The sequence below is a fragment of the Canis lupus genome, chromosome 7 (genome assembly GCF_048164855.1).
Source record: "Canis lupus baileyi chromosome 7, mCanLup2.hap1, whole genome shotgun sequence".
Classification (NCBI taxonomy): Eukaryota; Metazoa; Chordata; class Mammalia; order Carnivora; family Canidae; genus Canis; species Canis lupus.
Window position 1 is genome coordinate 24,894,513 of NC_132844.1, and position 72,089 is coordinate 24,966,601.

Below are 72,089 nucleotides of genomic sequence, written 5' to 3' on the forward strand. Positions count from 1 at the left end.
TTAGCCTCTTCTGCCATAGTCATCTCACAGTAAGCGACATGGTGTCCCATTGTATGGACGTGACATAATACACTTACCTACTTCTATGTTGTTCAACATTTACATTGGTTCCAATTCCTGAGGTCTTGCTGATAACAAAGGAAAGAGAAGAGTTGGTATTCAAATGTTAAATTTGGATAGTAAATTAGAATTTCTCCTCAGAGTCCTCAAGGAACCAGCAGCTTACATTCCTCTGCAGACTATGTTTCTCTTTCAATGTGTCACATCAACCTTCCTTAGAGTGCGAGCAGGCAAGCCCCAGAGGCAGGACCCTGGCCCCAGAACTCTGGTTTTCCATGTCATAGTTAATACCAATATTAATACCACCACATAGAGCTGGGCTTCTAAGTAATTACCTTCTACTTCTAGTTTGTTCAATGGAGTTGAAAAGCCAACCTTTTTTAGAGACTTATCACTAAGACTAGTGTAGGGGCCACGGGTAGATGGCCCCAACATGTGACATTCTGGCATATTGATTATTTTAAATAAAAGTTTCTTAAGAAATAGCCGGTGCAAGGACATTAAGATCCTGCTCTGTGCCCCTGAAAGCAGAAAACAATCTCCCACATAAAAGGTACCCTCCTGTGCTAAGAAGTAGAACGACATCCTTACACCAGAGATACAAACTTGAAAGCCAAGAAAGCTATAAAATCAAACCTTGGTACTTTTCCTAAGCTACTACCTCAGCCCAAATTCTGCTTAGAAGTCCTTATAATTAAAGTTTCCAAAGATCTGTTTTCTTTATCCTGTCGATTCCTCACAAGTCTATTGTCTCTTTGTCTAAAAAGTATAAAAACAACCTGCCCTGGTCATTACTTTAGGTCTTAATTTCATCATTGGGCCATTACATCATGTGTAGTATGCACACATACTACAACTTCAGCTTTTTTCTCCTGTTAATCTGTTTTGTATCAATTTAATTCCTAAAGGAACCAGAAGAACTTGAGTAGGGAGGAGGATGGAGAAGGAAATTTCTCCCTCCCCCACACTAGATTGACCTTCCCTAAAGAGGAAAGCACAGAGGCATTTCAAGTTTGTTCCTGCCATGGTTTATTGTGGTAGTTCATTAACAAAATCTCATACCTTCCCCCAGACAGTGACAGTAATAATCCATGCTGCTTCCATAGCCCTTTACAATTTACAAAGGGATTTTCCTTTGCCATTAGGTCTGATTACTACCACAGTCCTTTCAGTAGGCATGTGGATAAAGCTGGAAAGGAAATCTGCCCCTTCCATCTCCTGCCTCCCCATCTCCAGAGTCCATGCTGACTAGGCCAAGCCTACTGGTGTTCAAGGTCACCGTGTTTTGGAAGACACTTTCACAAGAGGAATCATATTTCTTTGACCTTTTGCACCCAGCAAGCTTGCTTAGTGCCTGGATTTGGGAAGTAGGATAGCCATTTCTCGAGCTTTATTTTCTTCTTCATGTATAAATGCTGCATGCTCTGGTCTCAGGGGACTGGTTGGCAGCATGATTTGGCCTTCCAGTAGATGGAGAAGGCACATGAAGCTTAACTGAGCTTCAGCAGCACACTGCAGGCCAGATGACTGCAGGGGACAGGCACCAGCCTGGAGAACAAGGAAAGGCTCTGCCCCTGTTCATATTGTCATTTGTGTGTGCAGTGTGTCCTTCCAAGTCTTCATAATCCTGATCTCACCAATACTTTCAACAGTGATTTGGGCTCATATTATAGAGAAGGAGATGACCTCCGAATGAGCTGTGACTTGCCCAAGGTAACCCAACTGGTAGTAATAAACCTGGACCTCACTCTCAGGGTTTCTGATTTTCACTCACCACTCTGGATTTCCAGGATTTTCCTGAGACAAGGTCCATTCCTGGCCACTGTTCCTCTTGCTGTAACAAGCAGTAGGAGGAGCTCCTTTACAGTGTGGGGCTTTTCCTGTTACCATTCACTCCTCTCCTGTGACAGGAACAAAGAATAAGGCTGGCTACTACAGCACCCTCTTTCCCAAAGCAGGAAACTTCTGTAACTGCGTTCAGCGTCTGTGTTTCAGGGATGACATGAACAATAGTAAGTTTCAGTAGCCTTAGGGAAGTATCGGAATAACTATGTTTAAAACCCCTGGTTCCAGAGCATCTCTCCTGTACTCTCCCCAGCATGGTCTTTTATCTTTTATTTCGTTGCATACTTATTCTGCTTCATTTATCACTGAGACAGAGATTTGTGGGTTTTTTTTTTTTTTGTACCTACTGAATCTAAGTACCATGAAAATAGATGGTAAAGAGTAGTGTACAAACTAAAACTTTCAACCATCTGCCTTTGAATTCAAGAACCTGGCATATGGGAGTTCCTGGATGGCTCAGTCCATTAGACATCTACCTTTGGCTCAGGTCATTATCCCAGGATCCTGGGATGGAGCCCTGCATTGGGCTCCCTGTTGAGTTCCCTGCTTCTCCTTCTCCCTCTGTCCCTTACTCCTGCTCATGCTCTCTCTCTCTCAAATAAATAAAATCTTAAAAAAAAGAACTTGGCTTATATATTTTACCTATTTCAAGTAGATCATAGGAAAAGTTCTTTCTGTCAATCAAGAGAAGCAACCAATTTTCACTAAATGATAAGACAATTCAGCCCTCCTTATTTGCTTTTACTTTTATCACAAATAGTAAGCATTCTTTTCCTTTTGTTAGAAATAATGGCCTCTGGTTTTTTTTTTTTTTTGCCTCTGTTTATAATAAAATAAAATGTATGTGTTGCAGTACAGGTTTAAAAAGCTGAAGCTGAAATATGCTTTCTTTTCTCAGTAATATTATTTTTCACCTCTCTGTTTTTTAAAAACCCACATGGTATAGCCATCTGATGCATGAAAAGAATAATAGATGTGGAAAACTGCCGTTTTTCTCAAAAAATATCTCCTTCCTACAATCATAAAGAAGACCATTTGACTTTTATTGCTATGGTTTCCAAAACCTCCGTGCACACCCCTCTGCAGAGCATCTTCGTTGCCACTGATTTCACTGAACTCAGATTACACATTACTATCAAAGGTAAGTGGTCAACAAAATCACTATTTGTGACCCCACAGATAATCCCTCCAGTAGTCTGAGGTTTCCACCATGATTTCCTTTTTTCTAAATGTCTGAATTGTTCTATGCAAAGTCTTCACAGGGGTTTTTTCAGTGTTTGCGTGGCTGAGCACTGGTGGATAAAAAGCTAAGGCAGAAACTGCAATCAGTGACCTTGAATCACACATAAGAATGTGCTACCCAGGTGAAGCACTCATGTGGAAGCCAAAGATCTTCACGCTTATTTCAATTTCATCAGCATTCTGGTTTCTGAACAAGGCCCAAGTACAGGAGGAGGGTTATGCGTGATAATGAAGGGATGACTAATCTGATGTCTAAATAGTGACTCTGGGTTGTCATACGACTTTTTCATCATGCTGTCGTGCAATCATCTTCGACACTCTGTGATGTCATCTCCCTTCCTTGTAAGTCCAAGCCCCAGATGTAGCTTATCAGGCTGCTTGTCATGTGTGTCCTTTCAAGAGCCTTATGATGTAAATTGTATTACTTCTGTAATATCAGGTGAAGAGAGACATGAAATGATGCCCTCCACTATCCCAACCCCAACTCTGGGACGTTTTACTAGTCTTCTCAGTAGAGAGGATAGCCTACTGAAGGAAGGGGATTATCTGTTAAGATCTCCAAAGGTTGATATCAGTGGGACCAACTCCCTCCAACTTGAGGTCCTCTTCAATCTCAAGAGAAAGGGCAGTGAACAACCATGATAGTGGAGGTGGCATTGGTGATGGGGGAAGTAGGTCACCCATGGCTGATACTACACACTTTTGGGGGCCATCAACCCCTCTTGATGTGGACTATAACACCCTCAGTAAAGGCAGGTCACACTAGAAGAGAGCTTGGAGCCCTGGTACCCACCTCAAAAGGAGATATGGAATTAAATACCCCCATGATTGCCATTTCTGCTCCTTAGGCTCAGAAGAGGCATAGCTCTCTTCTGGAAGGATTTGGAACCAGCCACTTGAGAGAACAACTTCATATCAGAAGTCTTGGTGGATGCTCTCATCTTCAGGGGCAGATGGTCATTCTCATTTGAGAATAAATGAACTGAGGGGCACCTGCCTGGCTCATTCAGTAGAGCATGTGACTCCTGATCTCAGGGTTGTGAGTTCAAGCCCCATGTTGGGCTTGAAGCTACAAAATAAAAAAGAAAAATAAAATAAATTAAAACAAAAGAATAAATGAGCTGAAAAGCCAGCTGAATTATCACCAACTAACTTAGGTGGTGTCATGGATTGAATTGTGCCCTCAAAAAGAGGGACACTGGAGTCCCAAGCCCCAGTATCTCAGAATGTAATCTTATTTGATAGTAGAGTCTTTACAAAGTTAATCAAGTTAAAATGAGGACAATCATGTAGACCCTAAATCAATATGACTGGTGTCCTTATAAAGCACAGAGACATTCACAAAGAGACAATGATGCAAAAAAGAAGGCAGAGACTGTAGTGATGCATCTACAAGTCAGGGAACACCAAAGAATGCCAGCAAACCACCAGAAGCTAGAAGAGAGGCATGGAACAGATTCCTCCTCCCAGCCCTTAGAAGGAACCAACCCTGCCAAAATCTTGACCTTAGACTTCTAACTACCAGAATGGAGACAATAAATTTCTGTTATTTAAGCCACCTGGTGTGTGGTACTTTGTTATAGCAGCCCTGGGAAACTAATACAGGTGGGGAACTAATCATAGAAAAATACTTTAATTCTGGACAAGACCAGTTGCTAGAGAGATTTCTATTCTCTAACATTGTATAGTCAATGGGTAGTATTGAGAAGAGAGTACTTTGAGCCATTTTTGGGGTCCTAATCACAGTAATTGCGTAGTGTCCAAATAGGATACCAAAGGCCAGTTTGTGAGGCATCTCCAGTGAGAATAATAAGAGATGCTCCTTCTGTTGAACTGGCAGCTCTGAACTTGCATGGTACCTGTCCCTTCGTCCTTGACTCATCTCTATAGCTTTTCTCTCCTTCAAAAGGTTACATCTGCTTTATGGATGACAGTGTTTACTTTGCTGGCTTCCTGGGTTGGAGTAACAGGACAGAAGAAGAGAAATTATTGTAATTTTTCAGTCTTAAGCTAAATCTTGATATTACTGTCATAACCCTAGCAACGGTTTTTCCTGTGATAGTGTTATAGAGAATTTCAACTATTGGGCAGGAGTGACAATTGTCTCCCTGCCTCCACTACCATTTTTCTTTTTGTTTTGAGTGTTCTTACCTCTGCTGGACTCAACTGAGCTGCTGAATCATTAGAATGGACACAGTCCAATGGTATCTGCTTTTAGTGGAATCGTTCCTCAGATAATCTGTTTTCATCACATCAAGAGCCAAGCCAGTCAGTTAACACAGAGGAAATATTAAAGGCAATATTTTTTCATTAAGGTAAGGCACTAGATAGCCCACATGCTATTTTTTTCCACTTAAATACGAAAGTGAAAGCTGTCTACAACAAAGTCTTATTGAGGAAGAAATAAGAAGGAAATTGATTTTAAAACAAACAGATGCTGCCAATATGATTTCTAGGGAGACTAGGAATCTGGTCCACTTTAGTCTCTCATCTTTTTCACCTTCTACTGAAGTACCACCCACTTTTTTTCCCATTCATTTCAGCCTGTCTCCCAATATACCATCTGTCTGCCTCATCTGAGAAAGCTCACAGACAAAGAAGAAAATAGAGTAACATAAAGGAGGCCAAATTATGCTAAGAAGTTCTACTGGAGATCAGATACCCCTCATCCTATCGCTTTGCCACTGTGCACTGTTTCAAACATCTCCCCTCTACCTTCCCCAATTTGGTTTATCCACACAGGCGAAGACAACCAGCTCAGAATAATGATCTCCAAAATTCTGAAGATTTTGGATTATAAACTCAAACATGACTAGAATTTGTCATTTCAATGCAGAGAAAAATAAGTATTTCTGTACATATAAAGGTCACAATATTGACTAGGGTTGGGAGAACTTCCTGGGCATTCAGATCTCCCTCCTACTTTTTTGGGAGAGAGTAGGGGAGAGAACCGAAGCTTATCAGCGGAGTGCTAGACCTTCACACAAATGTACTTGGTTGGCTGTGATAGAAATTGCCAGTCATTTTAATTCCTAAACCTTGATTAATCTCGTCGGTACCTGTGTCATCCACTTGTTTTTCTGTCCTTAGGTTTTCATTGCTGTTCAGCCCATCCTTATCTCAACAGAACTTTTCAGGATTTGATTTCATCTGATTGTGGTAAAATTAATCCATCCTAATGTTGGACACCTCAATTGATGTATTTCTTCAACAGCCTGATTTGTTCTATTAGCTGAAGCACAGAAAATCTCTTTCCTTTACCATCCATGCCCTCTCCACTACTCCTTTTGGTGAAGTGCTTGACAATCTTCTTCTCTCCTGCAAAACTCATCCTCTGTCTGCGATTCTGGCCATAAATAAGGAAAGAATCTTTTCTTAAACATCTAACATCTGGGTCTGGAATTATGCCTCTTAGAGCCGCATTTACATCTCCAATCATGACATAGCATTGAATATTCATCTTTAGTTTTTCATCAGCTATCAATACATCTTTTGATGCACCGCTGGGGTCCAGCCTCTGGTTCCTTACATCCAGCAGTGATTGGGACTTTCATGTCTTCCTTGAATTATTCTGAATCTACTTTTACAAATTCCATTCTCTTCTTTTCTGGCTAATCTTTAATTTATACAGATCAAATTGCCTAGCCACAAACATCTTTTTAAAAATATTACCTATTTGACTGTTCCTTGACATACTCTCGATGCCTGGTCAATGCTTTTTAAAAAATCTCCTTTTCTTAGGGTCTCTTATAAATGCATTTAAGAGCATCAGGTTTAGGCGACAGAACTTCTCAATCTCCATGATTTATTGTGAAACGAACGTCCCAGAGTAAAGGAATCCATTATGATCCTGAAATTGTGTATTGCAGTAAGGAGCACAAAGGGATACATTTAGCAAACAATAATGACAATTACAGAAACAAAGAGAAGAGCAGAGAGAGGCATCCCCTGAGGCTGGGAATTAATTGAAGGTGGGATGTCACCAGAACAGACAGGTTTGCCTTTCCCAGCCCCCAACTCTCATCAGAGCCAAAGCTCTCCTTCCTGACAGTAAATCAAGGCAGAGAGAGAGAGAGAGGCAAGAATAGGGGTTCTTTTTCTCAGAATGTCTTCTTTTTGGTTGAAAATAAAGAAAACTCCTCTAACACGTTCAGTGCTGCTCATTCTTAAGGGAAGCGACTGTATAACATTTAGATAGCTTTTGAAATCTATACACGCTCTTCCTACCTGCTGTGCTCAATTTCAGAACCCAGTGCTGTCATTAAGGAAAAATAGCAACCTTTGTTCTCTCCTCCAGGCACAACATGTTGCGCGGATTTTTTGTTTCCAGGAGGAGAAAAAAACCCACTCCATTATTTTCTTCCGCTAAGGAAGCCCGACCAAGTCTCTGTGTCTCTAGGTCTTTCTGTGTATGGGCGCTGGACACACCATTACTGTGGTTCACTGGGCTAGATTTCCTTCATGTATTTTAAAGTCCCTCTTGAAGACATCAGGCCACTTACTATAACGGATGGTTTTCATTCTCAGTGTAATAAAGGCACATTCCTGAGGCAGACATTTCAGTCAGAGATGGCAAACATCAGAAGTTTCAAAGGCTTAGTTCACAAGTATATCCAAGCTTTCAAAGCTTGGCAGCATCTTTGGGATTTGAAAACTGGATTGGAAATCTGAGTTATATTTTTTGTACTTCTTGATTTAGCCTGTGTTTTATATACTCCATTTTTCTATCTTTAAACATATCAGAGAGACTAGAGTTATATATATACATACATACACAAATAAGAGATAAAAAAGCAAGCTTGGTGAGTTTATTGAGATGCGATAAACATTTTCGTTGTGGAATGTAAAACTCTCTTTTTCTGTCTTTCCGTTGTCATCCACTGTAGGAATGATTGAGACTCCTGGAGCTCATCTTTGCACATCTTAGATCTACGGGGTTTCATCAGTCTGCAAACCAAGTGCTGGGCTGAAAGGTAAGTGAGGGCTCGCCCAGGTCAGCACGAAAGACCTCACTCTTCTACTTCCAAGTCTAGAGGCTCACCTCCATGCACGCTGAATTTTCCTCTTTCTTTCCATTTACTGTGCAGGTGTTACCTCTCCTTCGATGTTTGTCCCCATCACCTTCTCAAGAAGCTTCTACTATTCTATGCTAAAAACATATAATATTTTGGTTTCTCCCCCAGCTACCACCCAACCCTGCCCTTCTCTTCCTTCTGTAGCCATACCCACTTATCTTGCTTCTTATTTTGACTTCCTCACCTCCTACAATATATTGTCTCTTTCACTAATATAATATTGTTTTTCTGTTCTTGATAATATATATTGCCTTGAATTCTAGTGTCACATACTAAGGTTGCCACTCTTCATCACTGGTATATCATCCTCTGATTTTCAACTTCTGTATGTTTTTTTTTTTTTTTTTTTAATAAAAGAAGGTCTTTTACAGACTGTGCATTCCTGGGTCTCATTTTAAATCTGTTCTGACATTCTCTGTGATTTCCAAGTGAGTTTAACACATTTGTGTTAATTTTAATTATTATTCTATTAGGGTTTATTTCTATGACCTTACTTCGTATCTTACACTTATTGTACTTTATTTTTTTCCTCCTTCCCTGAAACCTTCCATTGGCTAGAACAACTTTCATTCTTTCAGTTTGAGAGTCATACATTCTATCTTTGTCATGCCAATGTTTGTATCTAACTACTTAAGATTTATATTTATGCATATGTAAAATATTAACCTCTTAAATGTGTTAGTTAGTCAATTTAACCTCTTTCTCCAAGCAGGAATGAGTGCTTTAGCACACTGTCATCTCCTCTGGTGTGTCTATCAAACCCCTACCCCCAGATGTTATCATCTAGAATGTAAGTTCTGGATTGTGATGGATGCCCTTTTTCCTTTTTTGTTTACTTGTTTGTTTCCTTTTTTTTTAAAAATAATGTGTTTTCATCCTTGCCAAATGCATCCTTGCCTTAGATTTTCTAAGTTACTTGAGTCCTTTAAATCCCCATAGCTCTTTTAGCATCTTTCTAGATTTATTTCTCTTCTTGAAATTCTTCTTCAAAAAATGTTATCCTTGCATTTATTTGTTTATAAAATTAAAATTAATTTTATGGAAGGTCCAATGGGATCAGATTAGATAGTATAATTAACAAGATAGAATGACTATCTTACTAAGGTTACCATATTTTAAGCTTATTCTTTTCCCTTTACATTACATTATTTACTGATTATGCATTCACAGAAAATACCTGCTGTTCAAAGAGAATGACATTTGGAAGCTAAATGATCAAAGTGTATCTCAACTAGTTACAACAATTGATAATGCCACAGGCAACACAGTTTCTTCATCCAGCTGCTGGGAGCAATTAAACAGCTACTCATCAGTATCTAAAGTGCAAAAATAAAATTGCCATCTCAAATTTAATTTGAGATAATTTATAAATGCATCCTTAAATTTTTAAGACTCCAGAGTAAGCAGGAATAGACTAATACATATGAATAAGATCAAACATGTTTCTTTTTAAACAAATTTTTGCATTTAAATGATAGACTGGGTATTAACCCTAGGTTCAAAGTTCTTTCTCATCAGTATTTAAAAAATATAAGTCCATTATCCTCATGTATTCAGTGTTGCTGTTGAAAAGTCAGATCTCAATCTGATTCTTGTTCTTTCAGAAATGAAATATTTTTGGGGGAGCCTTTAAATGTTACTAAATTTCGCTTTAAAGGGGGATTATCAAATTTTATCATAATGAATCCAGTAATGTGTGTTTCTGTCCTTTTTCGATTTCTATGGACCTTTCCAAATTGAGATTCTTCATCTTTATTTCTGAGAGATTTATTGCCTATTTCCCCTCCTTTGGTTGTTTTTATTTTTGTTTTGGGGGGGTGTGTTTCTTTCTCCTTTCTCCTTTAGGGATTCCTTTAATTTGGCTCTTAGTACTTCTACCTATATCCTCTGTATCTCTTAACTTAAAAAATTCTATCTTTTATACCTCCCTGCAGTGTTCTGGGGTCGGTTCCTTACCCTGCTCCCTGGCTCCTCATTTGTAATCATAATGCTATTCAGCCCACCTATTGCCTTGCTTGTTTCCCCTGCTACATTTTTCATATGCATTATTTTCACGTTCATCTTTATGACTTCTTGTTACTACTTTTTCTTACTTTCCTTACCTTTTTGAGGGTAAAGTTTATGATAGTTTAAATTCTTGATCTTCCTGTTATTTCTATTTGGTGTAGAAGAGTTTGCTCAGTGTGCTGTTATTCTTTTCTATTGGCTGTCGCCTTCCACCATCTAATTTTCTCCCATGAGCTCATATTCCTCTGGTGGCATCAGTTCATCATTCAGGTGATGTGTCTCAGCATATGTCATTGTTAGTCTAGTCCAAACCTTAGCCTGTATCTCTCCTGTTGAGGTTAAGGAGGAAGAAATGTATGTGCTCCTGGAGAAAGTTTCAGGTACCCAGCACTCATATTAGATTTCATCATCTTTCTCTTAAATCCCATTTAGAAAGGACATTATGAAGTGATAATTTTCTTTGATTTAATCTGCTCACTCCAAGAATACAGAGAAGGAGGATATGGGAATGCTGGCTGTTTTGCAGAATCAGATTGATGTGGTGTTATTTCCCTTCCACACCAGCTCTGAGTGATTTGGGGTGTTGGTGCTAGCTCTCTCACAGGGGTGATGGAACAGAACCCATTCTAGGCCACGTGGAGTACAGGAAAGAAAAGGCTTACCCTCAAACTGTTTTCTTCATCCACAATAGTCTCTGTCTAATCTGGGTGGACATTTCTTTCATGCATCTGGTTCTTAAAGCCTTCTGGTCCTCAGAGATTTTTCACATATTTTATGGTAATCTATAGGACCTTCTTCACTTCTTCCTTCTGTTCCTCCTCCTATATATATATATACTTTCATAGCACTCATTCCATCTCCTTAGGTATCACTGCACCACCACCAACACACAGTAGGTTCTCCATAATTCTTTGGCAAATGAGTGAAAGGTATAAACTCACAATATCTAGTATGGTTATGGGACAATGTTGGGCAATAAAGGAAGTTAAGCATATACCATCACCGGTCTGATCTGAATCAAAATCACTGGTCTAGTTCTACAGAAGAGGAAGCAGAAGTCCTTTTTTAAAAAGATTATTTATTTATTTATTCATGAGAGACACAGAGGGAGAGGCAGAGACATAAGCAGAGGAAGAAGCAGGCTCCCTGTGGGGACCCCACCATGGGACTCAATCCCAGGACCCCAGGATCACAACCTGAGCTGAAGGCAGATGCTCAACCACTGAGCCACTCAGGCATCCCAGGAAGCAGAAGTCTTATTAAACCCTCATGGACACATAAGATAGTACAATTTGTCATTACTGTATTATTTTCAATTAATCACAAATATCCAAATAACAGCCTTTCTTTTTTTTTTTTTCTTATTTATTTATGATAGTCACAGAGAGAGAGAGAGGCGCAGAGACACAGGCAGAGGGAGAAGCAGGCTCCATGCACCGGGAGCCCGATGTGGGATTCGATCCCGGGTCTCCAGGATCGTGCCCTGGGCCAAAGGCAGGCACCAAACCGCTGCGCCACCCAGGGATCCCAAATAACAGCCTTTCATATACCATGTGTGCTTTTCTTTCAGCTCTGTTTTTGCTCCATGTATTTTGAAACTCTGTTGTTGGTACATACATACATATTGAGAGTAGCTAAGTCTTCATGGTGGGTTCGTTCTTTTATCATCATGTAAGATTCCCCTTTGCCTTTACTAATTTCCTTTACTCTGAAGTCTACTTTAGCTGGTATTAATACAGCTACTCTTACATCTTTATTGTTAATATTTGTACAATTTATTTTCCATTCTTTTTACTTACAAATAATCTATGTTGTTGGATTTAAAGAAGTTTCTTACAGACAGCAATTAGTTGGATCATTTTTTTAAAGATTTATGTATATTGATTTAGGGGGCCAGGAAGAAAAAGAGGGAGGGAGGGAGAATCCCAAGCAGACTCCCTGCTGAGCGGGGAGTCTCATGACCCTGACATCATGATCTGAGCCAAAACCAAGAGCCAGACACTTCACCTACTGAGGCACCCCCCCACGCACCCCAAAGCCCCAGTCTCCGTCTGTTGTTTACTTTCTTTTTAGAGGAATTCCTTTAGCAATTCTTTAAGGATAAGTTTGCTGACAATGCTTTTAGTTATTATCCTTTATCTGAAAATGTATTGATCTTTCCTTTATTCCTGAAGGATATTTTAACTAGATATAGAATTCAGGCTTGATTGTTCTTTTCTTTCAGCACTTGAAAATGTTCCACTTCTTTCTGGAAAGAAGCAGAAAACATAATAATTCTTTCCATCTTGTTTGATGTAGATTGGCAGTGGAGGCTTGGCTCTCCAGTGGCCTGGCTGGTTCTGAAAACGGGGAGAGTAGGGAGCCAATTAGTCCCACCTTGTGATACCTCATTCCATTGCATCGGTCCAGGTAGAAGTGAATGCTCTGCTGCCCCTGGGCTTTGATGACACCACCCTAGTGTAAGAATCAAAGTACCACCTGCTTCCAGTGGGTAACCATGTATGTTTTGCTGTGCCCTCTCTTGATTTGTAAAAGAAGAGGTCTAATTAGGGAAAATTGAACCAAACATATTAAAACCACAACAAATTAACTTTCCTTTTTTCTCTCAGAGCTAGGTCCAGGCAAAATAGCTAAGTAGGTAAAATTTGACCTAAACATGTCTTCTCTGTTATGTGTTGGTTTCTCCTCACCTGCTACAGAGCACTCAGGCTATCTTCCAGACTCCAGACTCTTAAAGAATCCTATAAAAATTTATCTGATATTCTCAGTATAAGCCTTTTGGTTGATTTTTATAAATTTCTTCATGCATTTATTTGAAAATAATTTTTTATATGTAAAAGTTTTCTCTTTAGAGATCTATTCTTGTAGGTACTTGATAGATGACTGACTAGCAAAACTAACAAACTAAGAGATTAAAGGATGATAATTTTTTACTGTTATCCCTTATAGGAAATAACTAGGAGGGAGGGAAAGAGCTATACAATTTTTAAACATTTTTTTTTCTAATTTAAGTTGCATTTAAGTAGAAGTCTTAAGTACTTTAAACAGAGGCATCAACACTGAAAACATTTGAGGAACAGAGTTGATATGGAGGCAGGGTTACTGGGGGCAACAGATCTTCAGGAATCCTTAAATAATTTATTTATTACCAACAGTGGACTGCCTCATTTATCCTTAATTTGCACAAAGAATCAAGAGCTGTCTGCTAGGTGCTGTCTGCTAGGTAATTAAACAGTATGTGCCATTTCTACTCTTCTGTATCTTATTGATTTGATCTTGTTTCTCATCTGTCAGAGCTCTTAGATAAAAGCAATTGCCTTCCTAGGGTGTCATTTTATCTTCTGGTCTGCATTTCTGGATGAGTGATTTTAGATTTTATTGTTGCCATTATTTGGTTGTTGCTGTTTGATTTTTGAAATTTATGATTTATGTTCCACAGAACAAAAATTTAAGATTTTTAAGAGAAAAAGGTATTCTTGATTCATCAAGGTTATGTAGCCTTTTTCCCCATCAGAATGGATGTCTGATTTTTCTTTCATTGTGTCTCTGTAAGCAGCATGGTTGCATTGCTGAATGCTTCTTAAGCATTGGTGTTGCTTTTTAAAAATCATAGTCTTCTGAGGTTTGTAAATGGACAACATCAATTTGTAGCTCCCTTAGAAATCTGTATCTGGACACCATGATATTGACTGGAAAAATTAGGAAGTCTTCTCTCAAAGAGATGTGTCTCTGTAACAATACCTGAAAAGGTTTTTCAAAAGAAGACATAAAAAAGTAGCCAGAAAAATGTTTACCTGAGAATGAGTGAACCTATATTAATACAGCTTATTAGTGTAATAACATCCTACATATTATAACATACATATAAAGTTGGATTTTGATATCAATTTCAAATTCTACTTTGCTAAAGAGCTGGGGAGGAGGTGGGTGGGTCCTCAGATAAGGGTAAATAGATGAAAGAACCCATTGCATTTTTTGCATAACAAGGATGAAACATTTTAGGGCTCATGTTGATTCATTTGTGGTTGTTAGTCTAATATTAGAAGCGACATGGTCTACCTTCCAATTTCATTCAAATTTCATCTCTAATTTGCCATGTAAATTTTCTCTTTACTCATCTTAAAATTTTGTCATATAATTATAACAACACTACTAATTGTACTGTGCCTGAATAGTACTTAAGAATTTACACTTTTGTATAAAACGTCTCATGAGACATCATAAAAGGAGGGTGAGATATTTGTTTTAAAATTATTAATAACTACGTTTATTAAACTATGACCAGAAAATATGGTCTTTAATTATACTTTTTAACAAGGCACATTTTCTGTTTATGAATGTTTATAGTATTAACTACATCTTACACATTATAGAAGAAGAAATACAGACAATCTCATCTTCTCTAACATATGAACCCTTCTTCCACTGGGCAGATTCCTGTAAGGGGATTTTATCCACCCTCCAGAGCCTGTGAATCAATAGAATTGGGAGAGAGGCTGTGCCCATATCTCAGAGATCAATCATTCTGTGCCTGAGAAAGCTACCAATGACATGGAGCACAATCCATGGCTTGTGTCTGCTAACAAAGTTAGACTTTTTTAAAAAAGATTTTTAATGTATTTATTTGAAAGGGAGAGTGTGTGCAAGAGCACAAGCACAGGGAAGGGCGGTGGGAGAGAGAGCAGACTACCTCCTGAGCAGGGAGCCTGACACGGGTTCATCCCAAGACTCTGGGAACATCACCTGAGCTGAAGGCAGATGCCTAACCTGTTGGGCCATCCATGTGCCCCAACAAAGTTAGATTTTTATAGAAACTTCTCACCCTTTTAAAGCGATTAAGTTATTGATGTTAGAAAAAAGAAAGAAACAAAAAAAGCAGAATACCGGGCTCCTAAGGAAGAGAATATTATCTAAAAATTAAAAGGAAGAACACAAGTCCCTGAAAATGATTTGCCACAAGAAAATTTTTAAAAATTTCCAGATGTCTCTACTTGGCTAAAAGGTGAATACAAGAAGATATAGTTTCTCTGAAGAGTGGAAAGAAAAAGATGGCTAGATTTGATACAAAGCTAATAGGCTTAGGCATTGGCTTAGATAGAAAAAAGGTAGGATGAAATGAGGTGTATTATTAAAGGAATGTGAAAGTGCAATGGTAGAATCAAAATTACAAACCAATCTTACTTCATGAGATAAAAAATATCTCAGAAAACATCTTTCAAAAAAAGAAAACATCTTCCTAGTATTACCAATTATATCTGATAATTGTGTCTCATAAACTTTTAGAACAGCTTGAAGGGAAAAAAAAAAGATGAGCTAAAGAGAAAAGTTAATTTAAAAAAAGAACTTCAAAAAACAAAAGGAAGCAAAGACAAGATAATGACCCTGAAGGATAAATAACAAAGATAGAGCACACAACTTGTACATTTTCCAAAGAAAAATACGGAAAAAATGAACTTAAGCAATAGTCAAAGGTCTTCAAGAAGCATATGAGTGCTGAAAAGGGCCACCAGAGGCCAGGAAATTTTGGAGAAAAAAAAAAATCTAAAACCAAAGGAAAAATTGGAGGAAGGTGGTCAAAAAGTGTAAACTTCCAGTTACAAGGTGAACAAGTACTAAGGATGTAATGTACAATGTGATGAGTAGAGCTAACACTGCTGTATGGTATACAGGGAAGTTAAGACAGTAGGTCCTGGGACACCTGGGTGGCTCAGCAGTTGGGCAGCTGCCTTTGGCTCAGGTCGAAATCCTGGGACCCGGGATCGAGTCCACATTGGGCTCCTGCGAAGAGCCTGCTTCTCCCTCTGCCTATGTCTCTGCCTTTCTCTCTCTGTGTTTCTCATGAATAAATAAATAAATTTTTTAAAAAGACAATAGGTCCTAAGAATTTTCATAACAAGGAGAAATACTGTTTTCTTTTCTTCTCATTATGTCTATGTGACATGGTGGATGCTAACTAACCTATTGTAGCAATCATTTCACAATATATGTAAATCAAACCATCTTATTGTACATCTTAAACTTATGCAGTGATGCATGCCAATTGTTTCTCAATAAAACTGAGAAAAAAAGAGTCTAAAACCAAGACATACAGAGGTAAAATTTTTGGTTAGAGTAAGTTATGGTGTGTGAACATTTTTTAATATTATGTCATATATATATATGTCCTAAAAATGAAAATGCTTACATTGCAATGTATATTGTATACCTATATAATGTTCTAGAGAATTGAAAATGTTAGTATTACAGTGTTAAGTGAGAAAAACCACAATGCACAAACAGTATCCTAGCCATGTAAAAACATGAATTGGAAGGAATTACTCCAAAATGTTATGAGCATTTATCTCTAGTGGTGGGATCGTATATGATGTGTTTTTTCTTCTGAAATCCACATGTCTGTCCAGGCTTCTTGGTTTTATTGAATAGCCTTGACTACTGCCTTGAGTTCCACCTCTTTCTTCAGCATCCTTCACTGGGTAACTAGCAAGCATCTCAGCCTTAACACATCTGAAGCCAAACTACTGATTTTCTCCCTATCCTTCTGGTCTGCCATTTTTTTCTGTACCCTCTCTTAATTGCTAAGGTTAAAAATCTACAAGTTGGGTACACAAATTTTCCTTATATTAGTTATATTATATATTTAATGTGTATTCCTAACTATTTTTGCATGCATAAAATATTTCATAATTTTAAAGAGAAGACTAAGGGCTTGTCTAAAGAATACAAGAGCCAATCTAAAGGAGTTCCTAATAGCTAAAGTTGGAAAAATTTGACCAATAAAATAAAAATGGATAATACTGAATTAAGCCCCTATAATAACATAAATATCCATGAATTCATATTGAAACAAATAAATAATCAAAAGATAAAAATGGGGGAGAAGGAATGGATCTTCCCCATTAAGAATTTTGATTAGTAAATATAGAAGGAAAGAAGAAAATAGAAAATTGAAAATCATAATAGAAATAGAAAATCACCATTAGGCAAACACCACAGTAATTATTTTTGCAGGCATGATCCACTGATGGATGCCAAAATTATAGGGCAAAGGTTGGAGAAACAGGGTTGGTACTGTTTGCAAGTATCATTCTCAAGATTTTTTAACTACAAGGGGAAAAATAGCAACTCAACAGTAAAGCCAGCAGAAACAACCTATACCACGTGATCAAGGTCAACATCACAGGTAACAAGGTATATAAATTCCATGAATCATATGTGGTACTGAGAAGGATATCTCACTTCTGAGATATCTTCTTTCCAGACATGAACAACCTCATTCAATCATGGGAAAACATCTGACAGACCCCAAATTGAGGAGCTTCTACAAAATAACTCATTAATATTCTTCCAAAGTTCTTAAGTCATGAAAGACAAGGACAGATTGAGGAACTTTCACAGATTGGAGAAGATTAAAGAGAAATACCTAAATGCTGTGTGGGATCCTGGAATGGAAAAAGGACATTAGTGAAAAAAAAAAAAAACTGATGAAATTTGAATAAAATCTGTAGTTTAATTAAAAGCGTTATACCAGATAATTTCTTACTTTTGACAATTGTAGTATGTAGAATGGGAATGTTCAGAGAAGCTGGGTGAGGGTATCTGAGAACTCTGTTTTTATTTTTATAAGTCTAAAATTAGTTCAAAATGCATGTTTTTAAAAGGTAGTCTAAAATAATACATCCAATAGTATCTCAATTTTCTAACTATATATTCCAGATAAGCAAACCATGAGGAACCAACAACAGGCAAGGTGGGAGGACACAGGGGAGGAGCTTGCTTTAATGCAGGAAAGCAGGAATTTGGGAGGGGCTGTTTCCAAAGTGTCTAGAGAAGCATTCAGAGGGCTACAATCAGTTGAGTGTGATGGTTTCTCACTGACAAGGAGAAGTTCTTCTTTCCTCTTGATGGGGTATGTAAAGTAAGCATCTCTCTGTTTGGGGTCTAAGTGGTAGCGAGTGACAGCTCCCCCTTCCAAGACTTCCTTGGTCCATTTTCTTTCTTTTTTTTTCCCCCCTTGGTCCATTTTCTTTCTTTTTTTTTTTAATTTTTATTTATTTATGATAGTTACAGAGAGAGAGAGAGGCAGAGACACAGGCAGAGGGAGAAGCAGGCTCCATGCACCGGGAGCCCGATGTGGGATTCGATCCCGGGTCTCCAGGATCGCGCCCTGGGCCAAAGGCAGGCGCCAAACTGCTGCGCCAGCCAGGGATCCCCCCTTGGTCCATTTTCAATAAAGTTTTCTTTATTTATTTTCACAATATGTGTGTGTGTGTGTATGTATATATTATATATATACATAGAGTATATGTATGCATATGTATATATATGTTATATATACATATGTATATTATATATCTGTTATATATATTATATATAACATATATTATACACTAAAATGTTTCTAAGTGCTGGAATTATGAGTAATTAGATTTTCCTGCATTCTTTTTCTTCTTTTTAAAAGATTTATTTATTTATTTGAGAGAGAGTGAGAGAGTACAGGGAAGGAGCAGAGAGAAAGGGAGAGAGAAACTTTAGTAGAGTTCTGTGTTGAGTGGGGAGCCTAATGCAGATCTTGATCCCAGGACCCTGAGATCAGCACCTAGGCTGAAACCAAGGGTCAGATGCTTAACTGACTATACTACCCACGTGCCCCCAATTTTTCTGCATTCTTTAATTTTTCTAGTGAATATGTATTGCTTTTATAATTGTAATTAAAATAATAAATTATTTTTTAAAACAATATGAGGAAACCTGGGTGTCATTTAAAATTATTTTTTCTTTCTTATCTCGTGTATCTAATTCATCTGCAAGTCCTGTCAGTTCCTCCTTCAAAATCAATGCATTCCCACCCCCTCCTCTGCCTATTTCTTAATCCATATCTAATCCATCATTTTATCATCTTCTCTGGCCCTCGTGTTTCCATCTGTGTCACCGAAGTCCCTTTTCTGTGTAACACCAGAGCAATCTTATATCAGACCCCATCTTTCCTTTCCTGCCACACCTCTGCTGTGCACAGAGTTAAACCCAATGGCTATATTTTGCCTAATGTCCCTGCCTCTCTCTGACCTGCCTTTCACCAGCGACCCTTGCTCCCTCACCCCTGCACACCTTCTTGCAGATCTTGCTCTTAAATAATCAGATGGTTTCTGTCTCGGGGCCTTTGTACTTGCTGTCCATGCTCAAAATGCTCACTTCCCCAGAGAGACATTCACTCACCCCGTTAATCTCTATTCTCTGATCCTGCCTTATTTTTCTACATAGCAGTTGTGAAAATAGAACATCAGAGCGTATTTATTTTCTATCTCTCTCATAGGAATGGAAGCTCCATTGCTCCTTTCTTGGTACTCAGAACAATGTCTGACATGTAGCTGATGATCAATAATATGTAGAAAGTGAATGAAACAACTTCCTGCCCAATGCAGAGCTCAGGAGACCAAAGCCCACCCACCAATTTCTGCAGATCTCCCCAGGGGTGGGGTTGAGGATGGGTTTAGTGTTGGTGGGTGGGTGGATAGGGGGACTGGGCTTTAAGTTTTGATCACCCTTGTCCTGCCTCTGTCTCACATCCTGACAATATTCCCATGTCCTCTGACTCTCAGTTTCCTCAAAAATGAGTCCAAATCACCAACAATAAGCATTTGTGGTGTTAGCTGATGTTAGTGAGGATTACCCAGAGAAAGTGGAGAGGAAAAGTAAACAACTTCAAGACAAACATTGGTCTTCTTTATTGTTAAAATGCTGTGTTCTCACTACTGCCATGGAATTTCATCCATATACCTGCTGTCCATCTGGAAACTCTCCCACTTATTCCTCCTTTCCCTCTCTTCAGTCTGCCACTTTCTCCCTCTCTGTAAGAACACAAGAAAAATCCCTCCCTTTACCTCACAAAGGGCAGTTTCCCTTCCTTCAGAGCAATGGCATCTGCTCACACCCAGGACTCCAGTGAGGGTGGGAAGCACTTTCTGTCAAGCACCTTCCGGAGATTGTTCTATCCCTGAGAATCCAGTGTCAGTTGTTAATGTTTTTCTCCACCTCATTACCTCTACTTTTCTGTATTTTCTATTAGAGAGAGAAATTAAGGTCAAAGAAATTATTCCATCAGGTACCCAAGTACAAAAGAAATAAAGTCAGGCAGGCTTCATATCTTTCTTCCATAAAAATTAATACTTGCAGCACACAGAAATGTTCTTTTCTTTTTCTTTTCTGCACCAAATTACATATTTTCTTAAAATTTTCCTAGTTTTTGCTAATTTGGTAGAGAGAAAAATGGTATCTTTCTTTAAACTTTCTTTTATCATTTGTTTATATTTGTTTCAACATCTTTATATAATTAATTGAATCTTCTCCTTAAAAAAACAAACAAACAAAAAAGACAGTGGAAAGAACTTGGCTATGCCCCTGTTCCCTGGCCCCTCTGTTTCTCTTGTAGTCGTGTCATGAACACCCCATGGCATCGATACAAAGACATTAGATACATTGAGTTGTGTCATTGCAAAAGTATTTAAAGATTATACTATAATTTGTGATTGAAATAGAAAGTTTTGTGTACAGAGAAATGAATGGAAACAAAACCATAAGGCACAAATTTGATATTGATGAAGCAAATATTCACTGTTGGAGAAATAATCACAACTCCATTTATTTGCAAATCAACGGTCAAGTGCTTTATGGGACTTAAGGAAGTTACCACAAGCAGATGAAGCTGAGTTAAGGTTTTTTTTTCCCTCACTGAGGTACATACATAAGTTTTGCCTATTACATATCAACCAGGGCAACTGAAGGAGATATTGTCAAATCATCAGAATACATTAAAAAAAAAAGCCAAAGCCAAAAGATGCAGGTTGTACAATGTAAAGGCATAGTTTAATTGGCGGCATTTTTCTTTCTTGATGATTTGCCTTATAATTTATGGAATATTAAAAAATAAAGAAACACTTCATTATTATTAACAGTATTAATAATTAAAACTCATAAGTGCCTTGGGTTTGTATATTTATCTCATATATATTATCTTATTTGATCCTCTTAACAAACTTGTAAAATGTTTATAACACCTCTTATTTTATTATTATTGTATATTATCATCTTATAAAAATAGTTATCATTATTATGACCATGTTGCAACTGAGAAATAATCATAACATATGTAAAATACATAACATGTTACACATGATTATAAAATCAATATACAAATAATGATATTTATTATGATTACTATGTCTATGTTGCAGTTGATAAAAAGCTCAGAGCCTGAAAGTGATTTGTATAAGACAAACAAAGCCTAAGGGCAAAATAACAAAGTGTGAGTCTTGTGGTCTTATCTTTAAAAAGTCTGAAGACTCTGTCCTCTTCAAGCCTTGTAATATGTCAGTTTCACTATGTGGTCTCTCTAGACCTTAAAAGAAAAAGGTGACTAGGTATTTCTCCAGATTCATCCTATATCCCTCTGCTACAGTGTGGAGAGGAGCTGATTTGGTTAGGTGCTATGGGTGTAAGAAACAGAAATCCCAACTCAAACGGGCTCCAGCAAGAAAAAAATGTATTATCTCACAGGAGATCCAGAGGTTAGGGCAGCTTTCAAGGTCAATTGATTCAGTGACTCAGTGATGACATCAGAGACTCAGGTTGTTTCCATGCCCTCATTCTGCTATTCTCAGGACTGGCTTCATCCTCAAATTGGTAGCAAGCCAGCTACACACATCTCAGGCAAAATATCCGGACATGACAGCACACGGAGAAGAAGAGAAAAAGTACCTTCCTGTGGTTCTCTCTCAGGGTAAAGGAAATTTCTCCCAGAAGTTCCACAGCATGACTTCTCTTTTTTCTTATTAGTCAGAGTTAGGAGACAAGCTCATTCTTGAAGCAATAACATACAAGGAGGAAGAAATTACCTTTGTACCAATAAGGCAGACACCTGGAGTTGGAAGTGGGGTCATCTTCCCTTGAGTCAAAACCAACCTTCTAAGACCAGGAAAAGGAATTATTCACAGAGCCTGTTTATCAAAGAATGCTTTACCCAGGAGGTACACTATTGGGATGCACTTACTTTTAAAAAATGGCACCTACACGATTATTCACTCTGGTGTTTTGATCTAATCCATAGTTAGGAAATCAGTTTCATTTTATACTGTTCCTACAATCACACACACACATTTTATAAAATCATATGGTAACTTTGCATTTTTAATCTTTTATAACATTAGTGCAATGAGTTTGATCCACTTGAAACTCCAGGTACTTAATGCTTTTCTATGATAATGGAAATGGCAGAAGAGAACAGAAAGTTAGGTTTGAAGAACAAGGGATCAAACCAAGAAGACCTTGCTTGGTTGCTTGATAACTGAATGACAAGATCATATGTGGCAGTCGCACTATTAGATCTGAAGTGAAATCATGAGCAGGTTATAGAAAAGTCCTTGTATTCTTTCAGAAGCCATTTAACAAGCAGCAAATAAGAGTGGAGTTGGACTATGACAGGATAATAGATTTTTCTGCCAGGAAAAAAAAGATGTGCAGTCATTACCTCAAGGAACAAAGAATGTAAAGAGGAGCTTAAAACTGAGACTTTGTTCTGGAAAGCATTTGTAAGTAGAATGCATTCATCCTTAAATAAAAATCATATCTGTTACTACATATGAAATAGGATGCGTTTTATTCTAGTACTGAAAAAATGTAGTAGTGACTTTGCTAATACAAAGAGGGCATATTTGATTAAGTACTGCTATCAGTGCACACTGAATGCTAGAAATTGGGCAAAGGGGAAGCAGTATATTTGTATTTTATATTATAAGGGAGAGGACTTACTGGTCTTCATGAAAATGAACTTCATAATGTAATCTTTTTGGTTTAAAAAAATGAAGCCTGGAAGAACAATCCAAGAGAAAAAAAGCAAAGAATATTATAGATAATTTACAGAAGACAAAATACAAAGGGTAATAGACTTATGCATAGATATTCAGCCTCAATGATATAGAAATGCAGAATAGAAGGAGATTGTACTAATGTCTCCCTACTGGCAAAAGTTTTTGACAAGATCCACTTTTGTTAAAGGAAAGGACACTTCTGCATGATTGGTAGAAATGTAAATTTGTACAATTTGTGTGACAGTTGGTAGTGAATCTGAAACCTTTTATGAACATTTCAAATCTTAACTTCATCTGTACCTTATTCACATCACAGCTGTGGTGACCCAGTGTGACTTCAAACAATGCAAGTTGACCTAGCTCTTCACCTTACCTCAGGACTTCTCAGATGGCCCACGAGGGTCAACACACAAACCAAAAGTGCTGGAGATTGCAAGTCCCATCAGGTAAATCTCTGATGAATGGGGGACAGAACTCATCTATAAATGTTTTTCCCTTTCCCACTGTCCTCGCCCCCTGCCCAAATGGATGGTACTGGAATACATTTCATATGGCTACTCAGAAATTTCTGTGGATTTAAACAATGGCCATCTGAAGCAGTGGCTAATTCAATAAGATACCTTAATATGGGCTCTTCCTCCTTCCCCACTTCGTTCCCTCCTTTCATTCCTGCTCCCTAGGATCACGCTTCTCAGAAGGTACTAACATGTAAGCGTTGTCTCTAGTTCTGTGTGAACCTGGCTAAGGCAGGTAAGAGCTAGCATGCTTTAGAGTACATGTGACTAGCCTTCGCCTTATGGACTCTCTCCTGTGGACAAGCTCACCAAAATGTGTCAGAAAGATACATGCATGAATGTTACCTGTAGTATTCCTTGTAATAGGCAGAGAGGATCATCCTGTTATAGTATTAAATGAAAAGAAGTAAGTTATAGGAGGGATATGTGTGGAAATATATATAAATCTCCTTGGGTATTGTGTAGGTATGAAACAAATCTAACAGATTTTAACAATGATTTTTCTGTAGAGTATACAATAATCAGAATGGGAGCACATGGTTTATTTTTTATTTTTATAATAATACTAATAAATTTCAACCCAATAAAGATTTTTTTAAAAAAGAAAGCAATCAGATTTCATTGTTTTTAATGTTATCAGAAAGGAAAAATACCTAAAAATATATATGTAATGGCTCAAGGTGTAGAAGCAAGGGAAGTTTTTTTCTTCCCAAATTTTAATTTTTTCACTGTTTAGGTCTCTTTCCTAACAAATCTCTTCTCACTTCTGGTCTGAGAATGACTCATCTTCTGTTTTCTCTCTCTTATCTTCGGATCCATCAAAATTGAAGTCATCTAATTCCTGTTCCTTCAGGGTGCTAAGTTACAAGGGTGATGATAATCTAGTCTCAAAGTCAGGATTTCCAAACTGTAGGAGATCTTCATGGTTATGTCATCATCTTACAGATGAAAAAACTGATACCCAAAGAAGACAAGTGATTATCTCAGATTATCTATGCACTGCCACAGATCTGGGACTAGAATTCAGATATGATTCCCAGTTTGGAGCTCTTTCCATTAAATGGTAATCAGAAAAAGTCACTAGGTTATGGCATAAGCTGATACTGTGTGGCTAGTTGATTTTATCCCTTTGGATAATAGAAGTCATTACTACTTCAAAAGCACACATCTTCAAAGGGAACTGAAGAAGCAAATTGAGTGAAAGAAGGGCCTTAGGAAATATTTGGGGGGTGAGTTCTTATGCTATTGCACAAGTCACATCTTGCATGAACCAGACAATTCTACATGCACTTCACCTTCAGTTCTACTAAGAAAACCCTTACTAGCATTTAGTAGCCATCACACAAGAACTGACTGGTGGCTGATGCTTTGATACGACTTTGCAGAATTTCCCTTCTGTGAGTAAGCTTGAAATAGCTGTTATAGTCACCAAACAGACCAAGATTCATGTGAGCCTATATGCTCAAATGTATACAATTCAGGAGGATTGCCATCAGGTTCTCTCTGATAATTTTTCTTTGGTTTGCTAACCTTTCTTGATGCCATTTATCTTATTTTCTCCCCTTTTAGTAATGTCTTTCTAAACATCCATGTTATAATCGGTTCTGGAACTCACTGATTGTGCATGACAGAAGGAACTTAAAGAAAATTATGCATTGCTCTGATCTAGCCTAGGGCACACAAATCAAAGCCTCCACTGCAGACAAGACATAGTAAAATTGAAAGTAGCTACACTTTATATGGAAATTAGCTGCTCCTAGAATGCAATATAGTTAAGCATATATCAAAACCAAAGACAACGAACATATGAAATATATTTCTGTGCTTGGAATATTCCCTTCCCTTTTCTTCATATATAGGAAAATTCTCAGTTGATTACATTACATCAAAATTTTAAGTTTATTTTCTTAACATGAACATATGCATGGTTGGTATATTTGAGAAAAATTTGGTAATTTTCCTTCTTCATTTTTTCCTATAGCTAATACTTCATGGAAACTTAAAAAATAATCAGGACCTGAAGCAGTAATTTGAACACACTGTGTCCTGATGCCTTTTGATGTAATCAAGAAAACATGAAAAAAGAGTATGTTTTTCCTCCAGAGCAGACATATGCAAATGAAGATTTTATTTTTCTCTTGATTGCTTTTTCTTTTTAAATTACAAAAGAAAAATTTAAAATAAGGCAATCATATTTTTTATAATTCTTAAAGCTAAAGGAGAGAAATTGTGTTATTCAAAATAGCTGTCCTGATCATAGATCAGTCTTCATCTAGGGTCTGACCATCAACAGCTGTCAAATGCAGACTCTTTATGTGGAAAAGAGAAGTACAAATCACATGGATTTGGTCACTTTCTTGCAGATGGCTACATATCAAGTTTGCTGGTTTTCAAAACTCTTGGTTTAAAGAATCTGGCTTTTAATTCTCTTAAAATACTTCTGTTTCTGCTTGCAAAAACCAAACTGCACAGGCTAATTTACATAAAAGGGATATTTATTAAAGCTTATCATACAAGACATGGTGAAATCTCGTAGAACCGAAGAGTGAATCTAGGAGGCTGTGCAGCCAGGAATATGTCCAAACTCCATGGAGGATGGCTTCCATGGAGGGACCCTGGTGGCTGAACACTGGGGGCAGCTCTCACCAACATGCCACTAGCCCAGCGCCTGTGCTGAGACTGGTTAAAAAAGAATATGGCACACTGGGCTGCCTAACTACTTCCCACTAGCGCCCATTCCAATTAGTCCATGTCTGCCCCATCATATTGATTTAAAAAATATTTTTCATATCACTAATGCCTATACATACTACATTTTTTAGTGGAGTGATTCGCTTTCTTAAAAAATTATGTATGTATGTATATCCATAAAGGTTTGTATGTGCCTAGAAAATGTGGTTTCTCTGGGGATTGAGAGAAGGGTGGGACACAAGTAGAAGTGAGAACTTAATTTTTACTTTATATATTTCTGTATTGCTTACATTTACAATAAGCATGTATTCTTTTTACAGTAAGCATCCTGACATAAAGAAGTAAATTATTATTTTAGTTCTTAACATCTTTAAGGTCATTTTCATATTTCTGAACTATAATTTGTGAGCTATAATCATTCACTATTGGAATTGGAAGAGGCTTAAGAGTCAAGTGCAACTTCCCTAGCCAAATCCTTATAATGGACAGTCTACATTTAATTGTCTCCAATGCTTTATCTTTCCATCACACTTACAACAATTCTGACTTTATTTTTAAGTATCTTTAATTTATTTAATTTAATATCATTAAGTTTTATACTCTGTTATTTTTTTCCTTATGTCATTACAGTAAAGTCTGAGGGCTGTATTTTGCTCTTCGGGGTCAAGTAAGCCAAGATCAGCCCAGGAGCTGGTCTGAGGAGCACCCCATTTATTCTTGACTCCCTGCACTGGGGGGTAGCAGACTCCTGCCACTACCATAGCACAAAAACTACTCTGGAAAAGGTCACTATTATCTTATGTTGTAAGATCAATGGAACCTTTTCTCTTGTTAACATACTCGATGGCTTTGCAGTAAACAAAATTGGCTACTCATTTTCTCTTTTTGGTTTCCATTATGGCATTCCCTCTTGGTTCTTCTCTCTCTGTAACTTATTTCTTTCCAGTCTCTTTTGCTGGATTATCTCTCTTTACACAATCCTTAAAAGACTACTCTCTCTTCTCTACATTTATTTATTTATTTATTTATTTATTTATTTATTTTTAAAGATTTATTTATTTATTTATTTATTTTTTTAATATTTTTTATTTATTTATGGTAGTCACAGAGAGAGAGAGAGGCAGAGACATAGGCAGAGGGAGAAGCAGGCTCCATGCACCGGGAGCCCGACGTGGGATTTGATCCCGGGTCTCCAGGATCGCGCCCTGGGCCAAAGGCAGGCGCTAAACCGCTGCGCCACCCAGGGATCCCAAGATTTATTTATTTATTCATGATAGACATAGAGAGAGAGAAAGAGGCAGAGACACAGGAGGAGGGAGAAGCAGGCTCCATGCACCGGGAGCCTGACGTGGGATTCGATCCCGGGTCTCCAGGATCGCGCCCTGGGCCAAAGGCAGGCGCCAAACCGCTGCGCCACCCAGGGATCCCCTCTTCTCTACATTTATAACCATGATCTTACTTGCTTCTAGAGGACTTCAATAATCTGTGACCTGTTGACTCCCAAATCTGTATGTCCTCCTTAGATGGTCAGCAAAGTCCTGACAGGTAATCCTGCCCGTGGCCGTGTTTGTGCACATTTTAATTTTGGCTCTTTTGAGAACAGGAACAGAGAACCACTAATAGGTCAGGAAAGAGAAACTACAGCAAAGTTGGACCTTAAGGAGACAGGAGCTAAAAGGTTCTGCAGTTAAGAAGTCTTTGTACACTAGAAGTAAGAATAAGCAAATTTTCAGGTCTTCATTCTGATGTCCTATTATAAATGTGATGGCCTCACCCCCATTCTAACTCATTAAAAATGCAAATTCTTGCCTTATTTCTTGGTTTCCTAAGGGAGAATATGACTCTTTAAACTTATATTTCATTTTCCTTCCCCCTGACCTCAAGTGTATGGGATTGAGTTAATTATACTCAGACACACTTTAACTTGCCTGTGCAAGGCCAAATTAATTGTTTTAATTTTTCTTCTTATTTCTCATTCTTACTCCTTCCATCATTTGATGGAATTGCATCAAAAGGCATTGACTTTAATATGTGCGATATGTGTCCTTGGATGGTATGTGTCTCTGGAAGATGTATAAATGATGCTATATTATTGCTTTCTATTTTTCACTCAGCGTAGTTTTTAAAATTTATGTTTCTGTATATACATCTAGTTGTGACTGCTAGAGGCTTTTCCAGTGTATGTATTTATCATATTTTACTCATCCACTTCGCTGATAGACATATGGGTTGCCTCCAACTTCTCTGCTTCTGAAACAGTGCTGCAAAAACAACTTTACATATGTCCATTTATCTATCAATGACATTAGTCTTCCGCTTTACATATATAGAAGTAGGGTTGTTAGGTATGTGCATAATTAATTTTGTTAAATATTGCCAACTTACTCTTTAGAATGGCTTACCAATTTACAGTTCTACAGTGTTTGAGGGGTTCCCCTGTTTTCTACATCCTCATGAATATTTTTAATAGTACATTCGGAGTTTTGCCAAAGTGGATTTGCAATATAACTCATCATTTCAAACCAGTTCAACCAGATCTAAGACTAGCCACTCTTGGATCAGGTGTCTGTACCTTTTCCAATCATATGTAGCTAGTGAAAGGTAGGGTAACATGGTAGATAATATTGCTTATTTGCTTTCAGCAAGGGCAGTGAGTGTGGCAGCTTCTCCTTAGAAGTGTTTGTGGTTGAGGCAAGACCATGAATTTTTCATTCTTCCTTCAAGTCTCCTCCATTTTGTTGCTAGAATTATCATTCCAAGTGCAAATCTGCTCTGCTATTCCGATAGGCTAAAACCTAAACTTCTTAATATGCTTTGCCACCTGGCTCCTAACTTCTTCTGTGGCCAGAGTGGAACCCCTATGGTTTTCCTAGCAGGCCACAGTGTTTCATAACTTCAGTGCTTCTTCTGTTACTGCTTTTTGTGCTCGCAAAGTCATTTAGCATTCCCCAACTCACTTTTCTATTGCAGGTCTCCTGACTAATCTTATCTATTTTTAAGCCTTGACTCTAGACTTACTACCCCCAGAAATTACTCTATGCCCACTCTAACCTATACATCCTCTTGGTTGACCTGGCTCCCTGCCAACTTTTACATGAGAATGTCTATTCCTTTCCTGGACTTTATGGTGCTGCTGTTATCTCCTGCTTGGCTGCATGTCCTTTGAGAACAAAGAAGGCATCTTATTTGGCTTTTTCCTCCCAGAGTCTAGCAGTATCTCAATCTAGTGAGTGCTTAACAAACGTTTTCAAATGAATGAAAAATGAGCCACTTATTTTTACAGGGTAATAAACTAAGGCCTGGAGAGGTTAAGTGGCTTTCTCAGTGGCATACAGAAGGTAGATGAGAATGCTGGAAGTAAAATCCAGGTCTCTTAATTTCTACTACTTTCCACTATACTGTGAAGAATCCTCCACCTTTATCCTAATTACTTCCATTCTACAGGGTAAGAAACTGAAAAATTGAAAGTCATCTTCCTAATGCCAAGAAACATTGAACTACAGTTCTATGCAGGCTTTTAAAACTTTCCTTTGGATTTTTCCTCCTCCACTGAAAAATACTGAACTATATGGAAACAGACATTATAATAATATTTTGAATTGTGAATTGTATGAAGAAATTCACCATGGAGCTTCAAACTAAAGAAATTCCTTAAATCAAAGATTATAGATACTAATTTTTAAAAAGCTGATGTTAATGAAAGTGATGTTACCACTTTCCTACCATTTTTTACTGTATATCAGAGACATAGCAATCAAAGTCATCATTTCTGTCGAGAAACTTTGCAGAGACGTTTACAATACCGAATGTACTATTATAAAAATATGTCCTTTTCGGTTTTCAAAGGGCCTTGAAGTGTTTTGCAAAAATTCTCCACCCACTTCAGTACTCTCTACTCTCGACCTTGAGAGAGTGCTACAGTGTTCCCGCTAGAGCTGGGGAGGAGAGAAACCATTCTGTCTTTATTTTTCCATCCATTCTAAGAGTAGTTCAGCTGGAGCTGGTGGTGAGTGTGGCCATTATCTCCAGGCATTTTCTCTGCCACTTTAGAATAGGATAGACAGGTGTCAGAGGGAGCATAAAGGGTGTGTGTGAGGTTTCAGTGGCATAAGACTGCTTTGTGGCTTGCTGCTAATGCTTTTTCAATTTACACATGTCTGAGGAAGGGCCATCACTCTCCATGGTCCTGAGAATGGAGTTCATTATTTCTGTGCTGCGAATTAGGGGAAGGAATAATAATTCTCTATGTAAATTGAAGGAACTCAGATGCACAGTGAGGCTCTGCATCTGATGGTGCAAATCCTGCAATAGGACTGGAGACTTCCGAGTCTCTGCTTGTTTCCAGTCACTGAGAAAAGAATTTCTCATCCGTCAAGAGTGCCACACAGGCTTATAGCATTAATGTTTATAACCATCAGAGAATCATAATGTTTATCACATTAGAGGCAAACTAGAAAATTATTTATGATATAATTCATGTGTATCATTTAGACACCCAGCAATGTTCTGTCGAGTAATGCTCATGAATTATTTCAGTGGGAGGGGGCTGATGGCAAAGTAGGAGGTGACAGTAGTAGTGAGATATGTGGCCCATTGTTTTGTTTTTAACCTTTGATAAAATGATTCACAAATAGAAACATGAAAACTGCTGCATTAAAAGCATGTCATTTCCAGCAGAAAACTAATATATTACCTTATCATGAAATAACACACATGGTCATTGGAAGCCTGAAAGATACAGTCTGAAAACACAACTTTTAGACTTATATTAATGTATAATTAATTATATTATTTGGGTTAATTATATAATATGTATTTATATAAAATGATTATATTAATTAACTAGACACTTGGCATTATATACATCATATAGAGAGAAAAATCTTGCCCCTTACCCAAAATGTAGAATATTTTAAGAAATATGGTAACGTCTGTTTGTGGAAAAGAATGATCTGTGGATTCATTGACTAATTTAAGTGATCCAGTTAACTTTATCTACATGAAACACTAAGAACTATTCAAAACTAACACAAATATTTCCTTGATTTTATACAAATCTGTTTTTGATTATGGAATGTGATGGGCATGATAAGCATAATCTTTAAATTAAATTATACTTTATTTTATGCTCTTCAGAATTTGGTGACTTACAGAGGCTGGGAAAAGTAGAAAAGGTAGTTTCCCCTTGACTAGGATTATGTTTGTTCTGTTTGCTCACAGACGTGACCAATTAATCTAATGTCAACCCTTCCTTTTTTTCTGAATATGAGCAGCTAGTCAATTTCCATGTAAGGATAAACTGATAAAAATATAAACATATATCAAGTAGTGTTTATGAAAATTTAAAGAAAATGAATTCTTTCAACTTTCATTTATTCATTTACTTCTTAGATTACAGAAAAGTAAAAAAAGATAGATTAGGTCATCTAGGCATTTATCTGGAGCCATTAGAGGATCATAAAGTGTCTCTTCTACATTGGAAAACACAATCAAGCGAGAAAGCTCATTTTCTTCTCAGTTGAACCTATGAGAGGCCTTGATGAAATTCTCAGTGTAAATCTCTGGCTTCTTAATCAGATATTAATTATGGGATGAGACAGGCTTTTTTTTTTTTAAAGATTATTTATTTATTCATGAGAGAGGCAGAGACATAGGCAGAGGGAGAAGCAGGATCCCTGAGGGGAGCCTGATGTGGGACTCAATCCCAGAACCTCTGGATCACAACCCAGGCTAAAGGCAGATGCTCAACTACTGAGCCACCCGGGTGCCCTGAGACAAGCTTTTAAAAAGGTATTTTATGCAATGCCATCCATATTTTTTGGTCAGTGCTTCACTGAAACCAGTTCCAAATCAAGATGCTTCCCTCTTCATTTTTAAAGAATTTATCAGAGAAGGAAACCTCTTAGATTCTATTGATAGTCTACCCCACAGAAAGATGTCTTCTAGATGAGATGGCAAATTTTCTGGTGTACAAAATGCTGATATACTAGCTTCAGTGACAGCCTCTGTATCTAAGTGCTTTTAAAGACTCAGGGATATCTGTCACAATTATGACATCCTCAACAAGTAGATTATGAGCAGGTTTGGGTCCCAAGATCTCCGTTGAGAAGGAAGGGAGCAATCGTTCAGTCTCCATTTTTCCTTTGAGCCATTTTGGAATCTTTTATTCTGTAGTTCACCAGAATGTTCTACTTTTTATTTCTCCTCTTCCTTGGATGATGACTGTGGGCCCCAGGTGCCAAACTGTGGAACATAATTGTCTACTGATGGTGACATCTGGTTTGTTGGCAAGCCTCTTCTTGAAATTTTTTTTCTCAGTGAATAAATGATAGCTTAGAGCTGGGTAATAATGGAGCTTTGTCTCCTAACATCTTTGGGCCAGGTTTATTTCAAATTCATTAGCTTATGCTAAAAGTAAACTATGAACCGTTGATAACCCTGGCTGCAAGGGTTATCTTGCAAGGTAGTCTTCAGAAAGTCTTGCAGCCATAATTAGCCTGGAATAAATTTTGCAGCTGATTTTTTAATGAAACAGTTTTCTATCTCCAGGGATGTGAAAGTAAGGAAGATTTTTGAGACATTTACAAGGGGAAAAAAATCAACTTACAATTGTTAAGTGTTAATCTAAAGTACGAAGAGGGTGCTTTTGTGAAATTGTCCCCAGAGACAAAATTTACAGAATACATCCGAATTTACATAATACAGATACAATCTAACCATTCTTTATGTTTCTTAATATACTGTACTCACTATCTACAGTGTCCTTTTATTATCTCAAGGTTGTTTATGTCTAACCATCCTTACCCATCCCTTGGCCTAAAATCTATTGAAAACTGAAGAAAAATCATGAGTACTTAGAAAAGAGAAAATAGCAAATGAAGCTATTATTTAAAAACAAAATTCAAATATTATTTTTTTTAGAGAAGAGAAAGTTAAAGTACTAACTCCTATAATTATAGAAATTTGACCCCAAACTTTCTAGTCCTGTGATATATAGTTTATGCCTTTGTCTTTAAAGAAGGAAAAATTCTATCCTACAAAGTTCAATACTGCCTGTAAATTACTGTTTACTCAAATAGTAATTCTACTAGTCTATTTTCTTTGCTAAAGAATAGATAAAAATTACACTAAAAACTGGATGATCCTACCATGTAGCCTTTTTTTCTATAAACAATTCTTACAGAAATAAAGTCAGATGATTCAGAAAATATGGATGTCACTGATGCATTTGTGAGGTTGTGTTTGCCTAAGCTGTATTCCAGAAAGTAGTATGGTGGTTCTGTAAGGTCTAGAAAGGACATACAATTATTACAAAGGTCAAAAATGAAGTTTTCCATTTTCTTGAGCTTCTAGGCTAAATTACTAATATTGAGAATTGGATTTTAATATGCAAACTAAACCCAGATGGAGGTTGGAGTGTAGTTGTGAGTGGAATCTGTCCCTGAAGAGGTGGGCAGATTTTCATAGGAAGTAGTCTGGAGCAGGAGAAAATCATGGATTGGGGGTACAATATTTAAGAGGGGGAATAATGGGGACAGAAGAATGTCTTGACTGTGAAGCAGGGGAGGAAGAAAGTAACTTCAGAATACTATGGGGAAGGAATGGGAAGCATAGCCATTGTCTGGAAACAGAATGGAAAAGAGGGAAATTTAGAGAAGTTTTAAGAGAAGACTTTTAAAAAATTAAAAAGAGGAAGTAGTAATAGTTACCGCAGAACTAAAGAAGCAAACCTTTAGAATGATGAATCTGACTGAAGTTCCTGGGATAATACTTTTGAAAGCCTTGATCTTCCCAGAATCTGAATTCTTTGAGAGCAGAGTCTCTATGTTCCCTTTATACTTCCTCACCCTGGATTCCATGTTTTCTGCCTTGGCTTCCATTATCTCTAGAGACAGCTCTGTAGAAGGCTACTGGGGCCTCTTTCCCAGTCACTTTTTCTTACTCATATCCATCTTGGCCACTGCTGACTAGCACCAACCAGTGTGTCTCCCCTGGTTTCTGTGGTCCTTCACTCTGCTGTTTCTCCTCCTGCCTGCCAGCGTGCTCCTTCTTTGGTTCCCCATTCTCCTTTTGCTCCCTCAGCATCACCATTTCTCACCACACTCTTTCACATGGTATCCCACATGATTTCAGGATGTCAGACACCTCAGTGAAGACAGGCCTGCATCCTGGCCTTACTCTGAGTTCTTTCCCAAGTTGTCACATCAGCCTGCTAGACTCTGCCTGGATTTCCCACTGGTACCTTGAGCATAAGGGGTTTGAGATATAATTATCTTCCCATTACAAAACCGGCTTCTTATGTTCCCTAACTCTACTATCAGTATCACTGTCTTCCCAGTCATCCAGGCTCAAAAAGATTGATATCTTAGATTTCTCCCTCTTTGCTTCCTAGATTCAATTGTCAAGTCATTCTGCCTTTGCAATGTCTCTCACATTCATTGGCTGTCATTGTCACCACTCCATAGAAGCTTCTGTAACAATAACTTTCTTATTGTTCATTTGACTCTGATATCTCTGATAGGATGTACTCATAGTATAATATGGATAAATTAACATTTATAATATTATCCACATTATATTTATATTTATATATCCATATTATAATTATAATTAATTTATCTATATTATACTGTATTAATAAATACTATTAACATTCATTCAATCAACAATTATTGAGTGCCTACTCTATGCTAGACAAAGGTCTGTGGAGATAGAGAATAAAAGGTTCTTACATGACAAAGGAATATAAAGTCTTTTCTTAAAAGAAGGATTCTCACATAAAAAGAATGAGTAATACAGCTTTATTTGTAGAGAAATAAATGTAGTAAAGAAGAATTTGTTGATGATAGCATCTATTAAATAATGAAATAGGATATTACAATTGTTTATAGAGCCTCCTTTCTTGAGTATTTTTAAGAATAAGATAGGTTGATTATTCATAAGCACTAGGTTCAGGACCAAAACAAAATCATACTAATGAGACTCATTGTACCTACTGATCCATTTACTTTAGTCTGTCTTGTTTCAGCTGGTTTTTCCACACTGGGATCTGTCTGTGGGTGACCTCTGAGTCATTTGCTAGAGGCAAAGGCTTCCATTTTCTTTGCGTAGTGGTAACCAGAGAAGGATGTGGATATTGCTCAAAGAGAAGTAAGTGGCTTTAAGCCTCTGTTTAAAAATCCTAAGTTTTTGGTTTAAATGCTGTTTTGAGGAGTTCATTATTGAAAATATACTTCTGCTTTCAGAAAATGCCCAAGCTCTGCATCAAAGGCAAGCTGCTGATTGCTAAGGATGTGGTACAAGAGCAAGCCAATCATTGATTATAAGAAAAGGGGAAGGCTTCCAGCTAGTTAATGAAGCAACCTGCTAACAGTTTTCGGGTTGGAAAAAGTGATCAAGGACTTTCTTTTACACAAACAGCATCATTTGATTGTTCTCACTCTCTCATCATCAGAAGATTTGTGCAATACAGTGAGATGTTGTAGAAAGAGCCTGCATGGGATTTGCCATTAGACCTGGGGCTGGGTTCCAGTTCTATTCACTCAGTGCTTATAAAACTTTGAGCAAGCCAAGCTTGCCAAGCCTCAGTATCCTCACTTAAAAAACAAGATTAACAGTAGTCACCAGTTCACCTGCTTATTGTAAAAACTTCAGATCTGTCAAAGGGCACTGTGAGCTAAAAATATCCTAAATTATCTATGCAAATATCCAGTAATAACTAGAGGGGAGGTGCTGAGAACCAGAAGTTTGCATTTTTAATTAAACGTAAGTCTTAAACAAGTTTGACAGATACGATGTGTAAGAAATAGCAAATAAGTTTATAATTGTACTCAAGTGTTTATTTAATTCCATCCTGAATGTGGATTATTTTAAAAAGTAAATCTCAATTTGCTCTAGTGCTATGTTCTAAAATCTACTTGCAAATTAGTTTTTGAAATGTCTGGCATATTTTTCCACAGAACAATGCTATAAATGGTGGTTGTCTCTAGCACACCCTGTAAAGACTACCCAAAAGTAACTAAAATGTCAGGCTTTTGCAGTTTGGTCCAGGACCCTAGCCATTTTCTAGTGTCTCCATATAGCATAAACTACAAGTTGGAGATCATTTATGCTTTTGCTGCTCTTTGGAACGTAGGAGAAAGAACTGTGGAATTTCTGGTAGTGGCTGTGTCCTCTTCATGTCCCCAGGGCATGATCAGAAGGAAATATGGCTACGTGGAATATCCGTATACCTACCTGCCTTCACCCAGCACATGTCATACTAAGAATCCTTATCTCTTCTCTATTCAACCTATACTTTTGCCTGGGTTGTGGTGAGTCTTTGAAAATAAATTCTTGAGAAAAGTAGCATCATAGCAAAATCGCAGCCACTCCTAGGGCTCCTATGGGGACCCTTCTTCTTCCATAGGAGATATAGCCATTAGGGAATGTCTCTCTTATATCCAAGAAACTCCAGATCATGTAGGGGAGGGGCCAGAGGAAATAAAGGGTTTAGGATGTTTGCTTCCTCCCCCAAATTTCCAGGATAGGAAACCCCTTTCCCTAGCACAGGCCAAACAGACACATTAGTTTGAGAAGTTTGTAAATTAAAGATCTTCATGTAATATTGCTTCACCACAAATTCTTCTGTTATTTTAATAGAGGAGATATTTTTGCTTTTTGAAAGAACACTAAAGTGAAAAGCACACTTGTTAATCTCTCAGCTAAGATAGGCACCATTTTGATGTCCATAACAACATAAAATGATAAAAGAAATATTTTAAAAGACATAGTTCTATGGTGGGACAAACAAGCTTGTTAAATATATATATTTCATGGTTTTAAGTCAACAGATGTAGAGAAAAGTCTGTGAAAAATCTGTATGATTAGAAATAGCTAAGCCAATATTTTCAGTTTGAATAATGTTTTAGTGATAGTTAAATGGTAGAAGCTTCTAATCTCTCAGCCCCAAGGTAGTAACAGGGATGCCTCTGGTTGTGCAGTTTGTGGACTAGACAAAGGGAGCTGGAATCCAGTGAAACACTCTGGCACAAAGCTAAGCTATAAGGAAGAGACACTTTCATGATATTTACACTAAAGTGCTCTCTATGCTAGCAAGTATCCTGTTTGGCAATCATCAAACACTAGACCCACCTGCCAGGAGGAAAAAAAATTGCAGCCAGGGGATAGCTTAAGGGAATTAGTACAACCAACTCCATTAATCTCTGTTTATTATAAAGTTGACACTTTAAATGTTTATTAATGAAGGAGAAGGGAAGTTCATACTTATTGAGAGTCTATGATATGTTAGGCACTGTGTTACCCTTTTGAAGTTTGCTCAATTGCCTCCAACAAAATGGGCAAAGGCAGGGGAAAGGAATACAAGCAGATAATAATTACATTTTAAATGCCAATGCCTTAAATTAGCATAATTCTTTTCATAGAATTTGAAAATACTTAATCTTATTTATCACAATAGCTCTATGAAATAACTGATGTTATCTACATCTGACAGGTAAGTTATAAGAAGTAAATCTTTACTAATGCATTTAACTCAAATCTCCAAACCCTTAATCCTGTGCTCTTTTCATCATGCCAGTAAAAGGCAGATTTAAGTAGTGGAAATCTGTAGGCTGAGTCTCGGAATAGAAAGTAGTGTGTGGGGTAGGGGTTGGTGGAGGGGGGGCTGACATTGGAAAGAAATTAAACTTCAAAGAATAAATTTTAAGTTAACTGATACAAATGTTAACTATACCTAAAACCATATAAACAAAAAAGAAAAACAGCTAGAAATTCTTAAAACCCAGGGAGAAAACAGAGGACTCTCAGAACATTTTATGTAGCAAGTACCTTAAGAAGGAGGTCCTGCCGGATGCCTGGGTGGCTCAGTTGGTTAAGCCTCTGTCTTAAAAAAAAAAAAAAAAAAAAAAGCCTTTGTCTTTGGCTCAGGCTCAGGTCATGATCCCAGGGTCAATTCCTGCATCAGGCTTCTTGCTCGGTGAGGTGTCTGTTTCTCCCTCTCCCTCTGCTCCTCCCCGCTGCTCATGCACTTTCTCTCAAATAAATAAATAAAATCTTTAAAGAAGAAGGAGGAGATCCTGTCAAGGTGAGGTGGGAAGAGCTGGAAAAAAAAAACAGCCACAGATTCAGTCTCAATGGGAAAAGGAGGGCCAGACATTAAAAGCAATATATGCATTTAATAATTTGAATATCCTTTTGGGATATTACAAGGAATAATCATATTGACTTGACTTAGCTGATAGTAATGTATTTGTTTCCATAGGACAAAAGCTTAAGAGAGCTTCATGATTATGAATATAATATATCCTTAAACCATCATGAAGCTGTGGAAGACACCACAGTAGTACATAACTCCCTGAGAAACAGAAGTGGTTTAGCCTTTCAGCTGGTACGTAAGTTCAGTTCCATTCAGCCAAAGACTGTCTTAGTTAAATACAACTTTTAATTAATGGTGAATCGAATGTCTCAACCAGATTTCTCACAAACCTGTGCCTTTATTCAATTGCAATATGCCCTTTCTTCACAGCACTTATCATACTGTCCATCCATCTTTTCATCCTTTCATCTGTCCATCTTCTATCCTTCCATTCATCCATTGTAGCACCCACTTATCCTTCAGCTCATCCATCCTTTTATCCATACCTTCGTCTAGCCATTTATCCTTCTACCCATCCATCTACCCATCCAATAATCCCTTTATTCTTTCTCCCCAATTAAGTTAATTGCTTGTGGATAATAAGAAGTTACGAATAAACAGCACTGGAAATCAAGATGTATTTAGGTGTGCAATTTCAGGCAAGTTGGAGGATATATAATTGCATCATTTATTATAGTCCCGGTAGTCACCTAGTTAGTTTATCATGTTGTGGCTCAGAACTAAAGATAATCAGCTATAATGATCAAGCTTAGTTTAATAACATTTTCTTTTTATCATTTTGCATTACTTTTATATTTATGGAAACTGCTATTTCAGCTTCTGAGATTACATTAAATGAATCCTATCTGTCTTGACAAAAGCCTTCTATTACTATTTTTGGAGAAGTTCTACTCACTTCTGCAATATTTGAGGACATATTTGTTTTCATTATTAAGCTTCATGAACAGAAGTAATTTCTTCCTTTTGTATAGTGCTTTATAGTTTATAACACTCTTTTTAGATCCATCATCCTTGATTCTCAATTAAAAGCCAAACTCAATATTTTGCATATGTTTTGCTGCAGATCTCATTTCATCTCAGGTGAGCCAGCGACCCCCCTCATCCCCCTCGGGACATGCCCCAGTGCTGTTTTCATTAACTTTCCCCTGGTGTTTGTTTGGATATTCAGATGATGATGAAGTGGATGTTGTTCTCATTATTCCTGCCTCAGGATGTGGTGGACCACCATCTGCAGATGCCGTGTAAGTGATCATCTTGGCACTGACCCATATGCCACCTTTGTAGTCATGAGTATTCTATCCGAGAGATGCCATCTGGTTTTCACGGTAGCCGGTGGAAAAGTGGGGGTCTATGTTTTACCGCTGAGATGTGTGTTCAGAGAAAAAAAATTGAATGTTTTCTGCTCCCATCAGGGACAGAGCATCAGCTGTTGTGTTCTTTGTATCAAATTTTCTCATAGCATATACCTTCATCATTAGAGTTGTTTTATCAGAAATGTTAAGAAGCCTTCCACACTCTGTGGAGCGAGGCTGGGATGTGGGTTAGGTGGGAGGAAGAGGGAGGAACAACTGTCCCAACCACAGAATCTATAGACCTTACATGATTTAGCCCACCACACCAATCCTGACTTTTTAGTTTTTTAGATGCAGAATACTTTTTTGAGGTTGTCATTTTTAGTTGTTGAAATTTTTAAGAAATAATTTTCAATTACAGAACAATTATAAGAACCATGCAAATAACTTTCATATGTTCTTTACTCAGATTCATTCGTGGCTTACACATTTCGGCACATTCGCTTTATATATGTTTATCTTGAACCACTTGGGAGTTAATTTTAAAAATTGTACCCTTTTTGCCCCCTAAATAGTATAGATTTTCTAAGCACAAGACTTTTTTTACATAACCGTGGTACAGTTATCAAGTTCAGGAGATTAAAATTGGTATAAAACTAGTCTCTAAAACATAGCTCATAATTTTAAGACTTAAAAGCAGTGTTGAAGTTACAAAATTTCTCCACCATATTTCTTCTCTTAATCAAGTTGGTAACATTTTTTTTATAGCCCCTCTTATCATATGTCCCCTTCTACTATGGAAGCTTAACTTTTGAATGTACCATGCACTTGTCGCAACTTATAGCACAAAATCAGTGCTATGGGCAACACATAGAGACACCCTACGCACTTGACTCATACTGAATTTGTAGAAAGCTATGTATCCTTCGTCCTAAAAAGTGTTTCTGAGGTTCAGACACATGTCAGTTTCTCACTTCTCTCCTCTTTTTGGCCCCATGGATTTACTGTACAGTTGCAGCTAGAGTAGGAATCCTAAGTACCTTAGTTTTATTTTTTTCTGCCTTATTCTCTGACTTCTCTACCCAGCCTTTATTCAAGCAAGGCTTGTATTTCAAATGGTTTCTTTTTATTCAGAAATTCACCCACTCCTTCAATGATCAAGCTCCTTCCCATATGATAAGATTTTAGGTGAACAATATGTACTCTTTAGACTCTTTAGGATAGCATCATTGATTTTTCAGACGTCTTCAAAAGGAAATGCATAGGAATAAGCATTATTTATAAAGGTATCTTTTTCATAATCAGTAACTATTCATCTCTTCTATTAGCAGGTTTATCAATCACAAAGAGGGAAACAGGCATCTGAAAGTGGCTGGCAATCAAGAATACTACAGGAAGCTTGCTTTTGGAAGGACATATATTCTTACCTGGTTCCTATTTCCTTATGAATTTTCTTGGCTTAATGCATTTAGTTTTATAATTTGTGTTCTGCTCCCACCACTAATTTATTCCCTTGCTTACCAATTTATCCAGATAAAGGTCTTGAGACTACAAAACGTAACGATGAGTCATTCCAAACACTATTTCTTATGTTTACTTTGCGCTGACAATAGCTAGTCTCATATTTCAAAAAGAATGTTTTCCTACAAAATACCTTTTTTTTAAAAAAAATGGTGAGACATTGAGATAAAAGACCCGAGTTTGGCAGAGTAATTAGTTGGTCAACTGCTTCTTTTTTTTTTTTTTTTTGATCACATAAATTACTTCTCTGTCAAGTGACAACAAATGTAATTTGAACTGAGATTAATTACATAATAATTATGCTTAACATAATTGGTTAAATAGAGGAATTTCTTATGAAATGGTAGATTCTTAAATTTATACAAATAAGACCAGATGGTGAACAGCTAGTTTTAATTAAATTAGGTTTGGTAATTATAGATGATTAATTTTAAATTTGACTCAGATTAGAAAGACTATATTAAGGAAATTATTTTTAGTTTTTTCAATAGGATGATAATGTATTATGATAATTATAAACCCCAATATCTGGGATCAAATTAACAATCCCTCTTAATTTCACTTTGATAAATAAGACTTTGGAAAAGGTTACTAAGAAAAATAATAGTATCTCCTTCCTTAGAGGTCTTTGAGATTCAATAAGACATCATGAGTATAGGAGTTAGGTGTTTTCTTTCACAGAGAAGGGGCCAGGGAGGCCAGTGGTTGGAAAGATGAAGTAAATGGTTTCCTGAAGATATTTCTAATTCCTGAATGTGGTGACCAAGCCAATATTACAGATTACACTCTGGCAGAGAGTGCCAGAATGCATGTTAGTCTATCAGACAACAAAAAGGGTTTCTGAAAAGGACGTAAAAATCCCACAAAGGCAGGTATGTTAGAGGAAGGGTTTTTCTCCACTTTTTCTTTTCATTCAGAAAGTATTTTCACATGGCTTATCATATGAACTCCGGTATAAAGAGTCTGTGAATTGCTTCTAACCATAGGAGCTGTGTGTCACTCATCTGTGAAAAAGTCTGAAACTAAAAGTGCAAAAACAGATAAGCCTGGCTCACTGAGGGGCCTGCCCCACACTAGGTTCATTTTTATTCTACATGGATGGCTTTTGATTATGTTTATTTGTTCATTCATTCATTTATTCATTCATCAAATATTTATTGCATGCAAAGCTCTTTGTCGGTGATATGGTTTTATTAGACACTTGCTTTAAAAGAAAAGACTGTTAAAGCAAAAGCTTACTTTCTGTATTTTCATTGTTTCTATATGCTTCCAGCAACATAGGTCTTTAGCTGTTTTTCCTATTACCTTTAACAGGAAAGGCAAAGCCCAACTCTAGCTCAAAATCAGCCTCATGCTAAAGTGGCCTGAAATCTTCAAATGGTCCAACCAGGAGCACAGCTGCTAAGGTGAGGTCTCTCAATGAAAGCACACACAAAGCCACATGTGCAGGATCCTGTGTGTGAGGAGACAGGATAAGGCCACCTGGCTGTCTAAGGGCAGCATCCCAGATAGGTCCCATTGTTCAGGATGAGGATTATATCCTGGTTCCCTGCCTTGTGCAGGACTGATGTTGGCTACAGCAGAAATTCACTTTAATAAACTATAGTAGTGGGTGGGCACCTGGGTGGCTCAGTGATTGAGTTTTGCCTTTAGCTCAGGTCATGATCCGGGGGTCCTGGGATTGAGTCCCACACCAGGTTCCCCACAGGGAGCCGGCTTCTCCCTCTGCCTGTCTCTGCCTCTCTCTGTGTGTCTCTCATGAATAAATAAAAAAAAATCTTTTTAAAAAATGAAACTACAGTAGTTTTAGTTGGACTAAGACTAGAGTCCTGAAGCCATCCAGGATAGCCTTTTCTGTCTGGGGTAGGATGGACTGTATCTGCCAGATTATAGACCAAAAAAGATGCTTTCATGAACGTAAAATTAGAACAGAGAGTTGGATTTTTATTTTTAACTATATTTTTCATTACACAAGTCATACATAAGTATTGTAGAAAGCTTATGAGACCTCAAGAGACAGAGAGTTGGATTTTTATTTTTAACTATATTTTTCATTACACAAGTCATACATAAGTATTGTAGAAAGCTTATGAGACCTCAAGAGACACTAAAAGGAAAAAAAGGTTTTTAATCTCACCATTTAGCAATTACTCAATGTTTAGGGATACATTCTTCTAGATACTTTTCTATAGATATCTATTTTTATCTTAGAAAGAATACAGATGTTTGTGTATATACTGTTTTTTTAACCCAGTTTTTCCACTGGATAACATATTGTGAGCATTTTCCCACATCAGTATATTTATTTCACCTTGAACAATCACTATGAGGGAAACATGGTATTTCATAATATGACCTTTACTTATTTGGCCAATCCCTTATTTTTAGACATTAAAGACTTTATTTTAATTTGTTTTTAGCTTGGTAAAATCCCTTAGTCCACTGTTGCTGCCTTTGTGTCCAGAGAACAGGGGCTATTCATCTAGAATTGGATCATGCTCCAGGTGGCATTCATGAAAACAGCAAATCTAAACTATAATTCTTCTCTTCTGCATTCATTACTTTCTGCACACTTGCAACTGCCAGTGATTATTTTTAATCAAGTAAATTTTAGGTTAGTTACTTTGTGGTGACATAAAATAACACCCCAATTTAATCAGTAAACTATAATACTTAATTAGTAAACAATGAACTAAAGGTTATTACTGAAAAAGATGTCTTAGGTCAGTGGTTTCAAACCTTGGCTGCACATTAGAACCACCTGGGGGGCTTTGAAAAATCCTAAAACCCAGGCCTCACCCCAGTCCAATTAAACCGAATCTCTGGATGAGGTTCTGAGCACCAGTTGCTATTGTCAAACTTCCTAGGTAATTACCATGTGGAGCCAAATTGGAGAACCACTGGCTCTATATCAAGTCCCTTACTGTTTGTGAATGTGAAATTTCTTTTGACTTCTCTGAATCTTTGCATCAAACAATGACAAGATGGGGTGGTGGGACTGACCCAAAGTGGGAATTAGCAGTTGGAGAGGGAAGTCTAATAGGGTTGCTCCCTTCTTCCATCTCCTGAGGCACAGGCTGGGGGTGTGGTGGGGCAGTAGCTGGCTCCGAATCCATGGGAGAAAGCCTTGCCTTACAGAATGGATGATCTGTGCCCTTGATGGTGACAACAGCAACACCAACAGCAATAGCCTGTATAGTCTTCAAGTCACTGAATGTCCCCAACAGCTCAATGAGCCTGGAGCTGTGATCATCCCAGGTAATAGAAAGTAGAGGTGAAGAGTATACACTTGGAGCAAAACATCTGCTTGCTATCCAGGCACAGCCCTTAAATCTGTATAACTTTCAGAAAGGTACTTAATTTCTCTGTGCTTCAGTTTCTGCACCTGCGAAATGCAGATAATAGAGTTTCTACCTCTCTGTTGGGATGAATAGATAAATAAACCCCGGAAGAGCTTTTAGGAAAGTGCCTGGCACTCATCAAAATACCAAACAGAACAGTGGTTCTCCACCAAAAGTGATGTTGCTCTCTCCCCAACCCCTCAGGGGACACTTGGCAATACATATATTTTCATTGTCTCAGTGGGGCCGGTGGTGGTGGGAGGCGGCAAGTGAGTAGAAGCCATGGATGGTGCTAAACACCCTATGATGTGCCGCAGAGCCCCCACAACAAAGAATCAGCTGTCCCCAAATGTCAGTAATGCTGAGGCTGAAAAACCTCAGTGGATGTTGGTTATTTAGCCTTCTGGGGAGGAGGATAAGCCAGGTTTAGGAAAATTGAGTAATTTATCCAAGGCCATGCATCTGGTACTAGGGCTGGGATTTGAACCCAAGTCAGAAATACAGAGTTATCTTTGTCATTCCATGAGGATGTGGTCTATGGATGTGGGGTTTAGCTTCATTTCTAAAGTGTGGGATACTTCTTCCCCTCATCCCTAGGTTTTATGAGGCAGTTAGGGGAGGTGACTTTTGGTCAGCTGACTACAGTATATGTGACAGGGAGAGGGAGATGCCGTGTTGGAAATGGCAGTCTTCATCAACTCTGATTACCACCACATCTCACCCTTTCACTTTTATCAAGCAGAGACAGAAAGAGGAAACGAAAAAAAGTGGTGAAAGGGTGTTATGAATGCCATCATATGCTCTTTGGGATTGCTGAAAATGTAGGGATTGATGTGTGCCTTCAAAAAAAGCAGTGAATCTATTCAGCATCACCTTTCCCTGGAATCACAAGTATGCGGCATATATGTCCCTATCCTTGTGAGTAATTTAACAATTGTACATGTTTCAATTTCTAGGCTATTTCATTCATTCTCTGGAAACGATGAATAGACAAGAACTGTAATGAACAGGCTGATACATTATAGCGGGCACCCGCAGTTCAGACAATTTTAAATCTAGTGAAATTAATAAAAGGTACATCAAAGTGTGCTTTTTCAATCTGCTAGAGGAATGGGAAATTGCATAACACCTAGTGCAGAGATGGTGATAAGACAGCACTAAGTGACAGACTTACTTTGCAAGTTTATGATCACCTCTGGGTGCCCATTAACGAAACGTATTGAATCCCTCTTAAAGCATCATTTCTGGCGGAGGTTCCTTGGAGCAGCTCTCAGAATAGGACTCAGGCAGAGCTGCCCTTGCCCTCACTCTAGACCCACATTCCCTTTGGGGGGCACTCACTCAGCAGAACTTTCTCCTGTTATGCATCTCCCAGTACAAATCTAATTCTTCACCTGCCTTTTTGTGTGTTGAAAGCTGTGTTATTCCTGTCTACATTTTTCAGCCGTATCAGCTATGTAAATCAACACATCTTCTTGGATTGATTTTCTTTGTGAGCCAGGAGCCATTTGTGGTGTTTCTGCCTGGGAATGTAATTTGGAGCTGTTTCACTGTTGAGTTTTTGAGAGGCTATTTTAATTTCCATCTAGTAGGTCTTTTTTCTTTCAGTTGTCCCAGATCTCAATCTGTTTCTATAGAGAATTGATTCCTCACTTGATAATAGCTTTACTTACAGTACATTCTAGAGTTTCCAAACGCCAGACTTGGTAAGAATGAAATGCAGGTACAACATGACAGTTTTTCAACACTTCTGGAAGTGACATAATGCTTGAATGCAGGAATAAAATTACCTGTCTGGTAATTGAAAATTGAGAACGCAATGATCATTGCCTTTTTATCATAAAAATTTGTAAAAAAAAAAAAAAGAATAGAAAAGAAAGAAATATAACAATGCCACTGTATTACAAATGGTCTACGTCTTGTTAATGTAAAAAGAAAATCATATGTAAAATAAAATGGGGATACTTCATGGCATAGCATGCTTTTAGTATATTGGCAGTTATAAAACAGCTGCAAAGTATTAATCTAATATTTTACAGAAATGCAAATGAATTTATTCGAATCTTTAAAGCATTATAAACTTTCTTCCCATTCTAGAACAAAACTAAAATTCAAACATATTAGTTTAGTAGAGCAGTACAAGTAGTTTTATTTGTCTTTACCTAATTTTTGCAAGGTAGGGAAAACTTTATTATAAGGATGTTTCTAGGCAGGAGTCTACATGTTTTTATTCAATTTATGATAATTCAAAAATAATTATCTTACAGATTTTTAAGCTTATTTTAATAGATACACAGTAAATGTTAATTTTATAAATTATAAAATAAATCAATCATAATAAATCAATCATAATAAATCAATTTGCAATTTGAGTGCTTTATATCAAGCTAGTTTATTCCATGTTTGAATACAAAGAGATTAAAAATATCATCTATTGGAAAATAAACTTACCTAAGCATTAAAACAATTTCAAATTTTAATAGAGCTACCCCATTAATTGAGAGTAATTTAACCTTTAAAGTGTCTCACAAAAGCAATGAAATATTCAAGACCAAAAATTTAAATTGAATTAAGTTAAAAATAATTGTTAGTTGTGAACAAATGTGTTAAATTTTTTCATAAAATTGTGAATGTTAATTTTAAATGGAGAAATCCTAGCCTTTAAAAATAGTTATATAATTGAATGTGTTTAATACAAAAATCACTCAATGCACAAAGCTAAAAATTATTTTCTTTATTTAAAATATAGAAAGGAATTTTAAATAAAACAACTTTTTTAGTCTTATAATAACAATTATAATAAAAATGATTAGTCATAAACTTTAAAAATCATATAATGGGGATATATTTTAATTAATCATACAAATCAAAGTTTTTAAATGATGTCCATGTTTGCTCACTTGTTTGGATCAAGAGAATATGTGTAAAACAAAATTCTTTAATTGAATCAACTGCAATTACATTTAAACTCGGGGCTCTAAGCATGGGATGATGAAATATATATTACATTTCAATGTGACTCCCTATAGAACTCAGCTTTACCTCCCTACACCTTCCTGTTCTCTTAAATACATCATTCCAGCAAGGTGAGGTTTCCAGTTTGTTGAGACTTAACCACTCAATTGCCAGAACACCAACACTTTGGCTTTTATTTAATGGAATTACTTCTTTTTTAAATTAAAATATAAAGAAAAGTGCAGAAAATAAAGTAGCAAGCATTAATCTGGATATAAATCTAGATTTGTTAAAGAAAAAATCTTACAGATCCAGACAAAATCCATTTTGTACTTATCCCTATCCTGTTATCTCTCATCTCAGAGGTAGTTAATACTCTGAAGTCAGTGAGTACATATACTGCTCATATTTTTATGCTGACCCACTGATGGGCTAATATTTTCTACATGTAGCTACATTTCTACAACCACTCTTATTTTTTTGTTTTGCTTTTCTTATTTTCAAATGTGAACAATCCTCGGGGTGCCTGGGTAACTCTGTCAGTTGATTGCCTGGCCCTTGGTTTTGGCATAGGTCATGATCTTATTGGTCATGGGATCCAGGCCTCCACAGGACACCTTGCTCAGAGGTGCTCAAGACTCTCCCTCTCCCTCTGCTGCACCCTTCCCTCAAATAAATAAATAAATCTTAAAGAAATGTGGAAAGTTCTAAATGTAGACATTCTAAAGTACATGTATGTATATTTGAATATTCATATGTATATTTGAATAATAATAAACACCTTGTCTCTCCACTCAATTTATGGGTTGCTCTGTGTGCCCCTCTCAGATCTTACTACTCCTTCCTTATGCTGTTCTCCCCAGAGTTAGGCATAATCCCAATTATGTTTCTTTTATTGTTTTTTACACATGTCCCTAAAGGGTTATTATTTGATTTTCATTGATTTCTATTTTATATAAATGGAACGAATGTATATATTCTTCTATGACTTACCTTTTCATTTAATGGTATGTTGTTGAGACTCATACATATAGCCATAGTTCATTCATTTTCACTCTCATATGTAGAGCTTCCACTGTATAAATATATAATACCATGAGCTATTTATCCATTTTAATATCAAGGGGTTTTTGAATAATTTCTAATTTTCTGGTACAATCAATACTTTAAAGGACAGTTCTGTATATGTACCCTGGTACACACAAGCAAGAATTTTTCCAGGGTTTATACTAGGAGTGGAAATACTGTGCATATTCAAATATTCTAGGTAATGCCAAGTTGTATGTGTGTGGGTGTTCTTTAGATAGTGTGGATATTAATCCTTTGATATATAGTGATATCAGCTGGAATATACTGATGCTGTGGTAATAGCTGTTTATGGTTGGCACCCAGGCTAATTGATGATGCTTATGCTATACTTTTAAATATTTTGAATAACATCTTTATTCATACTTGTTGTAAATACTTTCTGGTTGGTGGCTTATCGTTCCACTCTCTTTTTTGATGTCTTTCGAAGAACAGAAATTCTTAATTTTAGTGAAGTCAAACATCAATCTTTTCTTGTAAGCATTGCACATTTTTTATAATTTGTTTAAGAAATTTTTCCCTGCCTTGAAGTCATAAAAATTTTATCCTATATTTTTCTTCAAAAGTTTCAAGTTTTGTCTTTCACATTAAAGTCCCTAATCCATGTGGAATTTATTTTTTATATGCTGTGAAGTAGAGATATATTTTCAGCTCTTTCATGGGAGTAACAGATTGTCTCTGCTTTCTCCTCAAAGACTTGAAGATTGAGCCTGAGCAGCCCCTCATTCTCTCTCTCCACCTATTTGTGCTGGTTCTTCCAGTGGTCAGAAGGGCCCTTCTCACTGCCTCCATCACCTCCTCTTACTGATGTCACTGGTAGTAGCTTACACTGCTCATTTCCATTGATTTTTTTCCCCCATTTTGTCACTGTGCCTGCTTCTTTACTATCTACTGCTTCTTACTTCTGGGATCACAACAAAGATTCGCGTTTTAGAGATACTGGCCACTGGTTAAGAGGTTTCTCTTTTACTGTGCAGTGTTATTTTAAAGAAATAATATTTAGGTCTTTGGTTTTTAAATTCATCATTTATTTCTGGGTATTCAAGGGCTCTTTATTTACATTCTCTCCTCTTTTCCTGCCTGCTTTTGGAAGATTGGTCTCCAGAAAATGGTGGTTTTATTATAATCACATCCAAGACATGAAGGACACAACTAACACATAATACAACACCCCTGCTATGCTGATTGGTAGGGCCCAAATGAGCCTGAATAGGTAAGCACACTTTCCATTGTGGAGCTCCTGGAGTGTTACTAACCAAGGGGTAGCAGGCCCAGCAGTCGATGGCATCCAGTGACATGGTCAGGTATAGCAAAGTGGATGGGATGCTAAGGTTTGTGCAGGGCAGGTAGGAATTATACTCCAAGTAGGGTAGTTGTGACAATGTAGCTTCTTCCAGAAAAGGTCATATCTCCCATCCTGGCCAACCTGTCATCTAGAAAATCAAGAGTTGACCAGGACCTAAAGGTCTGGTGTGAACTGTGGCAGATGATTGGAATGGCTCTCAGGAAAACCAAGAGACAGCCAGTCCCAGAGAGATCCAGCTGGAAGTTTTAGGAGAGAGTTTTCTCTCAGAAGTAAAAGATGGTTCCATGGGAATTTGCAGTAAAGGAAGTCAGTTGTCTTCAAGGGACAAAATAGCAGGTGTCCTGGACTGTATTTTGGGAACAGGATTCTCCTTCCTGAAAATATGTGAGAAACATGGCAAAGTCACACAGCTAGCTGCTATGTCTGCTCATCAATTCCTTCACCAATAAAAATTCTCATGCCTATTCTCTCTTGCTATGTCACATGTTGCTGCATGTTTTCTGAAAACATGCAGAGTCCATATGAGATACACATGTATGCAGTGGTTCTTTATAAGAGCCAAGAAACATAATTATAAAGGCAGTTCCCTTAGGGCACTCTACTTATATATCCTACCCCCAACATTACAGAAAACCATCATCAGAAGGATGAAATAGTTTCAATTGCTCAAGAAATGATTAAGATGGCCAAATTCTTTACAGTCTCACTACTTAAGCTTCAAGATTTGCCCAAAACACATACCCTTATTGACATGCTACAACAATTTATTTTCTTATGTATCCATTCAATAAACATTTCATAGATGTCTGTTCCATGCTAAATGCTGCTAGCAACTGAAAATAAAGATAAGCCTTGCATATGAGAAATGGGGCAAAAAGTCCTACCCATGCTGGTCACTTAAAGGATCTGTAGGTTTTTGTAGCAATGAAGAGAATTCTATGTGACAGGGACTCCCTCAGAGTCACAGGAAAACTCAGAAAATAGAAAAATCTCTTTTTCTCTGTGGGCTACTGTATATAAAAAGTTGTGAGGCCAACTGCATAAAGCTCAGACTCCACAAAAAGTGCATTACAGAGTCACAAATCCATTTTTGAAAATGCTAAGGTGTGCAGATAAACCAATGAGTTATACAAGTCACCTACTGTCAAGCATAGCATTACAAAGAGGAAAATTCTTTTATAAACTCCTGAAAGACATGTAAAGTATACTCACAAGCTCTCTGCAATAAAATTGCACTGTACCTCTAGGCCATTTGTTGAAATAGAAGTGGGACAAAATGTGAGCTAATGTGTTGCAATGATATGCTCTTCCTTTTCCATCATATTATTTGCTTCTTTCCCTAGTACCCCCTTTTTTTCTGGCTTGAGCCTTTAATAGTGTTCAAGAAAAAGCTCTATCTCATTTGTAAGACATAATGTACTACTTACTGAACGATCTTGCTTTTTCATGACAAAGTACTTGTCTGCTTGAACATGTTTAGTTTTGGATGCATGTCATTCAACATTCAGCCTGGAGTTAATAAGTATTGGGGCACAGTGTCCATGACTGAACATTTACATAATGGATATTATGTCCTTTTGGCTCAGCAATCTTCTAATAAATTAATATTAAACAATAATTTCCAGGCTGCTCAGCACATGGTGAATGTCCATCCTTCATATTCTGGGCTTAATATCCTTCTAGCACTTTTGCACCCTTGAGACCCAGTAATATGCCTCATGGGACAATAAAACAACATCAGAGATTGACACAGTGAATTGAAGAGACTAATGTTCACTGGGTAATTGTGCAACTCATGTATATTGGCAGAATCAGAGTCTTGCCTCCTTATTGTGGCTTCTTCCAAACTATTGAAACAACCACTAAAAAAGAACACCCAACACACACTCACACATGAAATCCCAACCTTCTTTATAATATTATGACTTGTATTCTTGGTCTCATCAGATGGATATTCTTGTGGGACTAATGATAATAACTACTTTTAATAGATAACAGCTTATTCCACATTTGTAAAATAAATTATTTTTAAAAGAACTTTGTCAAAAGTGGATAAAGTCGTTCTAACAGCAAATATTTGTAAAATATCTTGAGGATGAAGGCCACTGAACAAACAATAAATGCAAAAGGAGGTTCATATTCTTTTCCAACTCATGGAGGTTGTACATAGGAGTTTAGAGCTAGGATTCTTCCCCAGTTGTCATCTTCTGTCTAGCACTGCAATATACCTAGGAAGTAAGGAGGGGGCATCAGATGTGTTGGAGAAGAAGAAAAAGAAGAGTCAAAGAGGTGGAAGTTAGGAAAGTATGTGCTGTAGATAAGCTTTCCCAGATAATTTTAAAAGGTTATATTTTATATCTTAATATTCCCTTTAAATGTATCTTTTGTTGTTGTTAATATAAAAATAGTTGGAATAATCTTCCAGGTTAATTAAAGATTGGAAGGCTGACTAGGTAATTTTGCAATGGAAATATCTGGGGGCCACCATCTTAACCCCGTGGTCAGTCTTAGCATTGCAAATGGTGAGACACCAGATGGTGTCTGCCTCCTGAGGTGATGCAATGTGAAGGTCATTGCCCCTCCAAGAAGTGTTCTTGTTTTAACTCTGAGTTTACAAGATATACATGGGGGTAGAAGAGCAAATGTAATCAGAAAACAGGGAGGTAAATCCAAAAGTTGGATATCCTACAGGACAATTGGCATTGTTTGCTCAACAAGTCAATGTTATTAGAAAGAGGAGTGGAGCATGAGTTCAGAAACATAAGAACCAAATGGAATGTGTGGTCCTTGAGTAAATCCCAGTTTAAGTAAACAAAACTGTCAAATATATTTTTTGGAAAAGTAGGGGAAATTTGAACAGAGATTAGATATTAGATGTTATAAGGGAATTATAAATTTTGTTAGATGTCAATGTTATTGTGGTTCTGTAGGAAAATATTCTTACTTTTTAGAGATGTATATTAAAAAGTTTAGATTGAAATGCCTTGACATCTGTAATTTACTTTAATACTTGAACCAAAAAAAGTTGAAGCATTGTGGAAGACTATTAACTATTATTAAATATAGGTGATTTTCTCTACTTTTCTGTATGTAAAAACATATTCATAATAAAAAATTTAAAATTCAAATAAAATACTTGGAGTCTCATGTATGATTTTTACTGATTTTTTTAATAAATGGTCTAGAGTTCATATTTTTCCTCTGATTGAGATAGTTTTATAATTATTAATCATCAATATTATTATTATTATTATTATTATAAAAGTAATACATGAACACTATCTAGACTTGGTGAGGATGGGAACAACTGGAACTCTTATACATGATTGAAAGGAGTGTAATTTGGTACAAACACTTGAGAAAACTGTCAATATATGTTAAAGCTACTATATAACACCATTTACATAAAGTTAAAAAAACAAAAGCAAACCATAGTGTTAAAAGTCAGGGTAAGTTGTTATCCTTGGGACAAAGAATTAGTGACTAGAAGGAGTTATAAGCTTCTGGGAGGCTAATAATGTTCTATATTTCAATCTGAGACTGACTACACTGGTGGATTGGCTTTGTAAAATTCACTGAATTGCATATTTATGGTTTGCGTGCTTTCTGCATATGTGTTATATGTCAATAAAAAGTTTATGCCAAAAAATGTAGCACATGTTTATTGTAACAAATTCAAACAACAGTATATTGCTTTCCTTTGGGGAATTGATTTATATGTCAAGAAATGGTAAATAATGGCCTCTTATGGCCTAATTGCAGAGTCCTATTGTTATGCTTTGTTATTTTAAGTGAGAAGTCTTGATGTGTCCAAAATAATCATCCCATCTATCTAGTTCATGCATTTAAGACATCTGTCCAAAAAAACTATGGTCTAATAACACTACTTGGACATGCAGTGATGGTATTTTAAGACAACAATGACTGCCCTATGTTATGTTTCCGATGTAACACATTGAAAAAAGAATGGATACTTTAGCATGGAAGTTTCACTTTGTGTGAATTTAGGTTAGAGATCTAAACACAGCCAAATCTCAAAGGGGTACTTCAGGTTTTTGACAAAAATGTCATACTGAAGTGAAAATAAGCTATGAATTTTGACATTTTCCCAATTATTACTTTACGTACTATTTTGTATGTTGGAGCATTATACTTAGACATGATTTAAATGTCAGCCAAAACAACTGTTTTCTGCCACTAATATAAAATTATCTTATGTACTTGGAGCCCTTGCTTTCAAATAAGCTTCTCGCCTCACCATGGCACCATAGTCAATCTGGCTTCTCTGCAGTCTGTTGCAGAAGTTACCAGTCACAACTTAATGACAGGGGAATGAGGGGCACAGGGAAGGCATTTATTATTATTTTCATCAGTACAATGAAAAAGCAGTACTAAGATTTTTCCACATGAAGGACACCGTGAAAGGGCTGGATATTATCCCTAACTATCCCCATTTTTACTTATTTTCCAGCAGGAATACATAATGGATTCTGAAATGTCCATGGATGACAGCAAAATAGAACCCCACATGGTTACATGCCTCTGTCTCCTATACTATAGTATGTTATAATATTATAGAGGCTTGTATACACAAGTTAGGTAAAACAATATTTTTCAATTTTTATATAATCATAATAACTTAATTTATCAACCATCTTCTGTGTACCAGGTACCAGGTGAACCATTCACTAGTTTCTTTTGACTGTATAGATTAGGGTAATATTAGCTGTTATATCAGTTAATTATGATATCTGTTACAGCGTCTCTCCATTAACACAATAGACAATCATTTCTCGCTTACATGGAGTCTAATGTGCAATAGAAGAGTCTGCTCCACACAGTCATTCAGAGACTCAGGTTGGCAAATTCTCTACCTTTTTCAACACATGGATTCCTAGATGGACCTGGGATCAAGAAACAGCCTGTGAAGGAAAAAGAGAGTGGAAGATCATACTGAAGGTATTTATTGGCCATGCCTGGTAGCTGTAGTTTCTCCCCACATTTCTCAGGCCAGAATTCAGTCACATAATCTTATTTAGCTGTAAGGGAGGCTGAGAAACACAGTCAAACCAAGAAGACAGGGAAATGGATTTGATGGGCAGCTAGTCTGTGTTAGCCATACGGGTCCTTTAAGGAAAGAATGATGTGGGTGGACATGATTGGGGAAACTCAAAGAAAGAATTTCTTATTCTTAATAATCAACCAATAATCACATTATAATATCCAAAACACTTGTGATCCCCAGGCACTAAAAATATCAAAGAAGCATCTCTAAGTTATGAACCATGGAAATGATAAAATGTGTGTGTGTAGAGGAGGCCCTTGAATAAAATATATTCAGCAACCATATCATTACTGTTTATCACAGGACAAATCACTTCATTTGTGCCCTGGTATTTATAACCACCTTCACTTACCAAAAATTTTACATGTATTTATCATCATATTTTTATTTTGAAGGCAAATTGAGAAGCAGTGATGTTGAGTAGGAACAGGGGAATGGAGAGTGGGAAGATATACCTTCTGGACTGCCTGGTATGAAGAAAATATAAACTTAGCAGCCCCTAGCCCCCACCAGTGGCCTACATTCTTTATCTATGCTTACCAGGCATGAGTAACAAACATTTTTTCCTTTGAACATACTGTTCTGTTGATGGGACTTGCTAATGGTTTTGCCATTCACCAGCCAGGATATCAGCTTTAGTGTACACACAATAGATTGCCAAGCCTTTTGTGCTGTTCTAACTTTTAGTCCATTATTTAAATAAGGGAACAAAAAATGTGCTTACTGAGTTTATAAAAGGTTATAAATATGGTTATGAAAAGATATAGAAAATATTTTTGTTTTGAAAAATAAGTTTGGGGGCACCTGGGTGACTTAGTCAGTTAAATGTTCAACTCTTGATTTCAGCTCAGGTCTTAATCTTAGAGGGTGACTGCTGAGATCAAGTCCTGCATTGAGTGTGGGGACTACTTGGGATTCTCTCTCTCCCTCTCACTCTGCCCCTCCACATCCCCTTCTCTCTCTCTGAAGAAGAAGAAGAAGAAGAAGAAGAAGAAGAAGAAGAAGAAGAAGAAGAAGAAGAAGAAGAAGAAAAGAAAAGTAAGTTTTGACTTCAAGATATCTTTGGCAGTAGTAATAGATAGAACCAGGGTAAAGAATAAAGGTAAGGGATCCCTGGGTGGTGCAGCGGTTTGGGCGCCTGCCTTTGGCCCAGGGCGCGATCCTGGAGACCCGGGATCGAATCCCACGTCGGGCTCCCGGTGCATGGAGCCTGCTTCTCCCTCTGCCTGTGTCTCTGCCTCTCTTTCTCTCTCTCTCTCTCTCTCTCTCTCTCTATGTGACTATCAAAAAAAAAAAAAAAGAATAAAGGTAAAATAATATAACAAAACACACATGCATACATACATACACACACACCTAATAAGCTGCTTATTGTAATAAGCAATACAATAAGATGAAGGAATGTGACCATTTGGCCTTTCCTCTTGACTACTCCACAGAAAATATCTGATTTTCTAATTAATGTGTATTAATGTGTATATATTGCAATAACTGAAAGGAAATCCTAGGATAGGAGCATTTTCACTGGCCTATTCTGAGGATATTTTCTGACCATGATTGAGGCTACAAGGATTCTGGAAATATTATATCAGCCACTAGGTCTGTAGTAGCAATGGCTAAGTCAGCAAAAGAGCTTCATTTAGTTTCCTCAATATTTCAAAAAATATACAGCCTAAAACAGATTTTCTATCAAATACTTTCTATAATGCCCTTTAAAATCTTTAATAAGAACTAAACTCTGTGCATATCCTTTCTATCTCAGTTTGGTGCTTACTGTTGCATGAAAGCTGAATAGGATGCCACTTGAGATCAGACCAACATAATTTTCAGAAATGCAACTTTTAAATAACAAAGGTGGGGTGCCTGGCTGGCTTAGTTGGAAGAGCATTCAACTCTTGATCTTGGGGTCATGAATTTGAGCACCATGTTGGGTGTAGAGATTATTTAAAGAAATAAAACTTTAAAAAATGAAATAGGGGCACCTAGGTTGCTCAGTTGGTTAAAGTGTCTGCCTTTGACTCAGGTCATGATCCCAGGGTCCTGGGATTGAGCCCCGTGTCAGGCATGCTCCTCAGTGGGGAGTCTGCTTTTCCTTCTCCCTCCACCCTTTTCCCCTGCTGGTCCTCTCTCTCTCAATAAATAAATAAAATCTTTAAATAAAATAAATGAAAATAAAAAATAAAATAAAAGAGTAATCATTACCATCAAAAAACAACTTTAATCTCTTTCTTTCATACTGGAAATGCTAAGTATATCATTTTACTACTTTAAACAATGAGATTATCATCAGTAGTTATTTATTCCAAGAAATAAATCAGAGAAGAAGAATTTAAAAAGAAGTAATCCTCTAGAAAAGGTAGAGCTATAAATCATTTTAATGTGTATTTGGTAGACATTTTAAAAATAACATATTTTAAAACAAATATTTGCTAAGTTATCTCTATTGTCTTTCATCTTGCAGGAACTAATTAAACATTTTAAGTCTCAGAGTTTGAAGGTGATAAAAGTTCAAGGTATAAGAACATTTAGGAAAAATACACAAGTATACACAAAATCAGCATTGCTTCTTTGAAAAGCTTTTAGTACCACAATCATAGTATTTAGCTCGTTTATGTCCTTTATGGAATGAGAAAAGAAAGATCAAATCTTCATGTTTAATTTTTTTTTTAGAGGGAGAGGTGGGGGTAGGGGTAGAGAGAGGGAGAGAGAGAGAATCTGGAGAGGCTCCACATGGGGCTCAATCTCAATCTCAAACTCATGACCTGTGCCAAAATAAAGAGTCAGACACAGCCAACTGAACTGCCTAGCTGTTACCTTTATGTTTAATTTAGAGGTTGTCTGTTTACTGATGTTTAGCCAAGGCAACTAACTTTAGGTTCAAAGGTGTGGGAAATTAGTGAAAATTAAGTTGTGATACTTGGAGAGAAAAAAATGATGTGGAACCATGGAAATCCTGTTCCCAGAGAACATTCTAGTCAACTAAAATGTCAATTCCAGAGCCTCATATCAGAAATATTCACAGGGGATCCCTGGGTTGCTCAGTGGTTTAGCACCTGCCTTCTGCCCAGGGTGTGATCCTGGAGTCCTGGGATCGAGTCCCACGTTGGGCTCCCTGCATGGAGCCTGCTTCTCCCTCTGCCTGTGTCTCTGCCTCTCTCTCTCTGTGTTTCTCATGAATAAATAAATAAAATCTTAAAAAAAAAGAAATATTCACAAACGATACCATATACCTACATGCAGACCTTCCCACACACATACAGAGACATGCAGATATATCTGCATGCCACAAGTATAGGTCACACATACACCATATATACACATACCTATTACAGCCACAGAAACATGTATATCACACACACAGAAAATTCATATATATCCACACACCACACACTTATGAACATATACTCTATACTTACTACACATTTACACATCAGATACACACATACACACAAATACACACAGACACACACACTTCTATATATATTCAATTGTCAGCCTAAAATAAATAGGCAAGAGGGATTCAGCAGAATATTCTATTATTTTCCTGCCACTCTATGCATTAACAGAAATCTGTAATGGAGATTTGGTCCTGACATTTCCAAATTCTCAACCTAAATTACATGTTGTATATAAGCCATGGTAAAACATGGAGGCCTTAGATTTGCATTGCACTTTATAATGGAACGAAAAAATTGAATACTTTTCTATTTCTATCTTTACCTTTATGCCTGTCTCAGAGGGATATATAATCTCTCATAATATTTCTAGAATGATTTTAGAATTTACATAGTGCTTTCACATAAACAGTTTTATGTAATTCTCACAGTGATGTATTGAGGTAGATATGACTACCTACTGATGAAGACACTGGGGCCTCAGGGAATTTAAGTTCCTTCTCAAAGGGCCATAAACAAAGTCAGAGGCATTTGCTCTTTTTACATGGCTTTCCTGTCCATATATATCACTCACCACACCTGTGTCATGGATCAGTGGATGGCATTTCTACACTTAGAACTTCTTGAACATTGGATTTTTTAAAATTTCTGTTTTCAGCTATTGCCACAATATCGGGGCACTAATTGCAGGAAGGCTCAAGTGCATAGACAACCATGACTGAAGCCTAATCCCACAGCTGATTCATGGTCAGATTCATGCCTCTGTAGGTTACATGACAATAGAAGAGCCTCTGAGAAGCTGATCACATGCAGGAGCATCACCAGCCTAGCGAATGGTCCATCATTTACTCTATCAAAGCAACCAACCAGTACATGAAAGAAACATGTCTAAGGGCTGAAAAAAATTTCAAGTCATATACAAACTTTACACCGCTCTGAACAGTACCTGGTACATGTTGGTACTTAAAATCACATGTTGTATACATAAAGCACATGAAATTAGGTGACATTGCCAAAATTACAAATTAGTTTCACTTATGTTGCTATAAGGTTTACTAAAATAAGATTCTTCTTCTTTTCCTTCCTTTGTTCCTTTTTCCCTTCCATCTTTTGCATTGTAAGGTTATTAATCTTATCTAATAGCAAGGATTTTATACACGTGTACCTTCATTTAGGTGATTGATTCTAAAATCTACAAATGGCTTTTTGTTCTATATGCAAACCATACTATAGCCAGTTACAATGGTCAGACCATAGCATGAGTTGTTCAGAAAAGTATTCCTTCCAGAAATGAATGACCATACAGTAACTAATAGAAGTTCCTGCTTGGTATTCACAGGCTTTCTCTCCTCTAATTCTTACCATTTATCAAAATGCCAGCATGAAAGTCTACTCCTCCACTTATAAATAATGAAGAATTTCCCCACCACTGCTAATTCAAAATGAAGAAAACAGATTATCTTACATTTATTTCCTGAGTTTCTTTGTAACAACCCCTTCTACTTTGAGAGGCTATACTCCCTTTTTGAAGTGTTTATTTAATAATCTTACAGTAGTGAAGTTACCTAAACTACAATCCTATTAACCAGTGAGATGATGCTGAAAACATTCATATTTATAGAGTATACTTAGGTTCAGAGCATTTCCTTGGCATCTGATTCCTACCCATCCAAATATATATTTAAAATATAATATTTTGCTAATTCATTTAAGGCAACCATGGTCAATAAAAAGAAATAGTGCCCTAATGAAAAATAGCATAATATCTTATAGAATGTGTAAATTTTACTGTTTGACTCACTTTTAAAACCCCAGAAGATGTCGTGTTTGGGATATTAATTTCAAATGCCAATCATATGCATTTTTGCAGCTTACTAACTGAGCATGTAAAGGTGAGAAACATTATGGACAATTAATTATAGGGAAATTCTAAATTATTGTCATTTTTCATAGTAGCCATATGATACCTAAAACCAGAAAAACAGAAGATAATGTGCAGTGTTTTACTGTAGAATCTTTTTAAAGGGTCTGGCTGGTGACAAAACATGAGAGACACCTAACTCTGGGAAATGAACAAGGGGTAGTGGAAGGGGAGGTGGGCGGGGGGTTGGGGTGACTGGATGATGGGCACTGAGGGGGGCACTTGGTGGGAAGAGCACTGGGCGTTATGCTATATGTTGGCAAATTGAACTGCCATAAAAAAAATTAAAAAAAATAAATAAATAAAAGGTCTGGCTGGAGAGCAGCTCTCCATGGTGCTGATAGCCAGGAACTGACAGGTGTGAAGCTAAGTGGGCAGTGAGTTCAAGATCAGAGATCAAAATAACACTTGTTCTCAATCTGTCTGTTTTCCAGACATGTAAGAATTAGTAATAGAATGACTCCAGAGATCATAATGCAGCTTTCCAGTGAACTTTTAACACACATTAACTCCAGTCTTTCAAAACTAAGACTTAGAGAATGAGCAGAATTGGTGGGGGCAAAAGATGTTCATCTCAGATGCCAAAAGACAACTACAGAGTTGTATTTCTTCATTTTAGTAGTCAATTATTTCACAGTAAGTAGTTGCGGTTGAAGACAGGAAAGTTTGCATTTAATTTTACTAGTCAATAACCATATAATCTTGGGAAATTCACTTATCTTCCCGAATGACTTTTTACCTGAAAAATGAGATGATGATAATAAGTAGCTCCTGTGGTTTGTTTTTATTGTCTCTTTCTACTTACCTCAATGAAAGCTCTCTCGGGGCAGGAATTTTTATCTGTTTTGTTCACTGATCTATCCAAGAATTTGGACTAGTCTCTCAGAGCATAGTAAGTTTTCAAATGTTTGCCAAATAAATGAGCCAGGGAGAAGAAATTTCTTAAGTTTGGAGCTAAAAATGTCCTTAGGATATTTGTAGGTACTAGAGAGACATATGATCAAAAGACAATTGGATAAGAAAAAGTAAAAAAGATAAAACCAAAAAAGATGATAATTTAAGAGAAGTATTATGATGAATAAAGCAAAATTGGATAAAATTAATTGGGATCTGAGGTGCTACCAGAAGGTACAAACCTCTGCCCCAGACCACTAATTTTGAGGGGTACTTCTAAAAACTGCAACATTTAACATTTATACTCTGTGTTACAATCAGTACTTGGAACTATTTAGAGTGTTTCTATGACTTTGTCAGAGAGTCTTACTTAGGCACCTAGGGTAAAATACTTATTAAGGATTTGGGTTTCAGAGAAAGAAATATTAATCTGGCATTGAAGGTCCTCCTTTAACTTCTTACTCACCTTATCATCTGAGATTTCTCATGACGACCCTTCCTTCTAATTTTCCTATTGTCTGGGGCAGCCTTGGTTTATTCTTGCCTCTATACTCAACCCATGATTTTTTCCTACCAAAAGGAACAGGTGTTTTTCCTTTTTTACCTAATCAAATGCTACGTATTTTTAAGGTACACTCAAATATTAGCAACTCTTATGACAATACTTGTAATTATTCTTTACTCCATTAATCTCCCCCATTAATTCATTTTCATTATTTAATTCTCTACTATTCACTTTGTCATTTAAACAGAAACAGTTTGATATTATTTTTTCCTTTGCATAAGTGTGCTGTTACCATTTGAAGGTGAAGGTACTTCTTATATTTCTATTATATACAAGTACTTTTCCTTAGTACATACTGGGTACAAAATAAACATAGATTTGATATGATTTCATTGCTTGAATCCCTCTTAATGTACACTCACCTTGAAGAACTGTGAATGATTAAATCTTTGTCTATATAGGGGTTATCACATGTTCTGGTTAATTGGGGGTTCATTGTAATTAAATTTTTTGTTAATGATATATTTGACAAGATGAATTTTCCTGACATATGTGAATAACAATAAAATGGAACCATTCATAGTAACCTAAAGAGAGATGAGAATTTGGAAGGCTCTAACTTGGAGGTGGTCATGGAAAGTGACCTTAATAAATCAAACAATGAAAAGTACATTATAGTATATATCATAAAAAATACAGTCTAAAGAAAACTCCTCAGGAACATTTTGAGGGAATTAAAATGTCCTCCTCCGGTTCTCACTTGGATTTTAACTCTGAACCTCCTGGTCTGCCTAATCTCACTCTCATTCATCTATTCTGTTCCCTACTCCAGAGCTTCTTCATCCCAAAGGCAACCTCTTTTACCCTCACTCTTCACATCCCTCCACATACACTCCTGTCTATTTTGATTCAACACTTTCTTCATATGTCTCTAATTTTTTAGTCATTTCTGTTTCAATTATTATTTTTTCTTTCTTTCACCCTCCCTCCATGTCTCTGTTTCTTTCCCCTCTCTCTTTCTCTTTCTGATATTCCCATTATGCATTGTTGTACCTGTTATAGTTGTCCCATAGTCCTTGGATATTCTATTTTGGATTTTTTCTTTTCTTTTTTCTTTTTTTCTTTTTCTTTTTCTTTCTCTTTTCTTTTCTTTTTCTTTTTTCTTTTTTCTTTTTTTTTTTTTTTGGCTATTTAGTTTTGGAGGTTTCTATTGAGATAAACTTGAACTTAGAGATCCTTTCCTCAACCATGTCTAGTCTACCAATAAGCCCATCAAAGACATCCTTCATTTCTGCTATAGTGTTTTTGATCTCTAGCAGTTCTTTTGGTTCTTTCATCTCTCTGCTTATATTGTCCATCTGTTCTTTCATGTTGTCTGCTTTATCCATTACTATCCATTACAGCCCTTAGCATATTAATCATAGTTATTTAAAATTCCTAATCTGATAATTCCAGTATCCTTGCCATATCTGGTTCTGACATGGCTTTGTCTCTTCAAAATGTTTTTTTGCCTTTTGGTATGTCTTGTAATGTTTTCTTGATAGTCAGATATGGTGTATTTGGAAAAAGGAATTGCTGTAAATAGACTTTCAAGTAATGTGATAGTGAGGTGTTGGGGAAGGGGAAGTGTTTTAATGTTCTATTATCAGTTCTCAGTCTTTTAGTGAGCCTATGCCTTTGGACTGTGAACTTCACAAGTGCTTCTCAGTATTTTTCCCTATTAGGCAGGAGAAGATGGCTAGCATGGCTGCAGTTAAGTATTTTCCTTTCCTAGGTCAGTTAGGTTCTGATAATATCCCAGTAGTTTAGGCTTTGGTTAACTAATTTCCCCTAAGGGTAAGCCTTGTTATGAAGAACAGAAGGCTCTTTTGTATTTCAAAATGGTTCCTTTTGCCTCCCCTAGTCAGAAGCACAGAAGATTTGTCCTCAGTAGTTACTGTGGGAATCTGGTCAAGCTCCTGGTGATAAATCTCACAGTGCTGGGGAGCTCCTCTGTCATTAGTTCTGCTGGAGTTTTTGATTCTCTGAGTTGTCTTAACTGAGCCTCCAGCAATTCATCAATTGTAGTACAGGTTTTCCTACCTCTACTTGTTCCTGGGGCACTTTCTGCTTCTCTCTGTTCTAGTAAATTGTTACTCTTTATATTTACTTGTCAGCCTTTCCAATCTTAGGGGCAGTGGTTTGCCCAGTGTCTTCACCTCTCTTACAAATCCTAGAAGAGTTGTGGATTTTTCAGTTTATTCAGCTTTTTACTTGTTGTTAGGTAAACAACCTTGTTGGAGTGGTGACTTCCAAGCTACTTATATGTGGAACCAGAAACCAGAAGTCAGCACTTCTTTTTAAAAGAGCTTACAGAATATATTATCTGTCCGATATAATTTAGTATCTGATTATGCCCAGTTTTATACTAATCTCTGTTTTCTCTGCACAAATCTTGTCTCCCTGTATAGATGATAAATTCATCAAGTGGAAGAAGTGCCTAGCAGAACTTGAGCATGAAAGAGATGCATGATAGAGTCTATGTGGCAAATGAATGTTCCTCTTCTTAGGATCACTACAAGAAGTCCAGCAGACAAGGTCCATAGCCATCTTGTGAAGTGCTAAATTTTTCCTGAGAAATAATTGCTCCCACCTATTAAGCTATATTTGAAGCACTATTTCCTTAGGTCAATTTATTTAATCTTAACAACTTTGTAAGATGAGTAATGTTCTCAAACTCCATCTTACAGACTGTTTTATACTTTCATGAAATGGTCAGTTAGGTGTGGCCACAAGAGGGACACAGGAGAGGCTCAGAAAAACAAAGTTTATTAAACTCACAGGTCCTAAAGAGATGGTCTCTGCATGCCATAAAGAAGTCACGTGGGGAGAGCAGGCTTTGGGTGCAACCAAGCATATGGGGAGATGAAAGTGAGGACTCACGGGCAAGTGCTTTTTCTGGAGGTCAGGATGGAGTACATGCATAAAAGGTATGTGGGATTTCGTCAATACATTTGACTATCACTAGAATATAGTCACAGTAGGGCAAGAACAGGAACTTGTGGCAGGGGCTAATAAAAGGAACTTATATCGGTACACCTGGTCACTTGGGGGAAAGTCTATGAGGATGTCAAGGAAGCAAGAAAATATGAAAGTTTAAACTCACAATAGATAGATGAAGAAACTGAAGTTAAATTTGATAGAGGGCAACTAGCTATTAGGGATAACACCACAATTTGAATTAAGACAGGCTGACTTTATTAGATTAACCCACCTTCCAAGAGATGATACTAGAGTTAAAAAGAGAAATAATAGGAAACAAACTTCCTGCAAATGCTTTGTTTACCAGACAGATGTTGTGGCTCCATATTAACCACTGTTCAAGCATCAGATACTCTGACACAAGTTGCATCTGAATGGAATACCAACAAAAATATCAAGATGGCCAAAAACATGAAGACTAATGGCATTTACTGATTAGAAGAAAGGTGGTTTCTCACTGTTTTCTTTTTTTTTAAGATTTTATTTATTTATTCATGAGAGACACAGAGAGAGAGAGAGGCAGAGACATAGGTGGAGGGAGAAGCAGGCTCCTCGTCGGGAACACGTTGTAGGACTTGATCCTCAGACCTGGGATCACACCCTGAGCCAAAGGCAGACGCTCAACTACTGAGTCACCCAGGTGTCCCGATTTCTCAGTATTTGGTAAACTTTTCAGAGCAGAACACACCATTCCAACAAAGAAAAGGATGGGAAAAGATGAAGTAAAAGGAAGGGATTGGTGAAAAGAGGGGAAAAGGTGGGAAATTAAAGGTCAAGAGAGTAGAATTAGGAGAAAATGTGAGGGAGAGTAGGCAGCGACCAAAAGCACTGGCAGTGAGGGACTGAGAGGAATGTGATGAAGAGACAAGAACTAGCAGCTAGAACAACACTGTTGCTGTTCTCGACTCCAGCTGGGCAGCACTCTCTTAAGTGTGTCACAAGGCCAAGAGGAGTGGGTTCCTGTCAACAGGGTGACAGCAACAGTCCTGGGTTGCAGCTGGTAGAATTCTGTAGTAATGGAGAGTTTTGTTTTTTACACTGCCCAATATGGTGGCACTAACCACATGGGGCTACTGAGCACTCGAATTGTGCCTAGTGCAAATGAAAACTGAATTTTTCAATTTATTTGTTTAATTGATTTAATTATAAATAACCACATGTGGCTAGTGACCACTATCAAATATCATCTAGGACTTTCAGGTGGCAATGTGATTCTAGGGAGTTCTCTAAAAAAGCACATTTCATCATAACCCCCTAACTTAGGGTGCCTAGAAGCCTCAGTTGGTTAAGTGTCTGTCTTTGGCTTGGGTCATGATCCCAAGGTCCTGGGATCGAATCCCACATCAGGCTCCCTGCCCATGTTCGTGTTCATTCTCTTTCTCTCTTTCTTTCTCTCTCACTTACTTTCTCTCTCAAATAAATAAAAGATTTTTTAATACAGAAAAAAATAACCTATATTTTTAGGAATGTTCGTGGCACGGAAATGATCAAGAAAGGACTGCATTAATATTCTACTTGCTAATTATTGAGGAATAAATTGTGTCCCCCTGAAATTCATATCTTAGGTAGCCCTAGTACTTCAGGATGTGATTGTATTTGCAGAGGGTCTTTATGAGGTGATTAAGTTAAAATGAGTTTGTTAGCTTGGGCACTATTCCAAGCTGACTGGTGTCGTCATAGAAAGAGGAGTTTAGGACACAGAGAGATACCATGGGGGCGTATCCACAGAGGAAAGACCAGTTGAGGACACAACAAGAAGTTCAGGAGAGAGGCTGGACTTGCTGTTAGCAAGTCCTTGATCTTGGCCTTCCAACCTCCAAAAACTGTCAGAAAATAAATTTCTGTAGCTTAAGCCCCTCTGATTTGTGGTATTTCATTATGGCCTTGTTATGAATAATGAAACTATTAAAGGCACTTAAAAACAAGTATAATACATTTTTAAAAAAAAATTCAGTGTAATTTAAGTGAAAAGTTTCAGGGTCTAAAGGTTTAATTTTTATAAAACCTTATTTCTTGACCAATCCCCCAGAACTGAAATCACAATCAAAACCAGTATGTAAGGCTCAGAATCTTATAGCGGAATGTTCAAAGGAGGATACAAATTATAAGCTACAATTATCTGCTACTAAGAAGTATTTTATATGCTATTCCTATTCAATTTAAATTCTAAAAGCCATATTAATGACAGTTAAATGGTAGTTCCCTATGCAGAATGACAGGCTTTAAAATGTGACTCCTCCATGCAAAATCTAAGGGAAATTTCTGGTTGCTGGGTCTTGGTTTGGTGCTGTGAAGGTCAGCATTCTTAAGTAGGGAATTTGCATTAGTGTCTGGGTGTTACAAGAGCTGCATAAATTACCTATTGCAATGGCTAGCTCTTTCAAAGATCGCTTCTGACCGATATGGTGAGCATGGGGAGGAGAGAGGGAGACTCTTCCTTTCTTTCTCTTGTCAATAAAATATGTTCTGTTTCGTTTCATATTTTTTTTCTTGAGATGAATGTTGACTTTATATAAGTTTTGTTTTTTGTGATATGCTTCAATTAATCACATGATTGCTAGGCATGACCTGACCTGTAACAGTACTTTGAATCTTGCAGATATCAAGACATTATGATAAGACTCACTGTTTTGCTGAAATGTGAGGAGGCTACATAGGCAATGCTAAAGCTACACATTTTAATAAAAGTTTTCTATAAATTGGAATAAATAGTACATATTTGGAAGCAATTGATAAAAGGGTAAATTTTTACCTAATAGACAATAAGGGTATAAATTTAGTTGCAGAGACTCCACGATCTTAATAGAAAATCATTTCTCCTCGTATTATATTACTGATTTATATTTCCAATTATGATGATTTCTCTCAAGAAAAACCCCATTTGGAATCAGTGTTAAAACTGGCTCTCTAAGATGAAATTATGAAGAATTATGAAATTATGAAGTTGACAAAATCAGTTTTGTCTGCTCCTCCACATCTGTTATTGTTTGCAGTGTGGTATTGGTTCATTTGGACCACTACCCAGTGCTTTGGACCTTGGTGGCTCTTGCCTTAAGATGTATCTGAGGGGCACATCTGTAGCAAGAGGGGCACCTAGCTAGTTCAGTCAGAAGAGCCCGTAACTCTTGACCTTGGGGTTATGAGTTGAATCCCACATTGGGTGTAGAGATTAAATAACTAAACTTAAAAAAATTTATTTGTAAGATATCCTATTTTCTCTATGCACTGTGGATTTTCTAGTTAATAAACAATTCTTGATAATATATTAATGATTAGGATGGAGTTTCAACCTTTCTAGGCATCATCTTTTTTATCACCCTCTTTTGGTAATGATGCTGCAGGTTAAACAAGAGATATGAATGGAGGTAAACTGACTCCATGGTAGATGGTGGATGGAACAATATTCCTTCCCAGATGGAGCTTCTGTTTCCTATTAAAATTTATTTCTTAAGAAGCTGTGGGGTCTTTCTATGTTTGTAAAGGTTTTGCTTCCATCAGTGGGCACTCCTTTTGGGGAGCTGGTCTTTGAACTTTAGTGATCCTTCTATGGTAGAGAAAGAAGAGCTATACCCCCCTTGATAAAAGCCCTTCTCAGGCACCATTTTGTAAGTCAGGTACTTGATTTGTCCAGCAGAACCAGCAGAAATAACTGACCCAGATAGACTTATTTTCAGAATAGGTATTAAAAATGTAGTTAGACCATTAAAAACAGTTGTACCAATCAGCATAGGCTAAGGCATGACCATAATAAGCAACTCCAAAATTTTAGTGACTTATTTATAATAAAATTTCTTTCTCTCTTGTGTATATGGGCCAGGAGCTATACTCCAAATCTCCCTCTCCCAGGACCTAGCCTGAGAAAGTACTCCTTGTATCAATCACCATGCCAGAGGAAAAAGAGAACCCTGGAAGTTCTCACACCAGCAGTGCTCAGCCCAGAAGTGATACATGTTACTTCTGCTCACAGCTCAATGGTCAAAACTAATCACAGGGCTCACCCAACTACAAGGGCCTCAGAAATGCCATCTCTATTTTTTTATTGTCTGGGAGAAAACTGGAGATATTTGGCAATAGCATAAGTGACAAGTGCAGTGCCTAAAAGCATTCTCTTTTACTTTGGAATTTATGAGTACAAAGCATCAGCTAAAATTAAGTAAACGTATATAAAATAAAAGAATTGCATGCATGTTGCTAAATAGTTAAGTTAGAAACAAATGCATAGCAAATTATAAATAATTCCAATGATTAGTGGCCAGAAAAGCAACTCTCTCCTAGGCCTGGTTTGGATAATCTTATTTTGTTGTCCAGCTTTGGTATGCAGGGCAACTCTATGTCATACTGTCAGCTTTTATCATAGCTGACATATTTATTGCAAAGAGTTCTCAGATTTTGCTCCTGAATGGTAAAATTTTAATTTTTTTTAGTTTCTTTTTAATTTTTTTAATTTTTTGTATATTTTTTATTGGAGTTTGATTTCTCAACATATAACATAACACCCAGTGCTCATCCCATCAAGTGCCCTGCTCAGTGCCCATCACCCAGTCACTCCAACCCCCTGCCCACCTCCCTCTGCACTACCGCTTGTTCGTTTCCCAGAGTTAGGAGTCTCTCATGTTCTGTCCTCCTCACTGATATTTCCCACTCATTTTCTCTCCTTTCCCCTATAATCCCTTTCACTATTTTTCATATTTTCCAAACGAATGAGACCATGTAATCTTTGTTCTTCTCTGACTGACTTATTTCACTCAGCATAATACCCTCCAGTTCCAACCACATCGAAGCAAATGGTGGGTATTCGTCATTTCTAATGGCTGAGTAATATTCCATTGTATACATAGACCACATCTTCTTTATCCTTTCATCTTTTGATGGACACCGAGGCTCCTTCCACAGTTTGGCTATTGTGGACATTGCTGCTATAAACATCGGGGTGCAGATGTCCCACTGTTTCACTGCATCTGTATCTTTGGGGTAAATCCCTAGCAGTAATTGGGGTAAACTGGGGTAAATCCCAATTGCTGGGTTGGAGGGCAGATTTATTTGTAACTCTTTGAGGAACCTCCACACAGTTTTCCAGAGTGGCTGCACCAGTTCACATTCCCACCAACAGTGCAAGAGAGTTCCCCTTTCTCCATATCCTCTCCAACATTTGTTTCCTGTCTTGTTAATTTTCACCATTCTCACTGGTGTGAGGTGGAATCTCACTGTGGTTTTGTATTTCCCTGACGGCCATATACATATTTGTATTTCCCTGACAGCCAGTGATGCATAGCGTTTTCTCATGTTCTTGTTGGCCATGTCTATGTCTTCCTCTGTGAGATTTCTGTTCATGTCTTTTGCCCATTTCATGATTGGATTGTTTGTTTCTTGGGAGTTGAGTTTAATAAGTTCTTTATAGATCTTGGATACTAGCCCTTTATCTGATATGTCATTTACAAATATCTTCTCCCATTCTGTAGGTTGTCTTTTAGTTTTGTTGACTGTTTCTTTTGCGGTGTAGAAGCTTTTTATCTTGATGAAGTCCCAGTAATTCATTTTTGCTTTTGTTTTCCTTGCCTCCATAGATGTATCTTGCAAAAAGTTGCTGTGGCCAAGTTCAAAAAGGGTGTTGTTGCCTGTGTTCTTCTCTAGGATTTTGATGGATTCTTGTCTCACATTTAGATCTTTCATCCACTTTGAGTTTATCTTTGTGTATGGTGTAAGAGAATGGTCTAGTTTCATTCTTCTGCATGTGGCTGTCCAGTTTTCCCAGCAGCATTAATTGAAGAGACTGTCCTTTTTCCAGTGGATAGTCTTTCCTGTTTTGTCAAATATTAGTTGACCATAGAGATGAGGGCCCATTTCTGGGTTCTCTATTCTGTTCCATTGATCTATGTGTCTGTTTTTGTGCCAGTACCACACTGTCTTGATGAGCACAGCTTTGTAGTACAACTTGAAATCTGGCATTGTGATGTCCCTGGCTCTGGTTTTCTTTCTCAATATTCCCCTGGCTATTCGGGGTCTTTTCTGATTCCACATAAATCTTAAGATGATTTGTTCCAACTCTCTGAAGAAGTTCCATGGTATTTTGATAGGGATTCCATTAAATGTGTAAATTGCCCTGGGTAGCATAGACATACTCACAATATTAATTCTTCCAATCCATGAGCATAGAATATTTTTTCATCTCTTTATATCTCCCTCAATTTCTTTCAGAAGTTAAAATTTTAATTTTTGAGGCCTAGAAATGTTCTGCCTCAATTATACATATTTAATGAAGTGGACTTTATAGTGATATGATTATTTTCCTTTTTACTTTACACCATAGAAGTCTGTAAGTCATAGGAAATATGGGGCAGAGGAGGAAGGTTCTCAATATGAATATGTCATACAGTGTGTTCCCCAATCTGTGAGTATCTTCTGTAGAAGAAGTTATAAATAGATATGACTGAACCATATGAAATTGCCATTTGTGCACGACAAACCATTGAATGCTGTCAATTTCATATATTTTAACCTAATAATTCCTTCATAGTTTTAGGTTAGAAAAATCTTTTCAAGGAATAATATTGCTCTTAGAGTTCCTCCCATTTAGTTATAATCCCTAGTAGAGGTCAAGAGTACAGATTTTGAATTCAAATAATTCTGTATTTTTGTCTCTTAGTTATGAGGTCTTAGGTAGATTCTCTGGTCTTCAGTTTCCAATGGCCATAAAAATAATACCAACTTCATGGGGAGGTGTGTGGATAGAATGTGATTGTGTATTTAATACTTATAATATTGTGCTTGGCATCTGTCAAATGCCCCCCATATGGTGTTTTATACATTATTTCTTCTCACTCGCAAATGCTGCTGGCTGCCACACCACCACACTAAAAATCACCATTTGTAACCAAATTCTACATAGTCAGAATCAACTGTTTCATGTCCTCCATGTGAATATTGCAGAGGCATTTGCTCCTACTAGAACAGCCACTCCATTCAAGGAGAGTCAACACACAGACATGCCCTGCTGGACTCCTTTGTAGCCTCCACACCATGGGCAAGTACCTTTGAGTTCACTCCAGAGGAATAAAGAACACAGAAAAGGGGATAGAGAGGAACATAGGGACTCTTGCATTTCACAGTAACTTTGATGCTACCCAGGAAACATGTAGGACAAAGGCAAGTAGAGGTACCAGGTCCTATCAGAACAAAGCATAGCCTAATTTTCCATGCTTATGCTTGCATGCTGTTTTGGAGACTCTGACTCAAGAATGAGCTAGAGGAGTTCCTCAGCTCATCTAATTTCTCTTCCTTAAAGAACTTGTAAAGAATGAGTCCATTAATAAGCAGAGAGATGGCCAGTGTAGATTT

The 72,089-nt window shown here is 37.1% G+C and overlaps 1 long non-coding RNA gene across 1 annotated transcript; it reads left to right on the plus strand.

Moving 5' to 3' along the window:
* Positions 1–35,319: 35,319 nt before the first annotated feature.
* LOC140636252 (uncharacterized) lies at positions 35,320–41,253 on the plus strand. Its single transcript, XR_012033552.1, has 5 exons — positions 35,320–35,445; positions 35,541–36,060; positions 38,558–38,683; positions 39,621–39,693; positions 41,073–41,253. It is a non-coding gene; the product is annotated as an uncharacterized lncRNA (long non-coding RNA).
* The last annotated feature ends 30,836 nt before the right edge of the window (positions 41,254–72,089 follow it).